Raw genomic sequence first — 54,304 nt, 5'->3', positions numbered from 1 at the left:
GGACGTGGGGCTGGGGGGGGGGGGGACGTGGGGCTGGGGGGGGGGGGACGTGGGGCTGGGGGGGGGGGACGTGGGGCTGGGGGGGGGGACGTGGGGCTGGGGGGGGGGACGTGGGGCTGGGGGGGGGGACGTGGGGCTGGGGGGGGGACGTGGGGCTGGGGGGGGGGGACGTGGGGCTGGGGGGGGGGACGTGGGGCTGGGGGGGGGGGACGTGGGGCTGGGGGGGGGGGACGTGGGGCTGGGGGGGGGGGACGTGGGGCTGGGGGGGGGACGTGGGGCTGGGGGGGGAACGTGGGGCTGGGGGGGGGACGTGGGGCTGGGGGGGGGGACGTGGGGCTGGGGGGGGGGCGTGGGGCTGGGGGGGGGAACGTCGGGCTGGGGGGGAGTTAACTCGGCAAACGAGACTCGCTGTAGTAGTACCCGGCAGATATGATAGACACGACCATAAAGCAGTTAGGGTTTTACCTGGTTAATAACATCCTTCCAATGATTGCTCAATTTGTATCCATCTTCTCGGTTTAATTCATATTTCTGTTTATATGTAGTGGTGATACGTGCTGGCAGGGAGGTTCGTGAGACAGCGCGTGGTGGGTGGCTACATCACGGTCCGCAGGCGGGTGCCCACATCGCGGTCCGCATAGGCCCCGCCCCCTGGAGCGGAGGGCTATGTAAGGCGATGCGCGGGGCACTCGGGGAGTTGGTAACCGGCAAAGACAGAAGACGGAGGAAGAGATAGGCCCTAGGACCCCTAGCCCCGCTGCCCTTGTAAGGGCCGGGGCTCTGTGAGGCTCAGAGGCGAGGCCTTGGGATTCACGGCCCGACGCCTTTGTAAGGGCCGGGCTGTGTACCTCAGTGGTCGAGACCCGTGGCCTGGCAAGGCGGGTCTGATAGCTCCCCGTGGGGAGAGCGTAGCCGGAGAGCCTGAGTGCAAGGCAGAGTTAGGCACGCGTACCCTATGGGAGAGACTGAGTGCGTGGCCGAGCCGGGCGCGCGTAGGGGTCTGATAGCTCCCCGTGGGGAGAGCGTAGCCGGAGAGCCTAAGTGCAAGGCATGGTTAGGTACGCGTACCCCACGGGAGAGACGGAGTGCATGGCCGAGTCAGGCACGCGTAACATAGGCGTTATCTCGGTTGTGCCTGTTACTGTGCAACCATTGTGAATAAACAAGTGCTGCCCCGTCAACTCGTCTCCCGCCATTATTGAAGATATTACATATATACAGGTAGTCCCTCTACTTACGATGGAGATGCGTTACGAGGACCCCATCGTAAGTTAAAAATAGCGTAAGTCGAAGATGGCCTCGCCTACCCAGGAGTCTTAAAGATTGGTGATAATTTATCACAACAGAGCATTATTATTTGTTTCTTTCGGTTAAGTCACGTCTAAAGATAAAATAATAAATTAAATTAAATAATAGAATACGACGTTTCGATTGCAACACAAGCAATCATCATCAGGTATAATGAAATAGCGAAATAAAATCTAACCAGAAAACTATAGACAGACATATTAGCAGACAGATATCACCAAGATACATAGCGAGAGCAACACAGGTAACAGAGAGGGGTGATCGTCTCTGTGGGGTGGCCTTAAATAGACAGAGGGGCGGAGGCAGAGAGATGGAGGAGGGTTAGAGAAAAAATTAGCATATCAATGAGTGGTCAACAGACGTGGTGCTGCGAATGCGATGGCACGGCAAGCAAGCCTGAAAATCAGGAGGACACACTAAAATTAAATAACCTAGTAAAATATCGAAATGTAATGTAATACAACACAGAGGGTCGGTCAACACACAATTAACGCATAGCCTGGTTGATTACGTATTTCAAAGATTGCTAAGTTAGAATTTAAGTGTGAACAATCTAAAGAGAGGACACAGGCAGAGAAAACAAGTCGCCAGAGAGAGAGAAAAAAGATAATCTTAAAACTTCCCCGTAGAAGTGGTTCAATCTTAATTTTTGAACTTTCGTGACTGCAGGAATTATTATTTGTTTCTTTCGGTTAAGTCACGTCTAAAGATAAAATAATAAATTAAATTAAATAATAGAATACGACGTTTCGATTGCAACACAAGCAATCATCATCAGGTATAATGAAATAGCGACATAAAATCTAACCAGAAAACTATAGACAGACATATTAGCAGACAGATATCACCAAGATACATAGCGAGAGCAACACAGGTAACAGAGAGGGGTGATCGTCTCTGTGGGGTGGCCTTAAATAGACAGAGGTGGGGGGGCGGAGGCAGAGAGATGGAGGAGGGTTAGAGAAAAAATTAGCATATCAATGAGTGGTCAACAGACGTGGTGCTGCGAATGCGATGGCATGGCAAGCAAGCCTGAAAATCAGGAGAAGGACACACTAAAATTAAATAACCTAGTAAAATATCGAAATGTAATGTAATACAACACAGCAATCTTTGAAATACGTAATCAACCAGGCTATGCGTTAATTGTGTGTTGACCGACCCTCTGTGTTGTATTACATTACATTTCGATATTTTACTAGGTTATTTAATTTTAGTGTGTCCTTCTCCTGATTTTCAGGCTTGCTTGCCGTGCCATCGCATTCGCAGCACCACGTCTGTTGACCACTCATTGATATGCTAATTTTTTCTCTAACCCTCCTCCCTCTCTCTGCCTCCGCCCCCCCTGTCTATTTAAGGCCACCCCACAGAGACGATCACCCCTCTCTGTTACCTGTGTTGCTCTCGCTATGTATCTTGGTGATATCTGTCTGCTAATATGTCTGTCTATAGTTTTCTGGTTAGATTTTATGTCGCTATTTCATTATACCTGATGATGATTGCTTGTGTTGCAATCGAAACGTCGTATTCTATTATTTAATTTAATTTATTATTTTATCTTTAGACGTGACTTAACCGAAAGAAACAAATAATAATTCCTGCAGTCACGAAAGTTCTACAATTAAGACACAACAAAGCAATTTACAGTACCGTACTGTATAAACTATATACCGTATGTATTTATTAATTACAATACTGTATTGCACAGTAAAATGTAAAGTAAAAAAAACAAGGTAAATTCTTAGCCTACCTATATCAACTGCAATTTAATAGAAAGTTTTTCAGGAAACAATCATATCTGCTATAAAAACTTAACATGCATTGAACGTATCGTGACGTATCATATTGTGCTGTACTCACCAACATTCTGTCCGTCGTCTGCATACTTGAACGATGTTAGGTTGTTGATGGCGATTTTGTCGTATCGCCATCGTAAGATCGAAATATCGTAAGTCGGACCATCGTAACTGGGGGACTACCTGTATCTGGATGGCTTCATGAACAAACCTTTGATAGTAGCCCGAAGGTTTGCAGAGTACCTTGGTCTCGGAATAAACAATATCATGTGAGCCCACAGCGTTATAACAATGGTCAGCTACGGCAGAGGTATTGGTTCTGTCGTGTTTCAGATCTGCCTTGTGTTCGCGGACACGATCTGAGACGTGTCATTTCGTTTCCCCAATGTAACTGCCACCGCAGGTACAACTCAGTTTGTAAACTCCAGGATATTGCATGTCAGGAATGACATCCTTCACAGATGGGATTAGATCACGGAATTTGTGTATTGTATTGAATCGGACCTGGATCTTGTGATTTGTTTGATTTCTAACTACCTGACTTTACCGAAAGAACCAAAGAGTTATGGATTCCAGCAATCACGAAAGCTTCACATCAAGATTGCAGGAATTACTCTTCGGTTCTTTCGGTAAAGTCACGTGATTAAGTTCACGTTTCGTGGGGTGGGGGGTGACGAGGATGGAGGTGGTGACCACGTGGTTAAGTTCACGTTTAGGTGGGAATGGTGGGGGGACTTTACGGGTGCGTGAGAGATAGCAACGATTTCGGGAAGCCTTCATCCGGCAGTGGAGAGATCATGTACGATGACGAATGTAAGTGGGGGCTGATGGTGGGGCGAGGTTGGCACGTTGCGACGAAATGCGCGGCTCTGCGCTCATCTGCCATGCATCACGGTGGTACCATTGGTGTTCGGGTTAGGGGACCTCGGGGTAGAGACGTGTGGTTGGGTGGGTGGCTGCGTGGGGAGCAGTAGTCTAGCTGTTAGCGCGCTGCGCTACGAACCCGGGGACCCAAGTTCGATTCCCAAGTCACAGTACGAAGACTGTGGCCATGTGACCCACACCATGGACCGCACAGTGAACCCACTATGGTCTGCACTCTTCCACCGGAGTGGTGGGGGGGGGGCGACTGGGAGGAAGAACAACAAAACGATACGAACCCTCTCTCCCTCGTCGTGGCGAGCAGTAGAAGACCTCCACATTGGATCTAGATTGAAAACTCATTTTTAAAAACGGATTTTTGTGTTTAGTTGTCCTTCCCACGCACCTCCCATTAGCACGGTTGGCTACGTACTGTGCGAAATAAGTTCAAAATACACAATATAACTGCATCTCTCTCCATGCAATACTGTATTCAGTGTGGCCGATACATTTGTTGTAAGCTATTGAAGGGAAGACGATTGAAGGGGTTGTCTGTTAATAGCTATGAATAGTGTAACTATTCACACGCCTATTTACAGAACTGGGTCATCGGGAATTATTTTTTGAAATGTGATTCTCATCATGGCCACCCATGGCGTATGAACAGCTGATAAGAAACAGGCGAGGTCCACGGAGCTCTACATCTCTGTTTAGAAACGACCTGTCTACAAATGATATCTCAACAAAGTGGATTATATCTTGACTTAAAGCTTTCGTGACTGCAGGAATTAATATTCTTTGGGTCTTTTTATGAAGTCACACAAGATAGGTTCAAAGAAAATAACAAAAAACTACGTTCCGATCGCTACACCAAGCGGTCATCAGGAAAGGGGGTTAGTTTCTAAAGGAAAACTGTTGTTATTTTTGTTATTTTCTTTGAACCTATCTACGTGACTTTACCGAAAGACCCTAGAATATGTTTATAAAGCTTTAAAATGGGCAGCATGGGCGGGGCAGCTGTTAGTGAACTGGAACACGTACACCAAGCTCTCAAGATGAATGGATATTCAGACGACACAATCCGTAAAGCTATCACCCCAACCGTTGGGAAAAGAACCATCTGAGGACCCAATCGAAACCATCACCTTGCCATACATAGCAGGGGTCACACCAACATAGCCACCTTCGCGCGCCGACCTCATGGTGGCGGCTCTGCGATCTTACATCAACATGCTAATTTTTACCTGGCAGCCCTTTATTGGTGGAAACGCACCATCGCGGTCGCCGCCCATGCTGCTGACATTTGGGCCACGCCCATTTTAAACCTTTATAAACAGTTTGCCTTTAGAAACTAACCCCCTTTCCTGATGACGACCGCTTGTGTTGCGATCGAAACATTGTAGTGTTTTGTTATTTTCCTTGAACCGATCTACGTGACTTTACTGAAATACCCAAAGAATATGAAGTGGATTATCGCGTGGAAATGTATAGCAGGCAAATACTCTAAACGCGTGATGTTAATTCTAAATGTGGAGGGAAAAACTGGAGGACCCAGAGAGATATCCACGTGACCACGGGGGGAGAGAGAGAGACACACAAACTCCAAATATACAGTAGGCAGGGTCAGGATCAAACCCACGACCTCCAGTTTACCAGGCGAGGGAGATAACATCTCGCTACTGCGTGCCTGGCACCAGCGTGAACACGATGTGTGCACGTTGTTACGCAAGAACAAGACAATCGACAACCCAGACAATCGACGCACGGATAATCTCTCTATTGCTCCTTCAAGCCGTCCATTCATCGTGTCGGATACTGGAGACATGACGGAGTTTTTTTTGTTTGTTTTCGCTGACGAATTGTTGCTGCAGAGGTTCGTGGTTCGATACTGGTAGGACGCCCTGGTTAATACTTCGTGGCGGACGCTAAATATCCCCTTGCAAACAGATAGCCCATTGTGTGCCGGTGTTACGGTCCAAAAGCCAATTGAGATCACACATACAAAACAGTAGCAACGCCCCCTACTGTGACACACTGTGAACTTGCCACGGTGGTGATCGCCTTGTTCCACACAGGAAGGGGCAGTTTCCACTGGAGGTGTCCCTAGGCCAGGGGTCGGCAGCCTGTGGCTCCAGAGACACATGCGCATCTTTAAGGACCACATCCATTGCGGCTCTTAAAATATTCTTCTTGTTATTTTTGCAACCCTGCTTTAGGCGAGACCACATAGCAGCTGCGTCGCCCCCTCCTGTGAAACTCCTGCGCACCACGTGATGATACCGGGACAGCTGCCACTGGGAGTGCCTCTAAGCCAAATCACACAGCAGCAGCATCCCCCCAGATTTTAACACGACTGCATACCATGGCGATGAAACACAGCAGCACCTTCCTATGCAATAGCCCGATGCTATAAGAACGACAGCGCCAATGCCAATTGTACTCTAAACTAAACCATTTTCTATTTTACCAGGGAAGGCCCACTGAGCTATGTAGCTCTTTTTCAGAAGCGACCTGGCCACAAATGATAGCCCAATGAAGTGGCTTATTATGTGGACATTTATTGCAGCCAAATATTCTCAACGGATGATTCTAAATGTGGAGGGAAAAACCGGAGGACCTGGAGAAAAATCCATACGACCATTGGGGAGAACATGCAAACTCCAAATATCCAGGCGTCAGGGTCGGGATGGAACCCACAACCTCCTGTATACCAGGTGAGGTAGTTAACACCTCGCCACATCTACGTAATAATGATCATACTCGATCATTATTGCGTAGATGTCACACCAACATTTCAGTATGACACAACAGCGCTACGATGGCACGCCCGACCGATTGACAGTCTGGCATCCTGGGCAAAAGACTGTCGCTCACACACCTGTGGGGAGTAATATTCACGACGTGGGCGCCAACAACATCCGTTGAATGTCTCAGGAAGCACGGAAACAATTTTTATTTAATTCACCATAAATAATTTCACCACGATGCTGATAGTCAACTATTCGCTTACGAAAATCGTCACTTACGAATCATAATAATAATAATCATTGCAACTTGTAACGCTGTGCAGCTCATCGCTCTCGTAGAGAGCGGACAACTCGGAGGCGTGAGGTGGAGGAGCCACAGATGAGGTGTGGGAAGGCAGAAACCACGCTGTCAACTGGCGCTTCACAATTGCCCAAGCTCTGCCATCCTCTGTTTATGAAGTTGTCATCGGCCAATTAACGAATGCTAAAATGTGGGAAGAGACCGGAGGGCCCGGGGAATGCCCACGTGAGTGAGACACTCTATCCAATACAGATGGAACAGGTACCGTACCACCTTCTCCTGGCAAGCCCAGTACAGCAGCTCCTCCTCAACGACCACGGGGAGTTGGAACAGATGGAGATTTGCCCACCCACAGGTAGTAGGGAGTTCCACAACCCATCTGTGCGGTGATCCACCAACCCTCGCTGCTGCCTCCACAGGACTGACTTACAGGCAGCCACATGCATAGCCACCAGCACCACCACAGGCCCGCTTAACCGAACCTTCATTCATAGCAACACTGCAATCTTCATTTAAGCACTAACTTACACTTTTCAAGTTTAGAAAGGATTGACACCGATAAAAGAAAAACGTCACATTTTGTCACGGTTGTGTTTAAAAGATAATTTCCGAGGTCCTGAATAACAAACTGACAATTCACAGACCGGTCATGCACACTCATGGCAATTCCCCACGTAAACATTTGCCCTCAGTAAAGAAGTGGATTTATCGTTCGTCTTCTTAGGCGACAAGGGCGAAAATTACGCCAATTGCAATACTAAATAATATTTGATTTGATTATTCTTTTCTTTAACTTTTCGTAACAGCTATTGGAGTATGACAGGTGAGGCTCTGCCTCCCCTGCCTCCCCTGACCGCACGTCCCTGGAGTGCACGTTGTATCGGCGCCATCATTCCTATCGCGTAGGCCGTGCCTGCGTTTCACAGATACGGCCTGTGGTAGTTTCAGAGCGGGGAGTGATGTTGCCTTGTGCGAGTGTTCCCACTCCATTCCATTTGCGGTGAAACCTGCAACAAATTTGATCAAATCCAGACCGTGATGCCGGTACATGATGGCCCGGTGCACGTTTTTCGAATTGGGTGCTTTTTCTGTTTAGTGTGTTGTCCTTCCCCCGTACCTCCGATTAGCATGGTTGGCTATGTACGGTGCAAAATAAGTTCAACATTACATACACACATACACACACCGCAATGTTAACCAGGACTGCCCGGTGGCTTCGAACCGCGAACCTCCACAACGATGAGTGCCAAATGCGTCGCCGCTGGGGCCATGTCTGCGTGTCCACCACCCCCCTCGCCCCCCCCCGCATCATCTGCGGGCCGGGTGAAGTGACGTAGCGGGCCGGGTGCTGACCGCGGGAGCCTGCGTCAGGCTCACTGCTGCTCGCCCTGCATCTCGGCAAGGTCACGGAAGGCGGCTCCCAGAGCCCAGCCCGTCTCCACGCCGCCCACCTTCTTCGACAGCTGCGGAGACATGGTGAGCGAGATGTTAACTCCCTCACCTGGTGTGCAGGAGGTTGTCAATTTGATCCAAACCCTAACGCCTGCTGTATATTTGGGGTTTGCATTTCTCTCTCCCTGTTGTCACGTGGATTTTCTCCGGATCATCCGTTTTATCCCTCCACAAAAACATTAGTTCATCGTATTTTGGCTGCTATAAATTCCCGCACGACTATAAGCCACTTCGTTGAGCTATTATTTGTGGCCAGGTCGCTTCTGAAAAAGAGCTACATAGCTCAGTAGCCTTATCTGGTAAAATAAAAAAATTGTTTAGTTTATTTAGAAGTGCCCAGGTCTCCCAATGGCCATGCGGGGGGTTTTCAGCTGGCGGCAACTCCACATTCCCGTGGCAGGCCCACCCACCAACTAGGCCGCTGTCGACGGCACGGTCGTAGTAGTAGGAGAAGGCGTAGAAGGAGTGCGACCCCAGCTCCTGGGGCCGGTGCACGGAGTGGCCCAGCAGGAGTCGAACTCGTCCAGCGCAGCTCTCTTACCCACACTCGGTGAGGAAACGCGCCTCATTTACCGAGTGTCGACGCTCATTTTCAAGAGGGTCCTGCCGACTGGCAGAGCCAGTGGGGGGGTGGGGTGGCATGTGATTATGTGTGTCTGTTCAAAATGTTTAGCGTACTTCCCGACATGCAACAAACTTGAAATTTGCCATGTGGGTACTTTCCAGACTGTACACCATGCAAAAATAAAAAAAAATAGACTTTTGTATTTTTTGGGGGGGGGGAGCTCAATAATGCAGAGATTTTTTGCATGGCAAGTGAGCTCTGACGTCACATCTGTCATGTGCTTAGCGCGCTGCACTACGAACCCGGCGACCCGAGTTCGATTCCCGCTCACGGCCCCCACTGGTGACGATTATTTGAACCGGTCCTGGGCCTCCCCTAGGTCGACTCAGCCTCAAACGAGTAACTGGTGTGGTGTGTGAACATCGCCACTGGGTAGACAAAGGCGGTTGGGCGTTGTGAATCCAAGTCCCGGGCGAAGCCGGGTAGTAAAGCTAGTTAGTAATAAATCGGCATTTTGCGACCCCCACTGCCACTGTGTAGCATATTATTACGTGCCAGGGACTCTATGAGAGGATAGGACAATAGTCTGAGTCCATAATTGGCAATAAGTAGTGACAAAGCAGTTATAAATGACTCGCAGAGTTGTGCTCAGTTGCGTATACAGTCCCCGACTTTCCCGAAGGCACGTTTCGAATTCAACCCTCGCTCGATGGCTGCGCCATTGCCGCACACGCGTCGAATAAAAAGCAAGGGACAAGTCCTTACTTACTAACAACTCCTCTATCATTTTTCATTGCTGGAGGGGTTGCCCCCCTACCTGAGAATTCTGGCTCTGCCATTGGTCCTGCCAGGGTTTTTGCAGTAGTGGGGCGATGTTTCTTCAGTTGCTGCTGCTGTGCATACACTATACAACTATAAAAAAAAATTTTATTTTACCAGGCAAGGCCCACTGAGCTATAGAGCCCTTTTTTCAGAAGCGAACTAGCCACAGATTATAGCGCAGTGAAGTCTCTTTAGTAGACATTCTAGAGTAGCAGCCAAATCCTCTAAACGGATGTTGATTATAAATGTGAAGGGAAGAACCAGAGGACCCAGAGAAAAATCCACACGACCATGGGGAGAGAGACAAGAAAGCTACACAGGTGTCAGGGTCAGGATCGAAACCACGACCTCCTGTATACCAGGCGAGGTCGTTCAATACTTGTTACACTAATGAAACAATAAGAATAGGTGTTACCCTTTCTGGTAATAAAACAGTTGTTAAGATATTCAAACACCAAATAGATAAAAAAAACATGTCCCACAGATACCAGCTACACTGTGTGGGTTTAGCTATGAGATGAGGAAATCGGAGACCTGAAGGAAACCCATACAGAACAGGGGGAGGGAATGTAGATTCCACTCACAGAGAGGCACCAGAGTTGGGGATCAAACCTAGGTTCCTTATTGCTGTGAGGAGCGGCGAGCGTTACCACCGTACCAGCCTAACGCGTCTCTATCACTCCTCCTCCTCCCCTGCACCCCCCTCCCTATGCCACACACAACAAGAGGAGGGAGACTCCTTCAATAGTGTTGTGTGTTGCTGGCCACTTTAAGTTCTGGGCCGTTGGGGGGGCAGTGTCTAAACAAATAACCAACAGACTTCATAGCTTATAGACAATGGTGGAGTTAGTGATGGTGGCGGTGATAGTGGTGGTGTTGATGATGGTAGTGGTGTTGATGATGATGGTGGTGGTGTTGATGTGCACCTGGCCTGGCACAGGCACCGTGGTGACGTCACCGTCACTTAGTGGCGAATGGCGGATATTGGATTAGTGTTGATAATGATGGTGGTGGTGTTGATGGTAGTGGTGGTGGTGTTGGAAGTGATAGCATTGGTGATAATGGTATTGGTAGTGGTGTCGGTTGTGGTGGTGTTGTTGATGGTAGTAGTGGTGGTGATGGCGTGTGGTGTTGGTGGTGGTGATGGCGATGGTGTGGGTGGTGGTGTTGGCGGTGGCTTTGCTAGTGGTGGTGGTGGTAGCGATGGTCATGGTGGTGATCTGCAGGGATTGAACGGGTGTTCCACTGGGTCATGGCACACGGAGTCCTCCGCTCACCATGAGGGTTGAGTCAGGCTGGAAGCCAAAGCCGTGCTGAAGTAGCGTGGAGATGTACGTGAGGTCCAGGCACAGGAAGGGCTGCTGCTCCGCCCAATCATCTGGGGCCCCACACACTGGGAGGGGGTGGGGGGAGGTGGGGGGCACATGCAAAATCAGACCCTGGTGTAGCCGACTGAACAATAATTGGCATGTTCTGTTTACGTGACAAACCTTACTAATTGGTTGTGTCGGGTAGTGGCGGGTTTCACGACACATTTATATTTACGCGATCTAACCCAAAAAGACCTGCATTATGGATGAATAATTAAATCACTGTGGTCTGCGCACCTTCAATGGAGGAGGAACAGCAGGACCGTACTACGAACTCTCTCTGTGCTGAAGTCATCTTGTCATGGCGAACAGCAGCACTGTACTACGAACTCTCTCTGTGCTGAAGGCGAGCAGCAGCAGAAGACCTCAACATTGCTATCGAGATCCTGATTTACCTTGCTGCTGCTGCTGCTGCCAAAGTCACTGTGAACGAACTATAAATACATTTTTATTTTACCAGGTGAGGCCCACTGAGCTCTATATCTCTTTTTCAGATGCGACCTGACCACAGATGATAGCTCAACGAAGTGGCTTATCATGTGGAAATTTATAGCAACTAAAATACTAAAAATGCACGCTGAGTCTAAATGTGGCAGGAAAAACTGGAGGATCCAGATCAAAATGTGGAGAGGCAGGGAGCCGAGACACGCATACAAAGACCCCCTGTATAGCCTTAATATATTGTTGGGACAGTGCTGTTAGTGAGCGCCTATGAAGGCCAGCACGGCACACAAGGGGGTGGGTGACTAGCACCATGTCCGGCCGCCTTTGTCTCCCTAGTAGCAATGTTTACTCACTGCACTAGATACTCATTGAGGCTAAATCAACCTAGGGGAGGCCTAGGCCTAGTTCAGATAATCGTCACTGGTGTAGGCCATGAGCGGGAATCAAACTCAGGTTATCCGGTTCGTAGTGCGGCGCGTGAACTGCTACACTTACGCTCCACCACACACCGACACACACGCTCATGCACACATACGCAGTCAGCCAAGGGTTCTTGATGGCTGCGCAAGAAAATTGTTTGGGTGGAGCGGTGGTGGAGTGGTCAGCGCACAGTTCTACAAACCCAGCGACCAGAGATGGATTCCGGGCCACGGTGGCCAACACCAGTGGTGAGCGGCGGGCGAACCACTTCTAGGGGCCCCCTCGCACACCGCCACCTTCGCCAAACCCGCACTCACCGGCGTGGTGAAGTATGGTCAAACAACCTCCTGTGGCCGGGACCCTCGCGGAGGCCTTCATCCTGCAGTGCATTTACAGAGGCCGGCGGAGGCTATGAGATGTGAACTCCTTTGCCTAGTATGCAGGAGATCGTGGGTTCGATCCTGACCCTGACACCTGCTGTATATTTGCAGTTTGGGTGTCTCTCTCTCTCGCCTTGGTCGTGTGGATTTTTCTCCGCATCTTCCGGGTTTTCCCCTCCACATTTAGAATCAACATCACGTGTAAAGACCATGTGGCTGATGTAAATTTCCTCATGGTAAGCCACTTCGTTGAGCTATCATTTGTGGCCAGGTCACTTCTGAAAAAGAGCTTTATATCTCAGTGGGCCTTACCAGGTAAAATAAGAATAGTTTATAGTTTTAGTGTTTAAAATCCAAGAGAGAATATCAGCCAGCACCTCCGAGCACCTGGGTTGGACTCCAAGGTTCCCATCTCACCTTCCCTCGCCTTGTCCTCAAACTGCTGCACAGTTACCGACCCCCCCAGCTCCTCATCTGGAACAAGAAAGACAAAGGTCACCCATGTAGCCTTAACAGACTGTTGGGGGAAATACAGTTTGCGAGTAGCACCTAATGAAGGCCAGCGCGGCACACGAGGGGGTGGGTGGCCTGCGCCACGCCTGGCTGCCTTTGTCTCCCGAGTGTAGACGTTTTCACATTACACCAGGTATGCATTTGCGTTTGAGTCAAGCTCGGGGAGGCCTAGGACTGGTGTTGGCCGTGAGCAGAAATCGACCTCGGGTCACTGGGTTCATAGCTCAGCGCTCGCTAACTGCTGAGCCACCACAAGCACTTTTGAATTAAAAAAAATCACATTTCTGATCTTATTTCTTGAGTGCTGCCATCATAAATGATTGGGTGACAGGTTTAGTCTCAGGGCATAGGGCGGCTGGGTGCCTCTCTCTCATTCTGTGTGGAGTTTTGTATTCTCTCGCCCTGTTCCGCGTGGGTTTTCCTCCGGGTTCTCTGGTTTCCTCCTCCCATAGCTAAACTCACACTCACAGTGGAATTGCTATCGGTCACAACCACAGCAGCAGCAGCAGCAAAATCATCGCCCCCTGCTGCAGAAACACGGCTGGACCCTCTTAGCCTGGCTGTCACATTGTGGAAGTGACGTAACTTCCTGTGACTAGGCTTAACTCCTGCTTGACTTTCCATGAGATTTTATTTTAAAAAAATTTGTTAGCAGGTAAGGCCCACTGAGATAGACCTGGCTATCACATATGATAGCTCAACGAAGTCGCTTATCATCATGTGTAAATGTTTTGCAGCCAAATACTCTGAAAGTGTTATTCGTTTGTTCGTTCTTCAATCTGCTTGTCCTGACGAGGGTCGCAGTGGCAGCATGTTGAGTAGGGCGGTTAAGACCTCCCTTTCCCTGATGACGACTCTCACTCTTCCTGGGCAATTCCCAGGTGTTCCCAGGCCAGCTCGGTGACATAGTCCTGCCAGCATATCCTGGGCCGGCCTCGAGGTCTTCGCCCAGGAGGACGTGCCCGGTAGAGTTCCAGGGGGAGTCTCCCGGAGGGCATCCTCACCAGGTGCCCGAACCACCTCAACTGGCTCCTCTCGATTCAGAGGAGCAGCGGCTCGACCCCGAGGCTCTCCCAGGTTACCGAGCTCCTCGCCAGATCAGGGAGAGTGGTGAGCCCGGAAACCCTGCGGAGAAACCTCATTTCGCCCCTTTTACCTGCGATCTCATCCTTTCGATCATTACCTACAGCTCATGACCATAGGTGAGGGTGGGAACGTAGATCGACCTGTAAACTGCGAGCTTTGTTCGAGAACTCAGCTCCCGCTTCACTACCACGGAACGGTACAGCGCCCGCAACACTGCGGATGCTGCACTGCTCTGCCGGCCGATCTTACCATCACCTGCGAAAGAGACCCCAAGGTACTTCGACTCCTCCACCAAGGGCAGCCGTTCACCCCTCAGCTGGAGAGGAAAGTCTACCATCTCCCGGGAGTGAACCATGACCTCAGATTTGGAGGTGCTGATCCTCATCCCGGCCGCTTCACACTCGGCATCCAACCGTCCAAGTGCACGCCGAGATCACAGACTGACGAGGCAAAGAGGACGACGTCATCTGCAAACAGCAGCGACGCCACCTCCATACCCCTGTACTGGATACCTCGGCTGTGTCTTGATATTCTGTCCATGAAAATCAGAAATAGGGGTAGAGACAGGATGCACCCTTGGCGGAGTCCAACACCCACAGTCAACGACTTTGATTTAACACCAAGAATACGGACACGGCTCTCGCTCTGCGAATAGAGGGACCGGATAGCGCACAAAAGAGGCACCAGTACATCATACTCCCGCAACACCTCCTACAAGACATGGTGGGTTACACGGTCATGTGATTTCTCCAAGTCTACAAAGCAGAGGTAGACTGGAGAAGCATACTCCCATGACCCCTCCAATATCTGGAACAGGGAAAAGAGCCGGTCCATTGTTCCACGACCATGATGGAATCCGCATCGTTCCTCATGGATCTGAGGCTCGACCACTGGACGGACCCTCCTGTCCAGCACTCCGGCGTCGGCTTTACCTGCGACGCTGAGGAGTGCGATCCCCTGTAGTTGGAGCACACCTTCTGGTCCCCTTTATTAAAAAAATGGGAACCACGACCCCACTTTGCCAATCCAGAGTTACTGTACCTGCCTTCCATGCAACACTGAAGAGGCGTGTTAACCACGACACTCCTACACTGCTCAGCGCCTTTTAACAACTCTCGTCCACCCCAACAGCTTTGCCGTTATGAAGGCCCTCGACTGCCGCAGCGACTTCAGCAAACGTGATGGATCTGACCCCCAAGCTGTTTCCAGGGCTGCCTCCGGAGAGGAGGGCACGTCCGCCAGGTTGAGGAGCTTCTCAAAGTGTTCCTTCCACCTGTCGACTATCTCCTTAGTTGAGGTCAATGTTACGCCACCATTACTGAAAATAGCCTGGGCCACGTCCCGTCGACTCCTCGTAAGGCATCAGATAGTTTGCCTGCAAGTCTTTGAGGCTGCCCGGTAGTCCCTCTCCAGGGCCTTTCCAAACTCCTCCCACGCCCACGGGGCTTTCGCTTCAGCGACTGCTGCAGCTGCCGCCCTCTTGGGAAGCCGGTATCTCTCAATTGAGCATAGCTCAGGAAGTCTCCTCCAACTTGACAGCTTCCCTCACCACTGGTGTCCACCAGCGGGTCCTAGGGTTGCTGCCATAACAGGCACCAACTTCCTTCAGGCCACAGCTTTTCGCAGCTGAATCCACATTGAGGTCCTGAACATCGTCCACTTGAACTCAATGTCCATGACCTCCCCGGGAGTACAGGAGACTTTTTCCCAGAGGTAGAAGTTAAAATCTTTCTTCACTGGGTCTTCCGCCAGACGTTCCCAGAAAACCCGCACTATTCGTTTGGGCCGTCCACGTCTATCTGGTCGGTGCCACAAGCATCTGATCCAACTAACCACCAGGTGGTGATCAGCTGACAGCTCTGCCCCTCTCTTCACCCGAGTGTCCAGAACATATGGCCTTAGGTCCGATGATACAACTATAAAGTCAATCATTAGCCTTCGGCCCAATGTGCTCTAGTAACAAGTACACTTATGAGCATCCTTGTGTTCGTACATGGTGTTAATTATTGACATTCCGTGACTAGCACAGAATTCCAATACCATCTCACCGTTCTGGTTCTGATCAGGGGGGCCATTCCTTCCAATCACGCCTCTCCAGGCATCTCCATTGTTTCCCACGTGAGCATTGAAGTTGCCCGGCAAGAGTCGGTAGGCGGCACTCTGTCGAGCACTGCACCCAACGTCTCCAAGAAGGCTGAATACTCTGAACTGCTGTTGCGGCATAATCACAGACAGCAGTCAGAGTTTTCCTTTCTGAGACCCAAAGTCTCATTGAGGCGATCCTCTCATCCACTAGGATAAACTCCAGCTGAACAGCACCCAGCCAGGGGCTTGTGAGAATCCCCACACCCACCCGGGGCCTCTCACCAGAGGTTACTCAATGCTGTGTGTGGAGGTGATACCGACAATATCTCGTCGGTATCTGTCCACCTCCTCCACGAGCTCTGGCTCCTTCCCCCCCAGTGACGTTCCACGTCCCATTAGCTCGTGGCTATCTCCAAAGTCCAGTCCGTTTGAGACCATCCTTCTCCCTGCCATACTGGTATCGCACCCACCCCCCTAAATGTGTTACGTTGATTCTAAATGTTGGAGGAAAAAACCGGAGGACCCGGAGAAAAATCCACACAACCACAGGGACAGAAAGAGAGACGCAAACTCCAAATATACAGATGGGGGGTCGGGCGGGGGGTACCGCGGTGGTGAGATGTTAATGTCCTCGCCTGATATATAAGAGGTCGTGGGTTCGATCCTGATGCCTGCTGTATATTTGGAGTTTGCGTGTCTCTCTCCCCATGGTCGCATGGATTTTTCTCTGGGTCCTCCGATTTTTTCCTCCAACATTTATAATCAACATCACGCATTTAGAGTATTTTGTCTGCTATAAATTTCCACGTGATAAGCCACTTCACTGAGGTATCATTTGTGATAGACAGGTCGCTTCTGAAAAAGAGCTACATAGCTCAGTGGGCCTTACCTAGTGAAATAAAAAAAAAATGTTTAGTTGATTTAGAAGTGCCCAGGTCTCCCAATGGCCATGCGGGGGGTTTCCAGCTGGCGGCAACTCCATATTCCCGTGGCAGGACCACCCACCGACTAGGCCGCTGTCGACGGCGCAGTCGTAGTAGTAGGAGAAGGCGTAGAAGGAGTGCGACCCCAGCTCCTGGGGCCGGTGCACGGAGTGGCCCAGCAGGAGTCGAACTCGTCCAGCGCAGCTCTCGTAGCCACACTCTGTGACACACGAGGCAGGCAACGGGTGGTACACAATATGTGCAGACAATAGGCCACACAGACAAGAGGTCGCAAACGGGTTTTGATTCCTTACCCGTACCCGGCCGCACCAGGGTCGCAAACGGGTACCCGTACCCGGCTGGGTACGGGTAGCCGGGTATCGGGTAGGGTACGGGTATCGGGTACCCGATTGTGACCTCTGCCGCGCAGACAAGAGGTGGTGCAAACAATAGGCAATACAATAGGTGGTGCAGATAATAGGAGGTACAAAAGGCAGTGCAGACAATAGGTGATACGATAGGCATGGCAGGATTGGCAGGGACAGCAGGGCAAGGAGGGCTGGGCAGGGAGAGAAGAGAGGGCAGGGAGGCCGGGCTGTGTGCGTCACCGTCGGGGGCAGCCCCAGACGCGTGGTACTCGATGCCATTGTTGGTCCACAGTCCGGAGAACGTAGATGGCAAACACGGAGAGTGCAGCGTCCTTCCGGCCTCCACTACCCACACGGCACACACAGCATACACACAACACACATGTAACATATATACACATAGCATGCACACAGAATACACACAGCATACGTAAACATAGCATACACACAGCATATATACAGAAAGCATACACAGCATGCACATGTATCACACACACATAGCACACACACTCACATAGCACACACACATAACACACACACATAGCGCACACGTAGCACACACACATAGCGCAAACACTCACACAAACATAGCGCACACATAGCACACACACATACATATAGCACACGCACATTGCATACAGACACACATAGCACATATGCACAGCACACACACACATAGCAGACACACATAGCACATACGCACAGCACACGCCCATAGCATTGCTCACCGGCAGCACCTTCCTCCACGCCCAGCATGGAGAGACGTGCAGACATGAGGCCCAGGCCTAGGTAGCTGTGGGAAGACACACACAACAACAACAACAGCCATTCACCACTAAGTGGCGGTGATGTCACCACGGCGCTTGTGCCAGGCTATGTGCACTTTAAGGCCACGTGAATTGTCGAACGCACGCTGGCAGGAGGTCATGGGACAGACCCAGGTGCCATGGGATGACTGACTGAGATAAATGGCACCACCTGTGCCTCCTACTGTGCCAACTTGCTGTGCTTTAGCCACCCGGCACTCCGCTCGTTGTTGTGAGCGTCGCTCCTCTGCCCTCCGTTGTTGCTGGAGGGCGACTGCCTCCAACTGCCCATTAGCATCCTTCACGAGCCTCCTCCACAGAGGCTGATCTTGACACGACTGGTACCGGTCATCGGCAAGTCCACTCAGCTCCACATCCTCTTGTACCACATCACTCCATCTCTTCTCTAGCCCGTGCGCACCCATTTAGCCCCCTCTATGACCCAGCCAACGCAGCCTCGCCTGGCGGAGGAAGCTTACCGATGGGAAAGTTTCCAGATGAGTCACACAGACATGTAGAAATATGCAATGCATAGAATTACATGCACAAACAGTGACGTGCAGGCACAGACACAAAAACAATAGATATGTAGTAAGGTTCCCGGAGACTTGACAACGTAGTTGGAGGCACACGTTTCTTTATTAACACCAGCAAGTAACAGGCAAACTTACAGTACTTGAAGGGGTATCGGCCCCTTCACCCGTCTACGCTACGGAACACAACAGCCTGACTCACAGCTAGCTTACAGCTAGGTTACGGCACCCTGAATACCCCGTCCGGCTCTTAGAAGAGCGTCGGTTCTGGGCTCTTGGGGCCACGCCGCTGGCTTGCCTGATCGGCCCTTAAAAGGGCAGCGATTCCAGGGAGTTCCAGGGCCTGTCTAGCTAGTCTTCTTTCTTCACTGGTTACAGCTTAACACTAGCTCTCGAGCCGTCCGGCTCGCCGCCTTAAATAGCCATTCCCCCCTTGAGGGGTGGGGCTGTAGGGGATCCCAGCTCCGCAATAGCCCCCCAGGATAACAACGCGGACGTCGCAGTAAACACCTTCTTCGCGTACCGATGTAGCCACGCCCATTGTGTTTGTTTGCCATCCGCGGCAAGTCTAAATCCGGCCGTCTACAACGGCTCTACATCACCCCCCCCTGTACAGCTCGCAGCCGTCCCGGCTGCAACAAAATCGCACTAAAGATGCATCTCCCCCTTGAACCCGTGTGTGCCTCACACATTTTTAACAACAACAAGAAGAACAAACCAACACGACGCACCCCGACCGAATAAATACCCCATCCCGTAAAAACAACATATATACAAGAACCGAGGGCGGTCGCCCGCAAAGTCTGCGCGTTTTGGCGCGCGTCCTTGCAGCGGGGCCGTCACAAGGGACCCCTTTGGTTCGGCCAGTGGCGGTTGTTAGCAGTCCGGGTGTGAGGGTGTCTGGCTCCGCTGCAGAGCGACCCCCGACCCCCCCGGGGGGGGTTGGTGGTCGTGAGCGTGTCACTCCTGGTGCGCCTGGAGGTGGAACAGACGGTGTTAAGTCAGGTGACAGCAGAGAAGTCGTACTCCGGGAGTCGGTGGACCCCTCACATGGTTGGCCACGCGTGTGTGAAGTAGGAACATGGGGCGCAACGAACGGTTTTAACCTGGAGGGGTGCACAAACCACCGACGTTTCCCCCATCGGATACGCACACATTGTGGCCGCAAAACCTGCACCACCTCCACGGGCCCTCGCCACGGCCGCACCAGTTTAGACGAGGTTGCTAGCGGGACTTGGGGACAGTGCAACCACGCCTGGTCACCCGGCTTCCACTGAAGCACGTGCACCCGACCCAGCCTGAGCCTCTCATTCGCCTTCTGGCGGAGTTCAGAGTTCTGCATGGCCGCCTCCCGCGCCTCTATCAATTTAGCGACGTTGAATTTCACATGTTCGGCCAATTTGGATTTACTATGCGGCGTGGAGATCCGCAGCTGAGTCGGAACAGGTGGGTTAGGCTTGCGGCCATACATTAGGAAAAAGGGCGAAAACCCGGTCGCCACATGGGGAGCCATCCTGTATGCTGCCAAAACCCCCGGGATATGAAGGTCCCAATCGTTCTGGGATTCAGACACCTGCTGGGACAGCATGGACGTGATGGTCCGATGCAGCCGCTCCACCATTCCGTCCGTTTGCGGATGATATGGGGAGGTACGAATCTTTTTAGTTCCCAGGAGCTCGCACACCTCGTGGAGAAGTTTCCCCGAAAAATGTTTACCCTGATCGGTCAGCAGCCGCTCCGGAGCACCTTTGTCGAGGACATAGCCCTGGACAAAGGCCTCCACGATGGCTGCTGCTGACTGGTTGGCGAGGGGCCAGGCCATAGGCCATCTCGTAAAATATTCTACCCCGGTTAACAGGTATCTATTCCCCCTAGGCGTAGCGGGGAATGGGCCCAGAATATCTAGTGCGACGAGCTCGTTAACTCGGGAAACTTTTACGGACTGTAAGGGTGGGTTAGACCCCTTCGCTGGTGGCTTCCTTTGCGCGCACTGGGTGCATGACCCCAACAGGTCCTCCACATCCCTTGCCGTGCCCGGCCATGAAAAATCTAGTTGGAGCGTGGCAAGGGTTTTGTGGGTCCCTAGGTGGAGGAGTCGCTCGTGCGCAGCCCACACGACTCTACCCCGCAACGCAGAAGGCACCACCAGCCGGTGTCGACGGGATTTGCCGTCCCAGTGCATGAGAAGGCCCTGGACCAACCCCCAGGAGTCGACATTTTCACCCCCCCGCACGATTCCCCCGATGCGATGGCGCAAAGCGAGGAGGGAGGTGTCCTCCATTTGGAGGCGCCCCCACTCCGCAACCGACAACCCCAGCAAGGAATCCCTCCCTTCTTGCTCGATAGGACCAGCAACGGAAGGCGCATCGGCGGCGGCTGCTAAAACAGAATTAGAGCTGACATTCGGAGGTCTGCAACGCCCCCAAACCCAGAAGGTAAGCACACTCAGAGGTGGGTGGTAACCGTGAGAGAGCGTCCGCGTTGGTGTGGCGAGTGCCCTTACGATAGGTAGTTGCAAAATCGAAATCCTGAAGGATTTCCAACCATCGAGACAATTGTCCCGATGGCTGTTGAACCCGCAAAGCATACTGCAGCGCCGCATGATCTGTGCGGACGGTGAAACGCCGACCGTACAGATATGGGCGGTATTGTTGAATGAAGTACACGATTGCCAATAGTTCCCTACGGGTAACGCAGTATCTTTGTTCCTCCGGAGACAACACCCGACTGCCGTACGCAACCACATGTTCCACGCCCCCAATAACCTGGGAGAGAACGCCCTCGATGCCCGTGTTGCTTGCGTCTGTATTGAGCAAGAAGGGTTTTGTAAAATCCGGGTAACTCAACGGCGGAGCCCCGACTAGGGCGTCCCGGAGCGAGCGAAAAGCAGCGTCTTCCTCCTTACCCCAATGAAATTTTACCCCCTTAGATGTCAAGGCATGTAAGGGTTTCGCAATGGTAGCGAAATCAGCGACAAACCAGCGGTAATATGATGCGAATCCGATGAAACTCCTGGCCTCACCCACCGAGGTGGGAGTCGGCCAGGAGCTGACACATTTCGTTTTGGCGGGATCAGTGGCAATACCTGAACGGCCCACAATGTGACCCAAATAGCACACCGATTCGCGGAGCAAGAAACACTTCTGGGGCTTGAACTTCAAATTAGCAGCCCGCATTTTGAGAAAAACGGCACGCAACCTCTGGAGGTGTTCATCGAATGTTCTACTAAAGACGATGACATCGTCTAGGTAAATCAGATACGAATCCCACTGCAAGCCAGCCAGAACCAATTCCATTAATCGCTGAAAAGTTGCCGGCGCGGAATGTAATCCCATCGGCAAGCGATTAATTGGAAAAGGCCCTGCGGCGTACGGAAAGCAGTTTTCGGTTTGGATTCCTCATCCAGAGGGAGCTGCCAGAACCCGGACAATAAATCCAATGTGGAGAAGAACCGCGCCCCTGCCAGGGCATCAAGCGATTCATCCATCCGGGGAAGCGGGTATGCGTCGGCTACAGAAATTTTGTTAAGCCGACGGAAATCCACACAAAAGCGCAATGATCCATTGTGTTTTTTAACCAGAACGATCGGCGCGCCCCAAGGGCTGGTGGAAGGGGATATGATATCCGCAGCTAGCATGTCGTCTACGGCCGATTTAACATGCTCCTTTTCGGCGGGACTTAACCGAAAGGGATTTTGGCGGATTGGCGCGCTATCACCCGTGTCTATATGGTGTTTCAGCAATTTAGTACAGCCAATATCGTATTTATTTAGACTAAAAACGTCTGAAAATTCGCGAAGGAGGACTCGAAGCCTCTCACGCTGTGGATCGGACAGGTCCACCGATCTCGCGCAAAGCGCATCGAGCCACCCCTAATCACGATCCGAATGTGGTAGCGAGGGCGACCCGGCGCTCACCTGAGCAACAACCGGTTCCTCACGAGGCGCCGGCGTCGCGTGCGCGAGCACGGTCGCCTGAGGAACCACGGCCGTTCGCGACCCCACATTGAGGACCGCGATGAAGGGGTCCTCGTCCCCTTTGACCATGGTCTGGGCCGCTACCAAGTCGGATCCGTTGACCCCGGCCCTCGATGGTCCCAACAGAACCCCCACGATCCCCGACGTCCTCCGCAAATGGTCGGGACAGCCTAAGAGGTACGAGCATTTGAGCTCCCGGCGGTACGCGTACCGTCCTCGCGACCAGCGCCGGTACCGTCGCAAACGCCGCACGGACAGTAGTAGCGGGGGATGACAAAAAGGCCATACGTCGGCCCGACGGGAGTTCAATGCATCCTTGGTCGATTAGTATACGAATGGGCATTTTGGCCAAGAAATCCGTCCCCAACAGGCACGGAACCGCCAGCGAGGAGGAGACCAATATCGGGCCGGATAATTTAATGTCCCCAATACAAATTTGCGCGCGGATCTGTCCGATAATGCCCAACGAACCCCCGTTAGCAGCGTAATATGGAACATCAACAGGGAGCAAGGGACGACTTTGAATGGGGAGAATGTTGTAAATCAAATCGGACACAATAGTCGCCGATGCTCCCGTATCAATCAAGACCCGTACCTCGACCCCATCAATATGTCCCACAACAACCGACGACCCCGACGACGCGGCAACAACACGATGAGCCAACTCGGACCACTGGGTCGGTTCGAACGCACACCCCACGGAGGTACGTTTTGGCGTGACAATGGATAATTTCTGACCCCCGTTCATTGCGGTGTGTGAGTGAGTGGCAGGTGTGTGTGTGGGCCAACCATGTGGGGTGTCACGACTCGCCGGATTTTGCTGGGGAGACTTGGGTCGAGGCGCGACGTCCTGGCGAGGCATCGCACCACGCTGTCGAGGAGCCTGGCATCCTGAGGCCACATGGCCCCGGAGGCCACAGTTGTAGCAGCGCGTGAGTGCTGCTGATGACTTGGGCTGATCCCGGCGGCTCGGTCCGTCCCGAGCTGGCCGTACTCCGGACCTCCACTCCGTCGGGCGATCCACAGCGCAGATGTCTTCCGCTGGGAGGGCGGATGCAGCCACGGTATGGCTGGCCATCGCTTTGCTGGCCTTCCGACGTTGGGCCAGCAGGTTGGCATGGATATGCCGGGCGGCCCTCAACGAACACATTTCCGCGTCGTCCTCAGCCAAGACGACGATGTCCAAATCATCGGCCAGCAGCAGTAGCTTCTCCGTGACCATGGCGTCCACCCCATCCTCGTCCATCCATGGAAAAGCCGTTTTCGCCAGGGCCAGGAGAGCCGTGCGGTACGCCAGGGGCGACTCCTTGGTGCCCCGCTGGCGATCGTAAAACAGCTGGCGACAGTCCGAGGGTGGTCCATAGACCGCGGCGAGGAGTTGCAGCGCCATTTGCAGCCTGGCGCGCTTCGCCCTTGGTGCCGAGGTGAGAGTGGCGAGGGCATCGCTGTCAAGCATCGCCAGCAGCGCACGCAACGCCTCGTCGTCGGTCCATTTCGCCATCTCTTGATGGGCGAGGAAGTGCCTCCGGAAGACACCCCAGTCGCCTTCTCCTCCCACGAATTCCTTGAGAGGTGGCAGTTGCTGTTGCAGCGCAGCGTCCGTAGGCGAAAAACGCTCTCTGTCACTCCGTGCAGCTTTGGCGGGCTGGGCGCGTGGCAACGGCGGTTGCTGTGGTGACGTTTCGTTGTCCGCCGCTGCCGACGTGGCTTGTGGTTGGTGAGTATTGGCCACGTGACGTAGCCCCGCCTCGCCGTCAGCCTGCACTGTACTTATGGCGGGAACTCCAAACTCAGCGTCCTTGGAAATGGTGGGAAACGGCATCGTATGTTGGCCGCCATCGCTCCGTGCAGCTCCTCCCACCCCCAGTCGGGTAATCTGTTCCAGTGTGGTGGCTGCAGCATAGAGCAATTCTGCCAGTCGAGAGTGGGCCAGCCGCAGTCCTTCAGACGACGGTCCCCACTCGTCTTGACGTTGCGGTGTGGGTGGACTTGGCTCCTGCTGCTCGAGTCCGCCCTCAGCCATTTCTGGCTCAAAGTCGGCCGTGGTTTCCTCCGCCCCCGTCTCTCTGGTACGAGCTGTCTGTCGTGTCTCCATCCTTGTAGAACCACTTCTGACACCAGATGTAGTAAGGTTCCCGGAGACTTGACAACGTAGTTGGAGGCACACGCTTTTTTATTAACACCAGCAAGTAACAGGCAAACTTACAGTACTTGAAGGGGTATCGGCCCCTTCACCCGTCTACGCTACGGAACACAACAGCCTGACTCACAGCTAGCTTACAGCTAGGTTACGGCACCCTGAATACCCCGTCCGGCTCTTAGAAGAGCGTCGGTTCTGGGCTCTTGGGGCCACGCCGCTGGCTTGCCTGATCGGCCCTTAAAAGGGCAGCGATTCCAGGGAGTTCCAGGGCCTGTCTAGCTAGTCTTCTTTCTTCACTGGTTACAGCTTAACACTAGCTCTCGAGCCGTACGGCTCGCCGCCTTAAATAGCCATTCCCCCCTTGAGGGGTGGGGCTGTAGGGGATCCCAGCTCCGCAATAGCCCCCCAGGATAACAACGCGGACGTCGCAGTAAACACCTTCTTCGCGTACCGATGTAGCCACGCCCATTGTTTGTTTGCCATCCGCGGCAAGTCTAAATCCGGCCGTCTACAACGGCTCTACAGATACACAGAGATAGACACACATAGGTATATACAGACATGTAGAGACACATAGATACACAGAGACCCATATACACACGTAGAGATACACAGAGAACCACATAGATATGCAGAGACACACAAAGATACGTAGAGACCCATAGAGACATATAGATACATAGAGACCTATAGAGACACTTAGTGATATACAGACAACCACAGAGACAGAGAGAGATCAATATAGACAGAGATAAAGAGATACATCGTTTCCAGTGTCAAGTTTATGTCTGAGCCCCGAGTGTGTCTCGCTCTCCCATTAGGTTCATAATGGCCGACTCCTCGCCGTTGAGGTCCTCGCTTCGAGCGGTCTACAGTGTAGGCGTGTTTTCCAACCCTGCCATAACTAAATATAATTATACACTATAACGATTTTTTATTTTACCAGGTAAGGCCCACTAAGCTGTTTAGCTTTTTTTCAGAAGCAAACTGACCGCAAGTGATAGCCCAACGAAGTGGCTTATCGCGTGGAAATTTATTGCAGCCAAATACTGGCGATTCTAAATATGGAGGCGAGGTAGTGAAGGTAGTTAACATCTCCTGCACACCAGGCGAGGTAGTGAAGGTAGTTAACATCTCCTGCACACCAGGCGAGGTAGTGAAGGTAGTTAACATCTCCTGCACACCAGGCGAGGTAGTGAAGGTAGTTAACATCTCCTGCACACCAGGCAAGGTAGTGAAGGTAGTTAACATCTCCTACACACCAGGTGAGGTAGTGAAGGTAGTTAACATCTCCTGCACACCAGGCGAGGTAGTGAAGGTAGTTAACATCTCCTGCACACCAGGCGAGGTAGTGAAGGTAGTTAACATCTCACCACCGCAGCGCCCTTTTATGTATGAACCGTGGAGTGCCCCTCACCACCACCTGACGTGGCGGTGACTCGCGAGAACGCACCTGTGGCAGTAGAGGTTAAAGGTCGTGGGAGCCAGGTGAAATTCCACCATGAAATCTTGGGGCTCGTCAGAGCTGATCTGGGGGTGCAGGGAGACGAGTGCTACTGCTGCTGATGATGACACTGATGTTTTGGATGGCGCTGCTGCTGCTGGTGATGATGACACTGACGTTGCTGATGACGCTGTTGCTGATGATGACAAAGCAGCAGATAACAATTATGATGCTGCTAATAACGATACTGCTGTTGTTGCTTCCAATACTATTGCTTCTGATGTTGTTGCTGCTGATGATGCTAAAGATAATGCTGCTGATGATGCTTCTGTTGCTGCTGATGATTCTGCTACTCATGCTGCTGCTGTAACTGCTGCTGCAGATGCTGCTGCTGATGCTGCTGCCGATGCTGCTGCTGATATTGTTGCTGAAGATGCTGCTGCTGATGATGTTGCTGCTGCAGCTGCCGCTGCTACCATAGCTGCTGCCGCTGATGATGCTGATGATGCTACTGAAGATGATGCTGTCGATGCAGATGATGATGCTATTGACGATGATGCTGCTGATGATGCTACTGATGATGATGCAGCTGCTGAGACCTTGCTGTGAGGCCAGAACGTGATCTGCGTTGATCCACCCCCCAGGTCCAGGATCCCAGCGGTTTCTCCCCGCGGTGCGTTGAACAGGACCCCTGACACACACAAAGGTCCCCCGTTGAGCCCACACAGAGAGCTGCTGGGATAAGTGCTGTTAGCAAACAGCAGCAGTGACACAGCTCTCCACTCATCCACACACACAGACAAATGTCCCCCGCGTAGCCTTTAATAGACTGTTGGGGCAAGCACTGCTAGCGAACACTGATGAAGACTGGCATGGCACACCAGGGGTGTAGGGTGGCAACAGCACCACGCCCGGCCGCCTTTGTCTCCCTAAGTTGTCAATGTTTACACATTGCACTAAGTACTCATTTGAGGCTGAGTCGACAAAGAAGAGGCTCAGGACGAGTTGAGATAAATCGTCATCGGTGTTGTGGGGCTCGAACTCGGGCCTCGGGGTTTGTAAGGTAGCCGTGCTAACTGCTGGGCCACTGCTCCCCACTCACACGACATGCGTGCAGTTTATTAGGTGTTCGAGCCAGCTGGCCAGGATTGGGCAAAACTTAGCCCACTTTTCACCCATTCTCTATGCATCTCTTTGAGTAGTTATGCATATCTATGAGTCTCTGAAACTAAATATATCTCTATGCGTGTCTATGTATCTCTGCGAGTGTGTATGCTAGGAGTTTATTAAGTGTTTGAGTCAGCTGGCCAGGATTGGGAAAACCTTCACCCATTTTTCAACCAGCCAACTGTAGAGCAGCACGGACTAACGAAGTGTCTCTGACCGAACAACAAAACTAAAACTAACGTATATAAGAATGACAGTTAAGAGACAAACAAACCAAGACAAAGATTAACCATACAGCCTTTATAAGGCTGTTGGGGCAAGTACTGTTCACGAGTAGCACCTATGAAGTAGGGCACGGCACACGAGGGGTGTGGGTGGCCAGCACCACGCCTGGCTACATTTGTCTCCCTAGTGGCGATGTTTACGCACTGCACCAGGCACTCATTTCAGGCCGAGTCAGCTTGGGCAGGGGCTCGCGGCACCACCACCACGCTCTCGCACGGACAAAGCGAGAGTGAGAGAGAGAGAGCAAGTGAGAGAGAGTGAGAGAGCGAGAGAGAGCGAGAGAGAGCGAGCGAGAGAGAGCGAGCAAGTGAGAGAGAGAGCAGAGAGAGAGAGGGGATGACTCCGAGGTGCATGGGAGAGGAACCACGCACAATTTTGCAAATTTAGAAAAAATTATACCAGTGGCACACAGTGGCATGCAATGGCGGCCTCTAAAGTAACGATGCCACGGGATCTTTAACGTGGATGGTGAGTGTGGTGGTGAGTGTGGTGGTGAGTGGGCGGTACCTGTCAGGAGGTTGATCGTGACCCAGGCAAGCAGAGCTGAGAGGGGTACGGAGATCGGAATCGGACATCACCACATCGTTCGCCTCGTCAAAACCATCACCACTGTCATCACCACTGTCATCACCACTGTCATCCCCACAATAACCGTCACAATCATCATTACTGTCATCATCGTAGTCATCACCACAATCACTGTCACGTCATCATTACTATTGCCATCATCATCACCATATATGTTTAATAATCATAAATGTAGCAGTTGTACGTGATGTTGCATTTTTATTTTTGGGAGTTGTAGTTATTGTTATTATTGACCAGCCTTTTGCCCGTCCAAGGACGGGTGTATTGCAGTAAATCTGAAACTTGGAAGCAAAAAGCAGACCGCGACGTGATGTTCATTACATCAATGCGTGTGCAATTTGTAAGGGCGCGGTGACACAGACCTATTTCATGTAAAGGTGATAATCCCTTGTTCATCACGACGTCCTTTTTACCTCCATGTCTCAACAGCGTTATGGAGATCGCGTGACGTGAGGGTTCTACCTTCGTAGTGAGGGTTGTGAGTTGATGCTGAGGAGGGGGGAGGAGGCGCCTCGCCCCCCCATGTGGAGTGACGTCACCTGATGATTATTAATGAGGGGGGCTGGTCGACGTGGAGTGACGTCTCGCGCGTTACACACTGACATTCTTGGGTAACTACAGTAGCAATGTGGTTGTTGCTATCCGAGAAGTAATTGTTAAGATGGAGATTGATAATTGTTTTTTTACCCTTCTATCTGGCAACAAAACTGACACCTTTTTACAAGGAGTCATGTTTGCATAGACCGCAATACCTGCAGTCATAATACAAACAAACGACATAACTCTGATAATGTGCACTGTCCTTGCAGTTGATTGGTCCACACCCGAGACAGCTTTCCTTAGAGCCTAGTCTCACATGGGTTGGACCAGATGACGCCAAAAGGCGCACAACTCAAAGACAATGCACCATCAGAGTATGAGAGCTCGGGGCAAGCATCTACACTATGGGAACCTCATTTGCCAGTAAAAATATGATAATTGTTTTTTTACCCTTCTATCTGGCAACAAAACTGACACCTTTTTATCAGAGTTATGTCTTTTGTTTGTATTATGACTGCAGGTATTGCGGTCTATGCAAACATGACTCCTTGTAAAAAAGGTGTCAGTTTTGTTGCCAGATAGAAGGGTAAAAAACCAATTATCATATTTTTACTGGCAAATGAGGTTCCCATAGTGAAGATGGAGATTGTTGTTATGGTTTTTGTTATAGTGGTGGCTGTAGTGGTGATTGTGGTTGTTGTGGTGGTTGTTGCGTAGTTGTAGCACGACACGTCCTCCACGCCCGTCACTGTAGTGGTTGTGGTTGTATTGTTTGTAGTGTTGGATTATAGTGGTTGTAGTAGTTGAAGTACTTGTGGTTGTTGTGGTTGTCGTGGTTGTAGTGCTTGTGGTGGTTTTTGTGGTGGTTTTTGTGGTGGTTTTTGTGGTGGTTTTTGTGGTGGTGGTTTTGTGGTGGTTGTAGTTGTGAAATGACGCGTCTGCTACCCTCGTCGCTGCCGGCCATAATGGAGACATCTGAGACGAGGAACGGAGACGACTCCAGCTCCTCCCTCGCCTGGGGGGACAGTGTGCAGATAGCGGGGAGACGGCGTGCAGATAGCGGGGAGACGGCGTGCGGATACCGGGGAGACGGTGAACGGATAGCAGGGAGACGGCGTGCGGATACCGGGGAGACGGCGTGCGGATACCGGGGAGACGGTAAACGGATAGCGGGGAGACGGCGTGCGGATACCGGGGAGACGGCGTGCGGATACCGGGGAGACGGCGTGCGGATACCGGGGAGACGGCGTGCGGATACCGGGGAGACGGCGTGCGGATACCGGGGAGACGGCGTGCGGATACCGGGGAGACGGCGTGCGGATACCGGGGAGACGGCGTGCGGATACCGGGGAGACGGCGTGCGGATACCGGGGAGACGGCGTGCGGATACCGGGGAGACGGCGTGCGGATACCGGGGAGACGGCGTGCGGATAGCGGGGAGACGGCGTGCGGATACCGGGGAGACGGCGTGCGGATACCGGGGAGATGGCGTGCGGATAGCGGGGAGACGGCGTGCGGATACCGGGGAGACGGCGTGCGGATAGCGGGGAGATGGCGTGCGGATAGCGGGGAGACGGCGTGCGGATACCGGGGAGATGGCGTGCGGATAGCGGGGAGACGGCGTGCGGATACCGGGGAGACGGCGTGCGGATACCGGGGAGATGGCGTGCGGATAGCGGGGAGACGGCGTGCGGATACCGGGGAGACGGCGTGCGGATACCGCGGAGACGGCGTGCGGATAGCGGGGAGACGGCGTGCGGATACCGGGGAGACGGCGTGCGGATAGTGGGGAGACGGCGTGCGGATACCGGGGAGATGGCGTGCGGATAGCGGGGAGACGGCGTGCGGATACCGGGGAGACGGCGTGCGGATAGTGGGGAGACGGCGTGCGGATAGCGGGGAGATGGCGTGCGGATACCGCGGAGACGGCGTGCGGATACCGGGGAGACGGCATGCGGATAGTGGGGAGTCACCTGCTGCAGCAGGGCGTGTGCCGTGTGTGGGGCCAGCAAGCGGAGGCCCGCGGTGGCCCGCAGCGAGAGGGGGGTGCAGGACCACAACGTGGGCGGCACGTGGCGCCGGGCCACCGCGATCAGCGAGCGCACGGACGCCCTGCACTGCGCACGCGCGCACAGACACACGCACAGATACACAAAGACCAAGGTCCCCCGTGTAGCCTCTAACAGACTGTTGGGGTAAGTGCTGCTAGTGAGTCGCAGCACCTAAGAAAGTCGGCAAGGCACACGAAGTGGTGGATGGTGATGTGAATATTCAGCACTTGGGATACAAAGACGGTTGGGCGTGTTGTGGACCACCCACCCCCTCTCATACACGAAAGACAAAGATCCCCCTGTAGCCTTAACAGACTGTTGGGGCAAGTGCTGTTAGCGAGTAGTGCCTATGAAGGTAAGAACTGATTTGAGGCTGAGTCGACCTAGAGATACGCACACAGACAGATACCAGCGCACAGAGACACACGAGCACAGAGACACGCACACAGAGACTCACACACCGAGACACAAAGACAAAGACACACACAAATATGGATATGGAGATACACAGAGAGACGAGATGGATAGAGAAACAGAGTGAGTAAGTGAGCAAGTGAGCGAGTAAGTGAGCGAGCAAGTGAGCGAGTGAATGAGCAAGTGAGTGACCGGACGAGCGAGCGACCAGGTTAGTGAGCAAACGAGTGAGTGACCGGGTGAGTGAGTGACCGGGTGAGTGAGTGACCGGGTGAGTGAGTGACCGGGTGAGTGAGTGAGTGAGTGAGTGAGTGAGTGAGTGAGTGAGTGAGTGAGCGAGCGAGCGAGTGAGTGAGTCACCGGGTGAGTGAGTGACCGGGTGAGTGAGTGACCGGGTGAGTGAGTGAGTGAGTGAGTGACCGGGTGAGTGAGTGACCGGGTGAGTGAGTGAGTGAGTGACTGGGTGAGTGACCGGGTGAGTGAGCGGGTGAGTGACTGGGTGAGTGACCGGGTGAGGGAGTGAGCGAGTGATTGACTGGGTGAGTGAGCGGGTGAGTGACTGGGTGAGTGACCGGGTGAGTGAGTGACCGGGTGAGTGACTGGGTGAGTGAGCGGGTGAGTGACTGGGTGAGTGACCGGGTGAGTGAGTGAGCGAGTGAGTGACTGGGTGAGAGAGCGGGTGAGTGACTGGGTGAGTGACCGGGTGAATGAGCGAGTGAGTGACACCTGCTCGGGGTGGTTGGCGTAGGCAGAGAGGCCCGGCTCCACGGAGAGGAACTCCTCGCCCTGCAGCACCATGCGGCGCCCCCCTGCACCATGCACACAGCCGGCCAACACCGCCGTTACCATCGTTACCACGACCGTTACCACCACCGTTACCACCGCCGTTACCACCACCGTTACCATCATTACCACCTTTACCACCAACACCGCCATTGCTGTCATTATTGACGATCTGATGTTGGTGATGATGGTGGTGATAATGATGATGATGGTGGTGATGGAGGTGATATTCTATTCTATTTAGGATTTATATAGCGCCCTTTCCAGGGCACTTTACAACACAAGTTGACGGTGGTACACAAGGGGAAAAAGGGGAGCAACGGGTGGGGTGGAGCAGCTGTCAATGAGGAGGTGACAAGGGATGGAGGGACAGGGGCTGGCAATGGAGTTGATGTTGTAGGGGTAGGGAAGGGGGAATAAGGTGGAGTGTGATGTTGAATGAGGGTGACAGATGGGTGCAACGTGGATGAGAGGCAGTGGGGTATTGGGCACATGCGTGGAGTGGTAAGATAGATGGGGTGCTATGGCTGGGCATGGATGAGGGTAGGTGAGGGGAGGTAGGGGCAGAGGTCTGATGGCCGGATAGTTGAGCTGATTGAGGAGCACAGCGGAGGGCTGGAGGAGAGACGTGGTTAGATGCACATAGAGAAAGCGAGACGTGAGAGCCGGGTCAGGAATTAGGGTCGTAGGAGGAAGAGGACCGGGGGACTGGGAGTGGGTTAGAGGTGGGGGATGGAACCGGTAGGGATGGAGGAGGCAGTGGAAGAGAAATAGAGAAGAGAAAGCACCTGAGGGCAGAGCAAAAGGAGGAAAGCGAGGGGGGTCATCAAATATGGAGGGGGAGCGTTTTCCAGTTCAACTGGGCAAGAGAGAAAGAACGAAAGCAAGACTGGGTGCAAGGAGGTGAAGGAACAGTGAGAAAAAGGGAATGTTGAGATTGGAGGGAGCGTGAAGGGATGTATAAAGAAATGAGAGAAGAGAGGAGGGGGGGCAAGTTGTTGGAGAGGAGAGCGGTGAGACGTGTAAGGAGGGTTGAACACAGTGAGAGTGCAGCTGCACTTGTCACGTGTTGGAGAGGGATATAGAGATAAGCCGAGCAGGATTGAGTTGCAGTAATAATATTGATGGTGGTGATGATGATGATGGTCATGTTGGTGATGATGTACAATAGATGGCAGTCACGACAATGATAATAATGATGGTGTTGATGATCGCAATGATGTTGATGACGATGGTGACAATAACGATGATGATGTTCATGACGATCAGTGATGATCAGTGATGATAAGGATAACGAGAATGATGGTGTTGATAGTGATAACAATGATAACGAGAATGATGATGGTGATGATGGCGATGGTAACGATGATGATGGAGACAATGGCGATGATGATGCGTTACCAGGCTGCGGGCGGCTGAACGTGTAGACGTGCAGTCTCGTCCCCGTGCTGCCCGCGTCGATGATCACTGAGATCAGAGCAGGGGGCCGCCCCCCCACACCCCCTCCACCACTCCCCCCCCCCACTACCACCCAACCACAACCACCCCACCACCACCGCCACCACCGCCACCATCAACCATGACAACCGCAGTGGTTGCAGGGTCGTGGGGTCATCCTTGACCACACCATCACAGGCACCATCACTACCAGCTTCATCATCATCGTCATCATCATCGCGACTATCAGCAGCACCACCACTGACACCATCACTACCAATTACACCACCACAACCACCACCACCCTCAGCCTGGAGCGCCATGGTGGTTGAGGAGGAGTTAGCGCTGTGAGTGATTCTCGCTCTCTCAGCTGAGCTCAAGTCTCCTCGCAGCATAAACGTCTTCACTCCTGCGGGGACAGACACGGCACCGGTAGACATGTCATCCATCATTCAATTATCATCCATAATCATTCAATAATCATCCATCAATCATCATCATTCAATCATCCATCAATCAATCAGCTTTATCATTCAATCATCAAATCATCATCCATAAATTATAATCATCAATCAATCATCCATCAATAATCCATGATCACTACACTGCTGGATGAAGGTTCCACCAAAGCCATCGCCACCTCTAAATGGGTGTGCATGTGGTCGTACGCATGTCTACGTATGTGTCTGTACGTACGCATGTGTGTACGTACGCGCGTGTATTTGCAAGCGAGTGTGCAGTGTCAAACAAAGGCTTGCTGCTTGCACGTCACGGGACAGACCCAGGTGCCATGGGTTGACTGAGATGAATGGCATCACCTGTGCTCCCTACTGTGCAATCTTGCTGTGTTTTAGCCGCCCGGCGCTTCGCTCGTCATGAGCGTCGCTCTTCCGCCCTCTGCTGTTAATGGAGGGCGACTGCCTCCAACCGTCCAGCAGCGTCCTTCACGAGCCTCCCTCCACAGAGGCTGATCTTGACACCGCTGGTATCGGTAATCGGCAAGTCCACTTAGCTCCACATCCTCCTGTATCGCATCCATCCATCTCCTTTCTAGTCCGTGTCATGCCCGTTTTTGCCCCCTATATCCAGCGAAACAGAAGTTGCTTGGAGGAGCTTGCTGATGGGAATGTGTCCAGATCTTGAAATGTTTTGTAATCTCCTCGCACAATCCATCCTGGTTATAAACCCAGGATGGATCGTAGGCAGGCCAGCCTGGATGTTTCTAACCAGTGAAGATGTTCCATAAGGGGGGGGGGGTCCCACGTTTCACACGCATAGACAAGGGAGGGCATTGACTGGGGCACGTGACGTTGCGGCAGCTGGCTGCCAACAACTTTTGCTCCCTCGTACCTTCCTCACCTCTCCATTCACCCTTCCCCGTGCACCTTCTTCTCATCTTCCTCATTTTCAACTGCATTCTCATTTATTTAGTTTCATTATTGTCTGTATTACTGCTTTAGTGGCTCCCTGCTCCCGTGCGCGCCGTCCGCACTTCCCAGCAATGCAGTAGCTGGCGAGAGCCGGCTGTGCCATATGGAGAGTGCGGCTTCCCTGCCGCTCGGTGTGATCGGTGTGTAGTGGGTAAATAACTGAAGGAGAGTTTCTTGAGGCAACACGGTTTATTTTAATAATAACTGCATAGCACAAAGGGGTAGCGGCCCCTTACACCCCAATACGGTAAGGAGGTCGCCCCTCCGGACTAATACGCCTCTCACTGGCTATGTTCACGCCTCACGAGTGAAGCTTGACGGTCTTCACTGGTACAAGCTCGTGCCGACCCTAGCCAGGGGTTCGGCTCTGCCCTGGGGCTCTTCTCTTCAGGAGGCTTCTTCAATCTTCAGGCGAACGACGACTGCCGGGACCGTTCAGAGGTCCGGCTGTTATACCGAGCCGTGGCTCACTCCGCCCCGGCCACACCTTCTTTCTGGAACCTTCCAGCAGGACCTGGGGGTGATGTCATCCCCCAGCCCCTCTTGGGGTCTGCGCCACTGGCCATGCCGTTTCTTCGGGGCTTCCGTTGATCCCGTGGACCATTGTCCCTTAACACTGGGGCTCAGCCCCTCTTCTGCCCCCTATTGGCACGTGGCCGGTACTACCGGCTAACTGTATTGTCGAATGCGCATCGCGCCCAATAACACCTCTACAGATGTGTCACTCCAACGATTGAGTTGGGCGGCTCTCCTCCTAAGTTGCACTGCCGGCACGCCAGGGGCACTCGCTCTGAGAGCACCCTTACTCTCGGCGTCCGTAGACACAACAACAGCCGCCATTCGCCACTAAGTTGTGGTGACATCACCATGGTGCTTGTGCCAGGCTAAGTGCACTCCGAGGCCATTTGACGTGTTGAAGGCTCGCTGGCAGGTCATGGAATAGACCCAGGTGCCATAGGTTGACTGACTGGGAGATGCAGCAGCTGTGCCCCCTATTGTACCAACTTGCTGCGTTTTAGCCACGCGGTGTTTCACCTGTTTTTGTGAGCGTCACTCCTCTGCCCTCTATTGTTGTTGGAGGGCGACTGCCTCCAACGGCCCAGCAGCCTCCTGCATGAACCTCCTCCATATGTACACACTCACCGTCACTCACCCTCACCCCCATCGTGGTAGAGGAATAGGAACCCTTAACAGCAGTGCCGGTATGCGTGTCTGGTATTCGCAGTGGTGCCAGTATGCATGCTTGGTATGCAGATCAGTGCAGGTATGCGTGTTCGGTATTCACAGAAGTACTTGTATGTGCGTCTGGTATTCACAGCTGTGCTAGTTCACTGCATTCAAACACTTAGACAGTAAAACCGGTTACCGCTTTGCCGCACTGCTAGACAATGTCTGGAAAAGTGCTAACAGTGGTGAGTTGGTGGTTTGGGTTTCAATCTCCCAGCACGGCATGTGAAGCAATGGGGAGTGCAGTACTTACATCTCGCTCACACCGGTTGAGATCATGACTCAATCTCCACCGAAATCAGTACCCAATTGTGGTAACTGGTTCACGTTTAATAACCTTGGTATGTACGTATATACGTACAAAGATCCCCATATTGCCTTAACAGACCGTTGGGGTTAATGCTGTTATTGAGTAGCACCTATGAAGGCCGGCACGGCACACATCACAGATTTGAGGCCGAGTCAACCTCACCGGTGTTGGTGGTCGCGAGTGGGAATCAAACTCGGGTTACCGGGTTCATAGCACAATGCGCTAACTGCTACACTATATATACACATACACCTCTATGTATACATACGTACATACACGTGTACACATACACGTGTATGTACTGTGCACGTGTATATCTCTCGTTTCTCTGGCTCACCTTCCTCCATGTCTTTGTCAGCCCCTGCTGGTCCCGGGGTCTCTGCTCAAAGTCCAAGTCTGTCCTGCACTCACTCACTCACCTGCCACGATGACTCGGCAAATCACAGCTCACTCATAGTGCCTCCCCGTGAGTGGGTGAGTGGATGGGTGGATGAGTAGGTGAATGTGTGGGTGAGTAGGTGGGTGAGTGAGTGGGTGAGTATCTGGGTGAGTGAGGGGATGGATTTGTGGGTGGATGTATGGATAGGTGAGTGAGGGGGTTGGTGAGTGGGTTGGTGAGTGGGTGAGTGAGTGGGTGAGTGAGTGGATGGGTGAGTGGATGGGTGAGTGAGTGGGTTGGTGAGTGGGTGGGGGTGAGTGAGTGGGTTGGTGAGTGGGTGAGTGAGTGAGTGGATGGGTTGGTGAGTGGGTGGGTGGGGGTGGGTGAGCGAGTGGCTGAATGATTGGGTGGGTTGTAACGCTGAGCGCGCCCCGTTGTAATGCGGAACGCGCATCGTTGGAACGCCCTCTGGATGGCCGAGTCCAGTGCTGCTGCAGCTGACCGTTACATCCAATCAGAATATTTATACTGGTCGGAACCACCTGGTTCCATCATCAACTACCACTCACCATCATCAACTACCACTCACCATCATCAACTACCACTCACCATCATCAACTACCACTCACCATCATCAACTACCACTCACCATCCTCAACTACCACTCATCATCATCAACTACCACTCATCATCATCAATTACCACTCATCATCATCAACTACCACTCATATTTTTTGCTACCTTCCCTGCTCCGATTAACACGGTTGGCTACGTACGGTGCAAAAGAAGTTCAACATACCGTAGTACATACAGGTGAGTGAGTGGTGTACCTGTTTCGCATTGTTCTTGGCTGTTTGTAGACAAGTGACACGGAGACAGGGACACACACCGAGATCCACCAGCACGGACACACAGAGACCAGGGAAAGAGAGACACCGCGAGACAGAGAGATACACTTGGGAGGTAGACGGAGACACCGCGAGGCAGAGACACTAAGGGCGGAATGGTCCCTGTCTACTCCACGTGTACCCGGCGGCTCGAGTTGAGTGATTTCCCCACCTCGCGTTTTGTGTTTAGGATTCACCCTCGGCCACTGCGGCTTCCGTAGGTCCCGCCTACTTTGGCCATAAGCCCCGCCCCTCTCGTGTGGCCCCACCCACTACTGCCGCCCTGGCCGCAGCTGTTCTGGATTAATTGAATAACGAAATCAGATCCAGTCACTCCCAGCTCGACGCGGAGTTCGCTCTGCGTACGCGCAAGATCGCAAACATCGCGGCAAGAGTTCGCTTTTGCCTCTCTAGATCGATGGCGGATAACACCCGCCCCCTCCCCACTCCACCCGCCCCCTCCCCACTTCCCACTCCACCCGCCCCCTCCCCACTCCACCCGCCCCCTATCCACTCTACCCGCCCCCTCCCCACTCCACCCGCCCGTTCCCCACTCCACCCGCTCGCTCCCCACTCCACCCGCCCCCTCCCCACTCCACCCGCCCGCTCCCCACTCCACCCGCCCCCCTCCCCACTCCACCCGCCCCCTCCCCACTCCACCCTCCCCACTCCACCCGCCCCCTCCCCACTCCACCCGCCCGTTCCCCACTCCACCCGCCCGCTCCCCACTCCACCCGCCCCCTCCCCACTCCACCCGCCCGCTCCCCACTCCACCCGCCCCCTCCCCACACCACCCTCCCCCTCCCCACACCACCCGCCCCCTCCCCACTCCACCCGCCCGTTCCCCACTCCACCCGCCCCCTCCCCACTCCACCCGCCCCCTCCACACTCCACCCGCCCGCTCCCCACTCCACCCGCCCCCTCCCCACTCCACCCGCCCCCTCCCCACTCCACCCGCCCCCTCCCCACTCCACCCGCCCCCTCCCCACTCCACCCGCCCGTTCCCCACTCCACCCGCCCGTTCCCCACTCCACCCGCCCGCTCCCCACTCCACCCGCCCCCTCCCCACTCCACCCGCCCCCTCCCCACTCCACCCGCCCGCTCCCCACTCCACCCGCCCCCTCCCCACACCACCCTCCCCCTCCCCACACCACCCGCCCCCGCCGCACACCACCCGCCCCCGCCCCACACCACCCGCCCCACACCACCCGCCCCCGCCCCACACCACCCGCCCCCGCCCCACACCACCCGCCCCCTCCCCACTCCACCTGCCCCCTCTCCACTCCACCCGCCCCCTCCCCACACCACCCGCCCCCTCCCCACACCACCCCCTCCCCACACTACCCGCCCCCCTCCCCACACCACCCGCCCCCTCCCCACACCACCCGCCCCCTCCCCACACCACCCGCCCCCTCCCCACACCACCCGCCCCCTCCACACTCCAACCGCTCCCCACTTCACCCGCCCCCTCCCCACTCCACCCGCCCCCTCCCCACACCACCCGCCCCCTCCCCACACCACCCGCCCCTGCCGCACACCACCCGCCCCCGCCCCACACCACCCGCCCCACACCACCCGCCCCCGCCCCACACCACCCGCCCCCTATCCACTCCACCCGCCCCCTCCCCACTCCACCCGCCCGTTCCCCACTCCACCCGCCCGCTCCCCACTCCACCCGCCCCCTCCCCACTCCACCCGCCCGCTCCCCACTCCACCCGCCCCCTCCCCACTCCACCCGCCCCCTCCCCACTCCACCCGCCCCCTCCCCACTCCACCCGCCCGTTCCCCACTCCACCCGCCCGCTCCCCACTCCACCCGCCCCCTCCCCACTCCACCCGCCCGCTCCCCACTCCACCCGCCCCCTCCCCACACCACCCGCCCCCTCCCCACACCACCCTCCCCCTCCCCACACCACCCGCCCCCTCCCCACTCCACCCGCCCGTTCCCCACTCCACCCGCCCCCTCCCCACTCCACCCGCCCCCTCCCCACTCCACCCGCCCCCTCCCCACTCCACCCTCCCCACTCCACCCGCCCCCTCCCCACTCCACCCGCCCGTTCCCCACTCCACCCGCCCGCTCCCCACTCCACCCGCCCCCTCCCCACTCCACCCGCCCGCTCCCCACTCCACCCGCCCCCTCCCCACACCACCCTCCCCCTCCCCACACCACCCGCCCCCCTCCCCACTCCACCCGCCCGTTCCCCACTCCACCCGCCCCCTCCCCACTCCACCCGCCCCCTCCACACTCCACCCGCCCGCTCCCCACTCCACCCGCCCCCTCCCCACTCCACCCGCCCCCTCCCCACTCCACCCGCCCCCTCCCCACTCCACCCGCCCGTTCCCCACTCCACCCGCCCGTTCCCCACTCCACCCGCCCGCTCCCCACTCCACCCGCCCCCTCCCCACTCCACCCGCCCCCTCCCCACTCCACCCGCCCGCTCCCCACTCCACCCGCCCCCTCCCCACACCACCCTCCCCCTCCCCACACCACCCGCCCCCGCCGCACACCACCTGCCCCCGCCCCACACCACCCGCCCCACACCACCCGCCCCCGCCCCACACCACCCGCCCCCGCCCCACACCACCCGCCCCCTCCCCACTCCACCTGCCCCCTCTCCACTCCACCCGCCCCCTCCCCACACCACCCGCCCCCTCCCCACACCACCCCCTCCCCACACTACCCGCCCCCTCCCCACACCACCCGCCCCCTCCCCCACACCACCCGCCCCCTCCCCACACCACCCGCCCCCTCCCCACACCACCCGCCCCCTCCACACTCCAACCGCTCCCCACTTCACCCGCCCCCTCCCCACTCCACCCGCCCCCTCCCCACACCACCCGCCCCCTCCCCACACCACCCGCCCCTGCCGCACACCACCCGCCCCCGCCCCACACCACCCGCCCCACACCACCCGCCCCCCGCCCCACACCACCCGCCCCCTATCCACTCCACCCGCCCCCTCCCCACTCCACCCGCCCGTTCCCCACTCCACCCGCCCGCTCCCCACTCCACCCGCCCCCTCCCCACTCCACCCGCCCGCTCCCCACTCCACCCGCCCCCTCCCCACTCCACCCGCCCCCTCCCCACTCCACCCGCCCCCTCCCCACTCCACCCGCCCGTTCCCCACTCCACCCGCCCGCTCCCCACTCCACCCGCCCCCTCCCCACTCCACCCGCCCGCTCCCCACTCCACCCGCCCCCTCCCCACACCACCCGCCCCCTCCCCACACCACCCTCCCCCTCCCCACACCACCCGCCCCCTCCCCACTCCACCCGCCCGTTCCCCACTCCACCCGCCCCCTCCCCACTCCACCCGCCCGCTCCCCACTCCACCCGCCCCCTCCCCACTCCACCCGCCCCCTCCCCACTCCACCCGCCCCCTCCCCACTCCACCCGCCCGCTCCCCACTCCACCCGCCCCCTCCCCACTCCACCCGCCCGCTCCCCACTCCACCCGCCCCCTCCCCACACCACCCTCCCCCTCCCCACACCACCCGCCCCCGCCGCACACCACCCGCCCCCGCCCCACACCACCCGCCCCACACCACCCGCCCCACACCACCCGCCCCCGCCCCACACCACCCGCCCCCGCCCCACTCCACCCGCCCCCTCCCCCCTCCACCCGTCCCCTCTCCACTCCACCCGTCCCCTCTCCACTCCACCCGCCCCCTCCCCACACCACCCGCCCCCTCCCCACACCACCCGCCCCCTCCCCACACCACCCGCCCCCTCCCCACACCACCCGCCCGCTCCCCACTCCACCCGCCCCCTCCCCACTCCACCCGCCCCCCTCCCCACTCCACCCGCCCCCTCCCCACTCCACCCGCCCCCTCCCCACTCCACCCGCCCCCTCCCCACTCCACCCGCCCGTTCCCCACTCCACCCGCCCGTTCCCCACTCCACCCGCCCGCTCCCCACTCCACCCGCCCCCTCCCCACTCCACCCGCCCCCTCCCCACTCCACCCGCCCGCTCCCCACTCCACCCGCCCCCTCCCCACACCACCCTCCCCCTCCCCACACCACCCGCCCCCGCCGCACACCACCCGCCCCCGCCCCACACCACCCGCCCCACACCACCCGCCCCACACCACCCGCCCCCGCCCCACACCACCCGCCCCCGCCCCACACCACCCGCCCCCACCCCACTCCACCTGCCCCCTCTCCACTCCACCCGCCCCCTCCCCACACCACCCGCCCCCTCCCCACACCACCCCCTCCCCACACTACCCGCCCCCTCCCCACACCACCCGCCCCCTCCCCACACCACCCGCCCCCTCCCCACACCACCCGCCCCCTCCCCACACCACCCGCCCCCTCCACACTCCAACCGCTCCCCACTTCACCCGCCCCCTCCCCACTCCACCCGCCCCCTCCCCACACCACCCGCCCCCTCCCCACACCACCCGCCCCCCGCCCCACACCACCCGCCCCCTATCCACTCCACCCGCCCCCTCCCCACTCCACCCGCCCGCTCCCCACTCCACCCGCCCCCTCCCCACTCCACCCGCCCGCTCCCCACTCCACCCGCCCCCTCCCCACTCCACCCGCCCCCTCCCCACTCCACCCGCCCGTTCCCCACTCCACCCGCCCGTTCCCCACTCCACCCGCCCGCTCCCCACTCCACCCGCCCCCTCCCCACTCCACCCGCCCGCTCCCCACTCCACCCGCCCCCTCCCCACACAACCCTCCCCCTCCCCACACCACCCGCCCCCTCCCCACTCCACCCGCCCGTTCCCCACTCCACCCGCCCCCTCCCCACTCCACCCGCCCGCTCCCCACTCCACCCGCCCCCTCCCCACTCCACCCGCCCCCTCCCCACTCCACCCGCCCCCTCCCCACTCCACCCGCCCGCTCCCCACTCCACCCGCCCCCTCCCCACTCCACCCGCCCCCTCCCCACTCCACCCGCCCGCTCCCCACTCCACCCGCCCCCTCCCCACACCACCCTCCCCCTCCCCACACCACCCGCCCCCGCCGCACACCACCCGCCCCCGCCCCACACCACCCGCCCCACACCACCCGCCCCCGCCCCACACCACCCGCCCCCGCCCCACTTTACCCGCCCCCTCCCCCCTCCACCCGTCCCCTCTCCACTCCACCCGTCCCCTCTCCACTCCACCCGCCCCCTCCCCACACCACCCGCCCCCTCCCCACACCACCCGCCCCCTCCCCACACCACCCGCCCCCTCCCCACACCACCCGCCCCCTCCCCACACCACCCGCCCCCTCCACACTCCAACCGCTCCCCACTTCACCCGCCCCCTCCCCACTCCACCCGCCCCCTCCCCACACCACCCGCCCCCTCCCCACACCACCCGCCCCTGCCGCACACCACCCGCCCCCGCCCCACACCACCCGCCCCACACCACCCGCCCCCGCCCCACACCACCCGCCCCCGCCCCACACCACCCGCCCCCTCCCCACTCCACCCGCCCCCTCCCCACTCCACCCGTCCCCTCCCCACTCCACCCGCCCCCTCCCCACACCACCCGCCCCCTCCCCACACCACCCCCTCCCCACACCACCCGCCCCCTCCCCACTCCACCCGCCCCCTCCCCACACCACCCGCCCCCTCCCCCACACCACCCGCTCCCCACACCACCCGCCCCCTCCACACTCCAACCGCTCCCCACTTCACCCGCCCCCTCCCCACTTCACCCGCCCCCTCCCCCACTCCACCCGCCCCCTCCCCACTCCACCCCGCCCCCTCCCCACACCATCCGCCCTCTCCCCACACCACCCGCCCCCCGCCGCACACCACCCGCCCCACACCACCCGCCCCACAACACCCGCCCCCGCCCCACACCACCCGCCCCCGCCCCACACCACCCGCCCCCTCCCCACTCCACCCGCCCCGTCCCCACTCCACCCGTCCCCTCCCCACTCCACCCGCCCCCTCCCCACACCACCCGCCCCCTCCCCAAACCACCCGCCCCCCTCCTCACTCCACCCCCCCCCTCCCCACACCACCCGCCCCCTCCCCACACCACCCGCTCCCCACACCACCCGCTCCCCACACCAACAACAACCGCCATTCGTCACTAAGTGGCGGTGACGTCACCACGACGCTTGTGCCAGGCCAAGTGCACCTTGAGGCCACGTGGAGTGTCGAACGCCCGCTGGCAGGAGGTCACGGGGCAGACCCAGCAGGTGCCACGGGTCGACTGACCGAGTTGACCGAGATGACTGGCTGATGCACCACCTGTGCTCCCTACTGTGCCACACCACCCGCTCACTCACTCACTCGCTCTACTCATTATGAGCATCCTTGTGTAATAAAGCTCGTTGAGGCGACTTCTGGAATTCGTCTTTTATTTAACTTATCTTACAGTTTACTTCACGCTGCTGATAGGCAGCGTGAGAGGGGCAGATATAGAGAGAGAGACGCAACTCGGAGGCCCGCTCCCGCATGGCCTCCCCGCTCTGTTCGTTCCCGTTCTGACCACGTGTCGTTCGTCTCCACCCCTATTTAATACCCGGGTCACGTGGTACGTTTCCGCCAATCCTCGTTAGCCTGCATGGAATTTTCCAGGCTCCCTCATCTGACTCATCTCCCCATTGGCTGTGGCCAAAGCCAGCAGAACCAATCCTTATAGCTGTCACCTTTCCATCACGTCAGGGCCATGCCCACAGGCTTCCACCCCATTGGCTGTAAACCAGGACCGGCAGAGCCAATCACCATGACGAGTTGAGGCAAAAACGTGATTTGGAAGGCAAAAACGTGATTTGGAGGGCAAAAATGTGATTTGGAGGCAAAAACGTGATTTGGAGGGCAAAAACGTGATTTGGAGGGCAAAAACGTGATTTGGAGGCAAAAACGTGATTTGGAGGCAAAAACGTGATTTGGAGGCAAAAACGTGATTTGGAGAGCAAAAACGTGATTTGGAGGCAAAAACGTGATTTGGAGAGCAAAAACGTGATTTGGAGGCAAAAACGTGATTTGGAGGGCAAAAACGTGATTTGGAGGCAAAAACGTGATTTGGAGGCAAAAACGTGATTTGGAGGCAAAAACGTGATTTGGAGGCAAAAACGTGATTTGGAGGGCAAAAACGTGATTTGGAGGCAAAAACGTGATTTGGAGGCAAAAACGTGATTTGGAGGCAAAAACGTGATTGGGAGGCAAAAACGTGATTTGGAGGGCAAAAACGTGATTTGGAGGCAAAAACGTGATTTGGAGGCAAAAACGTGATTTGGAGGCAAAAACGTGATTTGGAGGGCAAAAACGTGATTTGGAGGCAAAAACGTGATTTGGAGGCAAAAACGTGATTTGGAGGGCAAAAACGTGATTTGGAGGCAAAAACGTGATTTGGAGGCAAAAACGTGATTTGGAGGGCAAAAAACGTGATTTGGAGGCAAAAACGTGATTTGGAGGCAAAAACGTGATTTGGAGGGCAAAAAACGTGTTGGAGGCAAAAACGTGATTTGGAGGCAAAAACGTGATTTGGAGGGCAAAAACGTGATTTGGAGGGCAAAAACGTGATTTGGAGGCAAAAAACGTGATTTGGAGGCAAAAACGTGATTTGGAGGCAAAAACGTGATTTGGAGGGCAAAAACGTGATTTGGAGGCATAAACGTGATTTGGAGGCAAAAACGTGATTTGGAGGCAAAAACGTGATTTGGAGGGCAAAAACGTGATTTGGAGGCAAAAACGTGATTTGGAGGGCAAAAACGTGATTTGGAGGCAAAAACGTGATTTGGAGGCAAAAACGTGATTTGGAGGGCAAAAACGTGATTTGGAGGGCAAAAACGTGATTTGGAGGCAAAAACGTGATTTGGAGGCAAAAACGTGATTTGGAGGGCAAAAACGTGATTTGGAGGCAAAACGTGATTTGGAGGGCAAAAACGTGATTTGGAGGCAAAAACGTGATTTGGAGGCAAAAACGTGATTTGGAGGCAAAAACGTGATTTGGAGGGCAAAAACGTGATTTGGAGGGCAAAAACGTGATTTGGAGACAAAAACGTGATTTGGAGTGCAAAAACGTGATTTGGAGGCAAAAACGTGATTTGGAGGCAAAAACGTGATTTGGAGGCAAAAACGTGATTTGGAGGGCAAAAACGTGATTTGGAGGGCAAAAACGTGATTTGGAGGCAAAAACGTGATTTGGAGGCAAAAACGTGATTTGGAGGGCAAAAACGTGATTTGGAGGGCAAAAAACGTGATTTGGAGGGCAAAAACGTGATTTGGAGAGCAAAAACGTGATTTGGAGGCAAAAACGTGATTTGGAGGGCAAAAACGTGATTTGGAGGCAAAAACGTGATTTGGAGGCAAAAACGTGATTTGGAGGGCAAAAACGTGATTTGGAGGCAAAAACGTGATTTGGAGGCAAAAAATGATTTGGAGGGCAAAAACTTGATTTGGAGGCAAAAACGTGATTTGAAGGGCAAAAATGTGATTTGGAGGCAAAAACGTGATTTGGAGGGCAAAAACGTGATTTGGAGGGCAAAAACGTGATTTACAGGCAAAAACGTGATTTGGAGGCAAAAACGTGATTTGGAGGCAAAAACGTGATTTGGAGGCAAAAACGTGATTTGGAGAGCAAAAACGTGATTTGAAGGCAAAAACGTGATTTGGAGGGCAAAAACGTGATTTGGAGGGCAAAAACGTGATTTGGAGGGCAAAAACGTGATTTGGAGGCAAAAACGTGATTTGGAGGCAAAAACGTGATTTGGAGGGAAAAAACGTGATTTGGAGGGCAAAAACGTGATTTGGAGGCAAAAACGTGATTTGGAGGCAAAAACGTGATTTGGAGGGCAAAAACGTGATTTGGAGGCAAAAACGTGATTTGGAGGGCAAAAACGTGATTTGGAGGCAAAAACGTGATTTGGAGGCAAAAACGTGATTTGGAGTGCAAAAACGTGATTTGGAGGGCAAAAACGTGATTTGGAGGCAAAAACGTGATTTGGAGGGCAAAAACGTGATTTGGAGGCAAAAACGTGATTTGGAGGGCAAAAACGTGATTTGGAGGCAAAAACGTGATTTGGAGGCAAAAACGTGATTTGGAGGGCAAAAACTTGATTTGGAGGCAAAAACGTGATTTGGAGGGCAAAACGTGATTTGGAGGGCAAAAACGTGATTTGGAGGCAAAAACGTGATTTGGAGGCAAAAACGTGATTTGGAGGGCAAAAACGTGATTTGGAGGCAAAAACGTGATTTGGAGGCAAAAACGTGATTTGGAGGCAAAAACGTGATTTGGAGGCAAAAACGTGATTTGGAGGCAAAAACGTGATTTGGAGGCAAAAACGTGATTTGGAGGGCAAAAACGTGATTTGGAGGCAAAAACGTGATTTGGAAAGCAAAAACGTGATTTGGAGGCAAAAACGTTATTTGGAGGCAAAAACGTGATTTGGAGGCAAAAACGTGATTTGGAGGCAAAAACGTGGCCTCCAAATCACGTTTTGCCCTCCAAATCACGTTTTTGCCCTCCAAATCACGTTTTTGCCTCCAAATCACGTTTTTGCCTCCAAATCACGTTTTTGCCTCCAAATCACGTTTTTGCCTCCAAATCACGTTTTTGCCCTCCAAATCACGTTTTTGCCTCCAAATCACATTTTTGCCCTCCAAATCATGTTTTTTGCCTCCAAATCACGTTTTTGCCTCCAAATCACGTTTTTGCCTCCAAATCACGTTTTTGCCTCCAAATCACGTTTTTGCCTCCAAATCACGTTTTTGCCTCCAAATCACGTTTTTGCCCTCCAAATCACGTTTTTGCCTCCAAATCACGTTTTTGCCTCCAAATCACGTTTTTGCCCTCCAAATCACGTTTTTGCCTCCAAATCACGTTTTTGCCTCCAAATCACGTTTTTGCCTCCAAATCACGTTTTTGCCCTCCAAATCACGTTTTTGCCTCCAAATCACGTTTTTGCCCTCCAAATCACGTTTTTGCCTCCAAATCACGTTTTTGCTCTCCAAATCACGTTTTTGCCCTCCAAATCACGTTTTTGCCTCCAAATCACGTTTTTGCTCTCCAAATCACGTTTTTGCTCTCCAAATCACGTTTTTGCCTCCAAATCACGTTTTTGCCTCCAAATCACGTTTTTGCCCTCCAAATCACGTTTTTGCCTCCAAATCACGTTTTTGCCTCCAAATCACGTTTTTGCCTCCAAATCACGTTTTTGCCCTCCAAATCACGTTTTTGCCTCCAAATCACGTTTTTGCCCTCCAAATCACGTTTTTGCCTCCAAATCACGTTTTTGCCTCCAAATCACGTTTTTGCCTCCAAATCACGTTTTTGCCTCCAAATCACGTTTTTGCCTCCAAATCACGTTTTTGCCTCCAAATCACGTTTTTGCCCTCCAAATCACGTTTTTGCCCTCCAAATCACGTTTTTGCCCTCCAAATCACGTTTTTGCCCTCCAAATCACGTTTTTGCCTCCAAATCACGTTTTTGCCTCCAAATCACGTTTTTGCCCTCCAAATCACGTTTTTGCCTCCAAATCAAGTTTTTGCCTCCAAATCACGTTTTTGCCTCCAAATCACGTTTTTGCCTCCAAATCACGTTTTTGCCTCCAAATCACGTTTTTGCCTCCAAATCACGTTTTTGCCTCCAAATCACGTTTTTGCCTCCAAATCACGTTTTTGCCTCCAAATCACGTTTTTGCCTCCAAATCACGTTTTTGCCTCCAAATCACGTTTTTGCCCTCCAAATCACGTTTTTGCCTCCAAATCACGTTTTTGCCCTCCAAATCACGTTTTTGCCTCCAAATCACGTTTTGCTCTCCAAATCACGTTTTGCCTCCAAATCACGTTTTTGCCTCCAAATCACGTTTTTGCCCTCCAAATCACGTTTTTGCCTCCAAATCACGTTTTTGCCCTCCAAATCACGTTTTTGCCTCCAAATCACGTTTTTGCCTCCAAATCACGTTTTTGCCCTCCAAATCACGTTTTTGCCCTCCAAATCACGTTTTTGCCCTCCAAATCACGTTTTTGCCCTCCAAATCACGTTTTTGCCTCCAAATCACGTTTTTGCCCTCCAAATCACGTTTTTGCCTCCAAATCACGTTTTTGCCCTCCAAATCACGTTTTTGCCTCCAAATCACGTTTTTGCCTCCAAATCACGTTTTTGCCCTCCAAATCACGTTTTTGCCTCCAAATCACGTTTTTGCTCTCCAAATCACGTTTTTGCTCTCCAAATCACGTTTTTGCCTCCAAATCACGTTTTTGCCTCCAAATCACGTTTTTGCCTCCAAATCACGTTTTTGCCTCCAAATCACGTTTTTGCCTCCAAATCACGTTTTTGCCCTCCAAATCACGTTTTTGCCTCCAAATCACGTTTTTGCCTCCAAATCACGTTTTTGCCTCCAAATCACGTTTTTGCCTCCAAATCACGTTTTTGCCTCCAAATCACGTTTTTGCCTCCAAATCACGTTTTGCCTCCAAATCACGTTTTTGCCTCCAAATCACGTTTTTGCCTCCAAATCACGTTTTTGCCCTCCAAATCACGTTTTTGCCCTCCAAATCACGTTTTTGCCCTCCAAATCACGTTTTTGCCTCCAAATCACGTTTTTGCCTCCAAATCACGTTTTTGCCTCCAAATCACGTTTTTGCCTCCAAATCAAGTTTTTGCCTCCAAATCACGTTTTTTGCCTCCAAATCACGTTTTTGCCTCCAAATCACGTTTTTGCCTCCAAATCACGTTTTTGCCTCCAAATCACGTTTTTGCCTCCAAATCACGTTTTTGCCCTCCAAATCACGTTTTTGCCTCCAAATCACGTTTTTGCCTCCAAATCACGTTTTTGCCTCCAAATCACGTTTTTGCCCTCCAAATCACGTTTTTGCCTCCAAATCACGTTTTTGCCCTCCAAATCACGTTTTTGCCTCCAAATCACGTTTTTGCTCTCCAAATCACGTTTTTGCCTCCAAATCACGTTTTTGCCTCCAAATCACGTTTTTGCCCTCCAAATCACGTTTTTGCCTCCAAATCACGTTTTTGCCCTCCAAATCACGTTTTTGCCTCCAAATCACGTTTTTGCCTCCAAATCACGTTTTTGCCCTCCAAATCACGTTTTTGCCTCCAAATCACGTTTTTGCCCTCCAAATCACGTTTTTGCCCTCCAAATCACGTTTTTGCCTCCAAATCACGTTTTTTGCCCTCCAAATCACGTTTTTGCCTCCAAATCACGTTTTTGCCTCCAAATCACGTTTTTGCCTCCAAATCACGTTTTTGCCCTCCAAATCACGTTTTTGCCCTCCGTTTTTGCCCTCCAAATCACGTTTTTGCCCTCCAAATCACGTTTTTGCATCCAAATCACGTTTTTGCCTCCAAATCACGTTTTTGCCCTCCAAATCACGTTTTTGCCTCCAAATCACGTTTTTGCCCTCCAAATCACGTTTTTGCCTCCAAATCACGTTTTTGCCTCCAAATCACGTTTTTGCCTCCAAATCACGTTTTTGCCCTCCAAATCACGTTTTTGCCTCCAAATCACATTTTTGCGCTCCAAATCACGTTTTTGCCTCCAAATCACGTTTTTGCCTCCAAATCACGTTTTTGCCTCCAAATCACGTTTTTGCCTCCAAATCACGTTTTTGCCTCCAGATCACGTTTTTTGCCCTCCAAATCACGTTTTTGCCTCCAAATCACGTTTTTGCCTCCAAATCACGTTTTTTGCCCTCCAAATCACGTTTTTGCCTCCAAATCACGTTTTTGCCTCCAAATCACGTTTTTGCCTCCAAATCACGTTTTTGCCTCCAAATCACGTTTTGCCCTCCAAATCACGTTTTTTGCCTCCAAATCACGTTTTTGCCTCCAAATCACGTTTTTGCCCTCCAAATCACGTTTTTGCCTCCAAATCACGTTTTTGCCTCCAAATCACGTTTTTGCCTCCAAATCACGTTTTTGCCCTCCAAATCACGTTTTTGCCTCCAAATCACGTTTTTGCCTCCAAATCACGTATTTGCCCTCCAAATCACGTTTTTGCCTCCAAATCACGTTTTTGCCTCCAAATCACGTTTTTTGCCCTCCAAATCACGTTTTTGCCCTCCAAATCACGTTTTTTGCCTCCAAATCACGTTTTTGCCCTCCAAATCACGTTTTTGCCTCCAAATCACATTTTTGCCCTCCAAATTATGTTTTTGCCTCCAAATCTCGTTTTTGCCTCCAAATCACGTTTTTTGCCCTCCAAATCACGTTTTTGCTTCCAAATCACGTTTTTGCCCTCCAAATCACGTTTTTGCCTCCAAATCACATTTTTTGCCCTTCAAATCATGTTTTTGCCTCCAAATCACGTTTTTGCCTCCAAATCACGTTTTTGCCCTCCAAATCACGTTTTTGCCTCCAAATCACATTTTTGCCCTCCAAATCATGTTTTTGCCTCAAATCACGTTTTTGCCTCCAAATCACGTTTTTGTCCTCCAAATCACGTTTTTGCCCTCCAAATCACGTTTTTTCCCTCCAAATCACGTTTTTGCCTCCAAATCACGTTTTTGCCCTCCAAATCACGTTTTTGCCTCCAAATCAAGTTTTTGCCTCCAAATCACGTTTTTGCCTCCAAATCACGTTTTTGCCCTCCCAAATCACGTTTTTGCCTCCAAATCACGTTTTTGCCTCCAAATCACGTTTTTGCCTCCAAATCACGTTTTTGCCCTCCAAATCACGTTTTTGCCTCCAAATCACGTTTTTGCCTCCAAATCACGTTTTTGCCTCCAAATCACGTTTTTTGCCTCCAAATCACGTTTTTGCCTCCAAATCACGTTTTTGCCTCCAAATCACGTTTTTGCATCCAAATCACATTTTTGCCCTCCAAATCATGTTTTTGCCTCCAAATCACGTTTTTGCCTCCAAATCACGTTTTTGCCCTCCAAATCACGTTTTTGCCTCCAAATCACGTTTTTGCCTCCAAATCACGTTTTTGCCTCCAAATCACGTTTTTGCCCTCCCAAATCACGTTTTTGCCTCCAAATCACGTTTTTGCCCTCCAAATCACGTTTTTGCCTCCAAATCACGTTTTTGCCTCCAAATCACGTTTTTGCCCTCCAAATCACGTTTTTGCCCTCCAAATCACGTTTTTGCCCTCCAAATCACGTTTTTGCCTCCAAATCACGTTTTTGCCTCCAAATCACGTTTTTTGCCCTCCAAATCACGTTTTTGCCTCCAAATCACGTTTTTGCCTCCAAATCACGTTTTTGCCTCCAAATCACGTTTTTGCCCTCCAAATCACGTTTTTGCCCTCCAAATCACGTTTTTGCATCCAAATCACGTTTTTGCCTCCAAATCACGTTTTTGCCCTCCAAATCACGTTTTTGCCTCCAAATCACGTTTTTGCCCTCCAAATCACGTTTTTGCCTCCAAATCACGTTTTTGCCTCCAAATCACGTTTTTGCCTCCAAATCACGTTTTTTGCCCTCCAAATCACGTTTTTGCCTCCAAATCACATTTTTGCCCTCCAAATCACGTTTTTGCCTCCAAATCACGTTTTTGCCTCCAAATCACGTTTTTGCCTCCAAATCACGTTTTTGCCTCCAAATCACGTTTTTTGCCTCCAGATCACGTTTTTGCCCTCCAAATCACGTTTTTTGCCTCCAAATCACGTTTTTGCCTCCAAATCACGTTTTTGCCCTCCAAATCACGTTTTTGCCTCCAAATCACGTTTTTGCCTCAAAATCACGTTTTTGCCTCCAAATCACGTTTTTGCCTCCAAATCACGTTTTTGCCTCCAAATCACGTTTTTGCCTCCAAATCACATTTTTGCCCTCCAAATCACGTTTTTTGCCTCCAAATCACGTTTTTGCCTCCAAATCACGTTTTTGCCCTCCAAATCACGTTTTTGCCTCCAAATCACGTTTTTGCCTCCAAATCACGTTTTTGCCCTCCAAATCACGTTTTTGCCCTCCAAATCACGTTTTTGCCTCCAAATCACGTTTTGCCCTCCAAATCACGTTTTTGCCTCCAAATCACGTTTTTGCCTCCAAATCACGTTTTTGCCTCCAAATCACGTTTTTGCCTCCAAATCACGTTTTTGCCCTCCAAATCACGTTTTTGCCTCCAAATCACGTTTTTGCCTCCAAATCACGTTTTTGCCTCCAAATCACGTTTTTGCCCTCCAAATCACGTTTTTTGCCTCCAAATCACGTTTTTTGCCTCCAAATCACGTTTTTGCCTCCAAATCACGTTTTTGCCTCCAAATCACGTTTTTGCCTCCAAATCACGTATTTGCCCTCCAAATCACGTTTTTGCCTCCAAATCACGTTTTTGCCTCCAAATCACGTTTTTGCCCTCCAAATCACGTTTTTGCCCTCCAAATCACGTTTTGCCTCCAAATCACGTTTTTGCCCTCCAAATCACGTTTTTGCCCTCCAAATCACGTTTTTGCCTCCAAATCACATTTTTGCCCTCCAAATTATGTTTTTGCCTCCAAATCTCGTTTTTGCCTCCAAATCACGTTTTTGCCCTCCAAATCACGTTTTTGCTTCCAAATCACGTTTTTGCCCTCCAAATCACGTTTTTGCCTCCAAATCACATTTTTGCCCTTCAAATCATGTTTTTGCCTCCAAATCACGTTTTTGCCTCCAAATCACGTTTTTGCCCTCCAAATCACGTTTTTGCCTCCAAATCACATTTTTGCCCTCCAAATCATGTTTTTGCCTCCAAATCACGTTTTTGCCTCCAAATCACGTTTTTGTCCTCCAAATCACGTTTTTGCCCTCCAAATCACGTTTTTTCCCTCCAAATCACGTTTTTGCCTCCAAATCACGTTTTTGCCCTCCAAATCACGTTTTTGCCTCCAAATCAAGTTTTTGCCTCCAAATCACCTTTTTGCCTCCAAATCACGTTTTTGCCCTCCAAATCACGTTTTTGCCTCCAAATCACGTTTTTGCCCTCCAAATCACGTTTTTGCCTCCAAATCACGTTTTTGCCTCCAAATCACGTTTTTGCCCTCCAAATCACGTTTTTGCCTCCAAATCACGTTTTTTGCCTCCAAATCACGTTTTTTGCCTCCAAATCACGTTTTTGCCTCCAAATCACGTTTTTGCCTCCAAATCACGTTTTTGCCTCCAAATCACGTTTTTGCCTCCAAATCACGTTTTTGCATCCAAATCACATTTTTGCCCTCCAAATCATGTTTTGCCTCCAAATCACGTTTTTGCCTCCAAATCACGTTTTTGCCCTCCAAATCACGTTTTTGCCTCCAAATCACGTTTTTGCCTCCAAATCACGTTTTTGCCTCCAAATCACGTTTTTTGCCTCCAAATCACGTTTTTGCCCTCCAAATCACGTTTTTGCCCTCCAAATCACGTTTTTGCCCTCCAAATCACGTTTTTGCCCTCCAAATCACGTTTTTGCCCTCCAAATTATGTTTTTGCCTCCAAATCTCGTTTTTGCCTCCAAATCACGTTTTTGCCCTCCAAATCACGTTTTTGCCTGCAAATCACGTTTTTGCCCTCCAAATCACGTTTTTGCCTCCCAATCACATTTTTGCCCTCCAAATCATGTTTTTGCCTCCAAATCACGTTTTTGCCTCCAAATCACGTTTTT

The 54,304-nt window shown here is 53.5% G+C and overlaps 2 protein-coding genes across 2 annotated transcripts in view; both read right to left on the bottom strand.

The window, feature by feature from the left end:
• The window catches only part of LOC144734615 (U4/U6.U5 tri-snRNP-associated protein 1-like), a 17,949-nt gene extending 17,322 nt beyond the window's left edge, over positions 1–627 (bottom strand). Inside the window, 1 exon segment of the mRNA XM_078616884.1 lies at positions 622–627. Coding sequence (XP_078473010.1) covers positions 622–627 — 6 coding nt within the window.
• Positions 628–6,903: 6,276 nt separating this feature from the next.
• LOC144734708 (nucleoside diphosphate phosphatase ENTPD5-like) lies at positions 6,904–37,348 on the bottom strand. The gene is given in 15 exon segments (XM_078617028.1): positions 6,904–8,476; positions 11,130–11,245; positions 12,884–12,940; positions 17,156–17,293; positions 17,682–17,786; positions 18,170–18,234; positions 26,350–26,426; positions 26,940–27,031; positions 28,300–28,335; positions 29,866–29,935; positions 30,894–31,037; positions 32,112–32,194; positions 33,570–33,687; positions 33,689–34,014; positions 36,910–37,348. Coding segments are annotated over 15 exon segments (1,527 nt in total). The 5' UTR covers positions 36,920–37,348; the 3' UTR covers positions 6,904–8,386.
• Positions 37,349–54,304: the final 16,956 nt, after the last annotated feature.

The sequence above is a fragment of the Lampetra planeri genome, chromosome 52, assembly GCF_965212315.1.
Source record: "Lampetra planeri chromosome 52, kcLamPlan1.2.h2, whole genome shotgun sequence".
Lineage (NCBI taxonomy): Eukaryota > Metazoa > Chordata > Hyperoartia > Petromyzontiformes > Petromyzontidae > Lampetra > Lampetra planeri.
This window is presented reverse-complemented; position numbering and strand designations above follow the sequence as displayed.